Here is a 72,089-nt window from a genome sequence, read left to right as displayed (position 1 = left end):
CAGCAATGGGAGGCCGTACAGGGACCCATGAGAGACTCTAGACTTGGCAGCAGCATGAGGAGGCGGTATATAGGGGCCCATGGCAGATTAGGGGCCTGGCAGCAGCTATGTGAGGCCCGTAATCTGCCTGCACCCTATGTCAAAAAATTTAACACACCAGCAGTGTGAAGAGACCTGAAAGTGGCACATGGCAGCAGAGTGTGGCGATGGAGACAGCAGCAATGGGAGGCCGTACAGGGACCCATGACAGACTCTAGACTTGGCAGCAGCATGAGGAGGCGGTATATAGGGGCCCATGGCAGATTAGGGGCCTGGCAGCAGCTATGTGAGGCCCGTAATCTGCCTGCACCCTATGTCAAAAAATTTAACACACCAGCAGTGTGAAGAGACCTGAAAGTGGCACATGGCAGCAGAGTGTGGCGATGGAGACAGCAGCAATGGGAGGCCGTACAGGGACCCATGACAGACTCTAGACTTGGCAGCAGCATGAGGAGGCGGTATATAGGGGCCCATGGCAGATTAGGGGCCTGGCAGCAGCTATGTGAGGCCCGTAATCTGCCTGCACCCTATGTCAAAAAATTAAACACACCAGCAGTGTGAAGAGACCTGAAAGTGGCACATGGCAGCAGAGTGTGGCGATGGAGACAGCAGCAATGGGAGGCCGTACAGGGACCCATGAGAGACTCTAGACTTGGCAGCAGCATGAGGAGGCGGTATATAGGGGCCCATGGCAGATTAGGGGCCTGGCAGCAGCTATGTGAGGCCCGTAATCTGCCTGCACCCTATGTCAAAAAATTAAACACACCAGCAGTGTGAAGAGACCTGAAAGTGGCACATGGCAGCAGAGTGTGGCGATGGAGACAGCAGCAATGGGAGGCCGTACAGGGACCCATGAGAGACTCTAGACTTGGCAGCAGCATGAGGAGGCGGTATATAGGGGCCCATGGCAGATTAGGGGCCTGGCAGCAGCTATGTGAGGCCCGTAATCTGCCTGCACCCTATGTCAAAAAATTAAACACACCAGCAGTGTGAAGAGACCTGAAAGTGGCACATGGCAGCAGAGTGTGGCGATGGAGACAGCAGCAATGGGAGGCCGTACAGGGACCCATGAGAGACTCTAGACTTGGCAGCAGCATGAGGAGGCGGTATATAGGGGCCCATGGCAGATTAGGGGCCTGGCAGCAGCTATGTGAGGCCCGTAATCTGCCTGCACCCTATGTCAAAAAATTAAACACACCAGCAGTGTGAAGAGACCTGAAAGTGGCACATGGCAGCAGAGTGTGGCGATGGAGACAGCAGCAATGGGAGGCCGTACAGGGACCCATGAGAGACTCTAGACTTGGCAGCAGCATGAGGAGGCGGTATATAGGGGCCCATGGCAGATTAGGGGCCTGGCAGCAGCTATGTGAGGCCCGTAATCTGCCTGCACCCTATGTCAAAAAATTAAACACACCAGCAGTGTGAAGAGACCTGAAAGTGGCACATGGCAGCAGAGTGTGGCGATGGAGACAGCAGCAATGGGAGGCCGTACAGGGACCCATGAGAGACTCTAGACTTGGCAGCAGCATGAGGAGGCGGGTATATAGGGGCCCATGGCAGATTAGGGGCCTGGCAGCAGCTATGTGAGGCCCGTAATCTGCCTGCACCCTATGTCAAAAAATTAAACACACCAGCAGTGTGAAGAGACCTGAAAGTGGCACATGGCAGCAGAGTGTGGCGATGGAGACAGCAGCAATGGGAGGCCGTACAGGGACCCATGAGAGACTCTAGACTTGGCAGCAGCATGAGGAGGCGGTATATAGGGGCCCATGGCAGATTAGGGGCCTGGCAGCAGCTATGTGAGGCCCGTAATCTGCCTGCACCCTATGTCAAAAAATTAAACACACCAGCAGTGTGAAGAGACCTGAAAGTGGCACATGGCAGCAGAGTGTGGCGATGGAGACAGCAGCAATGGGAGGCCGTACAGGGACCCATGAGAGACTCTAGACTTGGCAGCAGCATGAGGAGGCGGTATATAGGGGCCCATGGCAGATTAGGGGCCTGGCAGCAGCTATGTGAGGCCCGTAATCTGCCTGCACCCTATGTCAAAAAATTAAACACACCAGCAGTGTGAAGAGACCTGAAAGTGGCACATGGCAGCAGAGTGTGGCGATGGAGACAGCAGCAATGGGAGGCCGTACAGGGACCCATGAGAGACTCTAGACTTGGCAGCAGCATGAGGAGGCGGTATATAGGGGCCCATGGCAGATTAGGGGCCTGGCAGCAGCTATGTGAGGCCCGTAATCTGCCTGCACCCTATGTCAAAAAATTAAACACACCAGCAGTGTGAAGAGACCTGAAAGTGGCACATGGCAGCAGAGTGTGGCGATGGAGACAGCAGCAATGGGAGGCCGTACAGGGACCCATGAGAGACTCTAGACTTGGCAGCAGCATGAGGAGGCGGTATATAGGGGCCCATGGCAGATTAGGGGCCTGGCAGCAGCTATGTGAGGCCCGTAATCTGCCTGCACCCTATGTCAAAAAATTAAACACACCAGCAGTGTGAAGAGACCTGAAAGTGGCACATGGCAGCAGAGTGTGGCGATGGAGACAGCAGCAATGGGAGGCCGTACAGGGACCCATGAGAGACTCTAGACTTGGCAGCAGCATGAGGAGGCGGTATATAGGGGCCCATGGCAGATTAGGGGCCTGGCAGCAGCTATGTGAGGCCCGTAATCTGCCTGCACCCTATGTCAAAAAATTAAACACACCAGCAGTGTGAAGAGACCTGAAAGTGGCACATGGCAGCAGAGTGTGGCGATGGAGACAGCAGCAATGGGAGGCCGTACAGGGACCCATGAGAGACTCTAGACTTGGCAGCAGCATGAGGAGGCGGGTATATAGGGGCCCATGGCAGATTAGGGGCCTGGCAGCAGCTATGTGAGGCCCGTAATCTGCCTGCACCCTATGTCAAAAAATTAAACACACCAGCAGTGTGAAGAGACCTGAAAGTGGCACATGGCAGCAGAGTGTGGCGATGGAGACAGCAGCAATGGGAGGCCGTACAGGGACCCATGAGAGACTCTAGACTTGGCAGCAGCATGAGGAGGCGGTATATAGGGGCCCATGGCAGATTAGGGGCCTGGCAGCAGCTATGTGAGGCCCGTAATCTGCCTGCACCCTATGTCAAAAAATTAAACACACCAGCAGTGTGAAGAGACCTGAAAGTGGCACATGGCAGCAGAGTGTGGCGATGGAGACAGCAGCAATGGGAGGCCGTACAGGGACCCATGAGAGACTCTAGACTTGGCAGCAGCATGAGGAGGCGGTATATAGGGGCCCATGGCAGATTAGGGGCCTGGCAGCAGCTATGTGAGGCCCGTAATCTGCCTGCACCCTATGTCAAAAAATTAAACACACCAGCAGTGTGAAGAGACCTGAAAGTGGCACATGGCAGCAGAGTGTGGCGATGGAGACAGCAGCAATGGGAGGCCGTACAGGGACCCATGAGAGACTCTAGACTTGGCAGCAGCATGAGGAGGCGGTATATAGGGGCCCATGGCAGATTAGGGGCCTGGCAGCAGCTATGTGAGGCCCGTAATCTGCCTGCACCCTATGTCAAAAAATTAAACACACCAGCAGTGTGAAGAGACCTGAAAGTGGCACATGGCAGCAGAGTGTGGCGATGGAGACAGCAGCAATGGGAGGCCGTACAGGGACCCATGAGAGACTCTAGACTTGGCAGCAGCATGAGGAGGCGGTATATAGGGGCCCATGGCAGATTAGGGGCCTGGCAGCAGCTATGTGAGGCCCGTAATCTGCCTGCACCCTATGTCAAAAAATTAAACACACCAGCAGTGTGAAGAGACCTGAAAGTGGCACATGGCAGCAGAGTGTGGCGATGGAGACAGCAGCAATGGGAGGCCGTACAGGGACCCATGAGAGACTCTGGACTTGGCAGCAGCATGAGGAGGCGGTATATAGGGGCCCATGGCAGATTAGGGGCCTGGCAGCAGCTATGTGAGGCCCGTAATCTGCCTGCACCCTATGTCAAAAAATTAAACACACCAGCAGTGTGAAGAGACCTGAAAGTGGCACATGGCAGCAGAGTGTGGCGATGGAGACAGCAGCAATGGGAGGCCGTACAGGGACCCATGAGAGACTCTAGACTTGGCAGCAGCATGAGGAGGCGGTATATAGGGGCCCATGGCAGATTAGGGGCCTGGCAGCAGCTATGTGAGGCCCGTAATCTGCCTGCACCCTATGTCAAAAAATTAAACACACCAGCAGTGTGAAGAGACCTGAAAGTGGCACATGGCAGCAGAGTGTGGCGATGGAGACAGCAGCAATGGGAGGCCGTACAGGGACCCATGAGAGACTCTAGACTTGGCAGCAGCATGAGGAGGCGGTATATAGGGGCCCATGGCAGATTAGGGGCCTGGCAGCAGCTATGTGAGGCCCGTAATCTGCCTGCACCCTATGTCAAAAAATTAAACACACCAGCAGTGTGAAGAGACCTGAAAGTGGCACATGGCAGCAGAGTGTGGCGATGGAGACAGCAGCAATGGGAGGCCGTACAGGGACCCATGAGAGACTCTAGACTTGGCAGCAGCATGAGGAGGCGGTATATAGGGGCCCATGGCAGATTAGGGGCCTGGCAGCAGCTATGTGAGGCCCGTAATCTGCCTGCACCCTATGTCAAAAAATTTAACACACCAGCAGTGTGAAGAGACCTGAAAGTGGCACATGGCAGCAGAGTGTGGCGATGGAGACAGCAGCAATGGGAGGCCGTACAGGGACCCATGAGAGACTCTAGACTTGGCAGCAGCATGAGGAGGCGGTATATAGGGGCCCATGGCAGATTAGGGGCCTGGCAGCAGCTATGTGAGGCCCGTAATCTGCCTGCACCCTATGTCAAAAAATTAAACACACCAGCAGTGTGAAGAGACCTGAAAGTGGCACATGGCAGCAGAGTGTGGCGATGGAGACAGCAGCAATGGGAGGCCGTACAGGGACCCATGAGAGACTCTAGACTTGGCAGCAGCATGAGGAGGCGGTATATAGGGGCCCATGGCAGATTAGGGGCCTGGCAGCAGCTATGTGAGGCCCGTAATCTGCCTGCACCCTATGTCAAAAAATTAAACACACCAGCAGTGTGAAGAGACCTGAAAGTGGCACATGGCAGCAGAGTGTGGCGATGGAGACAGCAGCAATGGGAGGCCGTACAGGGACCCATGAGAGACTCTAGACTTGGCAGCAGCATGAGGAGGCGGTATATAGGGGCCCATGGCAGATTAGGGGCCTGGCAGCAGCTATGTGAGGCCCGTAATCTGCCTGCACCCTATGTCAAAAAATTAAACACACCAGCAGTGTGAAGAGACCTGAAAGTGGCACATGGCAGCAGAGTGTGGCGATGGAGACAGCAGCAATGGGAGGCCGTACAGGGACCCATGAGAGACTCTAGACTTGGCAGCAGCATGAGGAGGCGGTATATAGGGGCCCATGGCAGATTAGGGGCCTGGCAGCAGCTATGTGAGGCCCGTAATCTGCCTGCACCCTATGTCAAAAAATTAAACACACCAGCAGTGTGAAGAGACCTGAAAGTGGCACATGGCAGCAGAGTGTGGCGATGGAGACAGCAGCAATGGGAGGCCGTACAGGGACCCATGAGAGACTCTAGACTTGGCAGCAGCATGAGGAGGCGGTATATAGGGGCCCATGGCAGATTAGGGGCCTGGCAGCAGCTATGTGAGGCCCGTAATCTGCCTGCACCCTATGTCAAAAAATTAAACACACCAGCAGTGTGAAGAGACCTGAAAGTGGCACATGGCAGCAGAGTGTGGCGATGGAGACAGCAGCAATGGGAGGCCGTACAGGGACCCATGAGAGACTCTAGACTTGGCAGCAGCATGAGGAGGCGGTATATAGGGGCCCATGGCAGATTAGGGGCCTGGCAGCAGCTATGTGAGGCCCGTAATCTGCCTGCACCCTATGTCAAAAAATTAAACACACCAGCAGTGTGAAGAGACCTGAAAGTGGCACATGGCAGCAGAGTGTGGCGATGGAGACAGCAGCAATGGGAGGCCGTACAGGGACCCATGAGAGACTCTAGACTTGGCAGCAGCATGAGGAGGCGGTATATAGGGGCCCATGGCAGATTAGGGGCCTGGCAGCAGCTATGTGAGGCCCGTAATCTGCCTGCACCCTATGTCAAAAAATTAAACACACCAGCAGTGTGAAGAGACCTGAAAGTGGCACATGGCAGCAGAGTGTGGCGATGGAGACAGCAGCAATGGGAGGCCGTACAGGGACCCATGAGAGACTCTAGACTTGGCAGCAGCATGAGGAGGCGGTATATAGGGGCCCATGGCAGATTAGGGGCCTGGCAGCAGCTATGTGAGGCCCGTAATCTGCCTGCACCCTATGTCAAAAAATTAAACACACCAGCAGTGTGAAGAGACCTGAAAGTGGCACATGGCAGCAGAGTGTGGCGATGGAGACAGCAGCAATGGGAGGCCGTACAGGGACCCATGAGAGACTCTAGACTTGGCAGCAGCATGAGGAGGCGGTATATAGGGGCCCATGGCAGATTAGGGGCCTGGCAGCAGCTATGTGAGGCCCGTAATCTGCCTGCACCCTATGTCAAAAAATTAAACACACCAGCAGTGTGAAGAGACCTGAAAGTGGCACATGGCAGCAGAGTGTGGCGATGGAGACAGCAGCAATGGGAGGCCGTACAGGGACCCATGAGAGACTCTGGACTTGGCAGCAGCATGAGGAGGCGGTATATAGGGGCCCATGGCAGATTAGGGGCCTGGCAGCAGCTATGTGAGGCCCGTAATCTGCCTGCACCCTATGTCAAAAAATTAAACACACCAGCAGTGTGAAGAGACCTGAAAGTGGCACATGGCAGCAGAGTGTGGCGATGGAGACAGCAGCAATGGGAGGCCGTACAGGGACCCATGAGAGACTCTAGACTTGGCAGCAGCATGAGGAGGCGGTATATAGGGGCCCATGGCAGATTAGGGGCCTGGCAGCAGCTATGTGAGGCCCGTAATCTGCCTGCACCCTATGTCAAAAAATTAAACACACCAGCAGTGTGAAGAGACCTGAAAGTGGCACATGGCAGCAGAGTGTGGCGATGGAGACAGCAGCAATGGGAGGCCGTACAGGGACCCATGAGAGACTCTAGACTTGGCAGCAGCATGAGGAGGCGGTATATAGGGGCCCATGGCAGATTAGGGGCCTGGCAGCAGCTATGTGAGGCCCGTAATCTGCCTGCACCCTATGTCAAAAAATTAAACACACCAGCAGTGTGAAGAGACCTGAAAGTGGCACATGGCAGCAGAGTGTGGCGATGGAGACAGCAGCAATGGGAGGCCGTACAGGGACCCATGAGAGACTCTAGACTTGGCAGCAGCATGAGGAGGCGGTATATAGGGGCCCATGGCAGATTAGGGGCCTGGCAGCAGCTATGTGAGGCCCGTAATCTGCCTGCACCCTATGTCAAAAAATTAAACACACCAGCAGTGTGAAGAGACCTGAAAGTGGCACATGGCAGCAGAGTGTGGCGATGGAGACAGCAGCAATGGGAGGCCGTACAGGGACCCATGAGAGACTCTAGACTTGGCAGCAGCATGAGGAGGCGGTATATAGGGGCCCATGGCAGATTAGGGGCCTGGCAGCAGCTATGTGAGGCCCGTAATCTGCCTGCACCCTATGTCAAAAAATTAAACACACCAGCAGTGTGAAGAGACCTGAAAGTGGCACATGGCAGCAGAGTGTGGCGATGGAGACAGCAGCAATGGGAGGCCGTACAGGGACCCATGAGAGACTCTAGACTTGGCAGCAGCATGAGGAGGCGGTATATAGGGGCCCATGGCAGATTAGGGGCCTGGCAGCAGCTATGTGAGGCCCGTAATCTGCCTGCACCCTATGTCAAAAAATTAAACACACCAGCAGTGTGAAGAGACCTGAAAGTGGCACATGGCAGCAGAGTGTGGCGATGGAGACAGCAGCAATGGGAGGCCGTACAGGGACCCATGAGAGACTCTAGACTTGGCAGCAGCATGAGGAGGCGGTATATAGGGGCCCATGGCAGATTAGGGGCCTGGCAGCAGCTATGTGAGGCCCGTAATCTGCCTGCACCCTATGTCAAAAAATTAAACACACCAGCAGTGTGAAGAGACCTGAAAGTGGCACATGGCAGCAGAGTGTGGCGATGGAGACAGCAGCAATGGGAGGCCGTACAGGGACCCATGAGAGACTCTAGACTTGGCAGCAGCATGAGGAGGCGGTATATAGGGGCCCATGGCAGATTAGGGGCCTGGCAGCAGCTATGTGAGGCCCGTAATCTGCCTGCACCCTATGTCAAAAAATTAAACACACCAGCAGTGTGAAGAGACCTGAAAGTGGCACATGGCAGCAGAGTGTGGCGATGGAGACAGCAGCAATGGGAGGCCGTACAGGGACCCATGAGAGACTCTGGACTTGGCAGCAGCATGAGGAGGCGGTATATAGGGGCCCATGGCAGATTAGGGGCCTGGCAGCAGCTATGTGAGGCCCGTAATCTGCCTGCACCCTATGTCAAAAAATTAAACACACCAGCAGTGTGAAGAGACCTGAAAGTGGCACATGGCAGCAGAGTGTGGCGATGGAGACAGCAGCAATGGGAGGCCGTACAGGGACCCATGAGAGACTCTAGACTTGGCAGCAGCATGAGGAGGCGGTATATAGGGGCCCATGGCAGATTAGGGGCCTGGCAGCAGCTATGTGAGGCCCGTAATCTGCCTGCACCCTATGTCAAAAAATTAAACACACCAGCAGTGTGAAGAGACCTGAAAGTGGCACATGGCAGCAGAGTGTGGCGATGGAGACAGCAGCAATGGGAGGCCGTACAGGGACCCATGAGAGACTCTAGACTTGGCAGCAGCATGAGGAGGCGGTATATAGGGGCCCATGGCAGATTAGGGGCCTGGCAGCAGCTATGTGAGGCCCGTAATCTGCCTGCACCCTATGTCAAAAAATTAAACACACCAGCAGTGTGAAGAGACCTGAAAGTGGCACATGGCAGCAGAGTGTGGCGATGGAGACAGCAGCAATGGGAGGCCGTACAGGGACCCATGAGAGACTCTAGACTTGGCAGCAGCATGAGGAGGCGGTATATAGGGGCCCATGGCAGATTAGGGGCCTGGCAGCAGCTATGTGAGGCCCGTAATCTGCCTGCACCCTATGTCAAAAAATTAAACACACCAGCAGTGTGAAGAGACCTGAAAGTGGCACATGGCAGCAGAGTGTGGCGATGGAGACAGCAGCAATGGGAGGCCGTACAGGGACCCATGAGAGACTCTAGACTTGGCAGCAGCATGAGGAGGCGGTATATAGGGGCCCATGGCAGATTAGGGGCCTGGCAGCAGCTATGTGAGGCCTGTAATCTGCCTGCACCCTATGTCAAAAAATTAAACACACCAGCAGTGTGAAGAGACCTGAAAGTGGCACATGGCAGCAGAGTGTGGCGATGGAGACAGCAGCAATGGGAGGCCGTACAGGGACCCATGAGAGACTCTAGACTTGGCAGCAGCATGAGGAGGCGGTATATAGGGGCCCATGGCAGATTAGGGGCCTGGCAGCAGCTATGTGAGGCCCGTAATCTGCCTGCACCCTATGTCAAAAAATTTAACACACCAGCAGTGTGAAGAGACCTGAAAGTGGCACATGGCAGCAGAGTGTGGCGATGGAGACAGCAGCAATGGGAGGCCGTACAGGGACCCATGAGAGACTCTGGACCTAGCAGCAGCATGAGGAGGCGGTATATAGGGGCCTATGGCAGATTAGGGGCCTGGCAGCAGCTATAGGAGGCCCGTAATCTGCCAGCACCCTATGTCAAAAAATTAAACACACCAGCAGTGTGAGGAGACCTGAAAGTGGCACATGTTTGAGGCATGATTCATGGCGGATTTAGTCAGTTGTGTCAGGAACTGGTGGTTTGAAATCCAGACTAATCCACGCCTGATTCATTTTCACAAACGTGAGTCTCTCCACACTTTGGGTGGACAGTCGTGTCCTCCGCGGAGTTACAATACCTCCTGCCGCACTAAACACGCGCTCCGATGCCACGCTACTGGCCGGGCATGACAGCCTTTCAAGGGCAAATTCAGCTAGTTGGGGCCAAAGGTCAAGTTTCGTTGCCCAGTAGTCAAGGGTATTGTCTACCTCGGTTGGCAGGGTGCTGTCCAAGTAGGCCCAAGCCTGTTGTTTGAGCTCCTGCTCCAGGTCCACCTGATGCTGCTGCTGCTGCTGCGGCTGGTTAGTAGTTTCCTCACTGCCCTGGTGAAGAAAGCTACTCATCATCGACTGCAGACTGAGGCAGCCGCTGCTGGTGGAGCTGCCACTGCTCCTACCACCCCACCCCTCCCCTGCTGCCATGCCAGCGGAACGCGAGCGCACAGGGCCCACAGTGTCTGAGGATGGACGTTGGCGCACAAAGGCAGAGACCAACTGACTACATAGGTGGTTTTTATAGTACGTAATTTTGGCCTCCCTCTCAGCAGGTGTGAAAAAGGCCACCATTTTGGACCGGTAGCGAGGGTCCAACAAGGTGGACAGCCAAAAGTCATCCCTCTGTCTGATGGTTATTATTCAGCTGTCGCTACGCAAGCAACCGAGCATGCTATGGGCCATTTGTGCCAAGGAATGCGAGGGACTCCCTGCCTCCATCTCCACAGCATACTGCCACGGTGCGTCTGGGTCCTCTGTCTCCTCCTCCTCCTCCTCTACCAGATGCTCCTGCTCCTCCACTCCTGTCCGCTGAGTGGAAAAACCACCCATTTCACTCAATAATTCCTGAGCACAAATGTCCTCCTCTACCTCCTCCTCTTCTTCCTGTCCTGCCCCCACAGGGGTCATGTGGCGTTGAGATCTGTGCGCCACGTCTACCGCACCCTGACCAGCCATTGTTAACAGCATTTGTTCCAGGACGTGCAACAGAGGAATGACGTCGTTCATCCCATAGTCCTGCCGACTCACGAATAGCGTGGCCTCCTCAAAGGGCCTGAGCAAGCGGCAGGTGTCACGCATGAGCTGCCAATGGCTGACATCTAAGTTACACAGGGGAGTACCTTTATCCGCTTGTAACATCAGGAAATCGGTGATGGCCTTTCGCTGCTCGTAAAGGCGGTCTAACATGTGTAGGGTTGAATTCCACCTTGTTGCAACGTCGCAGATCAGGCGATGCTGTGGAATTCCGTTCTGCCGCTGCAGCTCAATGAGGGTGTTCTTTGCGGTGTAGGAATGGCTGAAATGCATGCACAGTTTACGTGACATTTTAAGGATGTCTTGCAGTGGGATGGTGGATTTTAGGAACCGCTTGACAACCAGATTGAACACGTGAGCCATGCATGGCGCATGGCACAACCTTCCTTGACGCAGAGCAGACACCATGTTCTTTCCGTTGTCAGTCAACATGGTTCCGATTTTTAGTTTGCGCGGAGACAGCCATCTGTCGATTTCTCTGTTCATTACACTCAGCAGTTCCTCCCCTGTGTGACTACGTTCGCCAAGGCATACCAGGTGCAGCACAGCGTGACACCGTTGCGCCCTGCACATGTGATATGCCGGTCGGGTAATGGGACTTGGCACGGGGGTGGCGGCTGAGGACACGGCGGAAAAAGAGGTGGTAGAGGCGGACATGCTTGCTGGACCAAGGACGTGCAAACGTGGAGGCAAAAGCGTCGTGACCTGTCCAAGTTGCTGGTGCGGCTGTGCCGGCACCACGTTCACCCAGTGGGCCGTAAATGACATGTACTGTCCCTGACCGTAGTTACAGCTCCACACGTCGGCGCTGCCGTGCACTTTGGCAGAGACCGACATGCTCAAAGACTGGCCCACCATCTCTTCTACATGTGAATGCAGGGCTGGCACTGCCTTTTGGGCAAAGAAATGACGGCTTGGCACTCTCCACCGCGGCGCGGCACAAGCCATCATTTCTCAGAAAGGTGCTGAGTCCACCAGTTGGAAAGGGAGGGACTGCAGCACCAGCAACTTGGACAGGAGGACGTTCAGCCTTTGCACCGTCGGGTGCGTGCTCGCAAACTGTTGTCTCTTGGATACGGATTCCAAGAAAGACTGTTGACGGAATCCGAGAAGAGGAGTAGCAGGAGAAGGAGCATCTGAACGAGCGGAAGATGCCAACGAGCGACAACTCCCCTCAGCAGAGGTGTTGGAGCCTTGACTGGCTGATAGAGGGCGATTGACGACGTCGGGTGACGGAGCAAGTAACGGAGCGGGTGATGGAGCGGGGGCTGGGGCAGGCAGAACCGCCGTATGTTTATCACGGTTTTCCCAGGCCACCGAATGGTGACGCTGCATATGCTGACGCAACGCTGTAGTCCCAACATGGGCCCCCTGGCCACGCTTGCATTTCTGGCCACATAGTCGACATACGGCTACGTTTACTTCCTCGGGCGGCTTGAGGAAAAATTGCCACACCACCGAGTAGGAAACTTTGCCCCCGCTACTCTTCACTGGCTGACTGCTACTTCCTCCGTGCGCACCGGCACCACTACTGGCCGTGGTGGTAGGCTGCAGTGGAGCTGGTGCTCTACTCCATGGACGTTTGGCTCCACTGACACTGATGCGACCCTGCTGCTGTCTCCTGGGCAACCCACCGACTGTTTTGCTCGCTGCCAAGCTGCCACCCTCTTCTCCTGATGATGCGGAAGAAATTGCCTGATGACGACGAGGCTGCCAAGTGCGATCAACCTCCTCATCATCAAGTAGGGTCTCCGCCTCACTACTAGCCCCCTCGGCTGCGTCTGGGTCAGGAGACAGACCTGTCTCTAGACCGGCTACCGAGCCACTCTCCTCGCCAGTACTTGTTCGCTTGGCTGCTGAAAAGGCCGATGTCTCCCCCCGTTCCTGACCGCCCTCTGTTAGCTCTTCCTCACTGTACAGTGGGGCTGAGCCCACAGCATGCGATACTTCGCTTGGTGAGGGAACAGCAAAGGACAGGGGCAGGTAGAGGACACGTGATTTCAGTGGGCTTGCTCCCGGGCCATGCCAACTAACGGTTGTGTCTGACGTACCCACCGACCGTTGGCTGTAGGTGTCAGAGGTGACCTGGGAAGAGGAAGACGACCGAGCCAACCAATCAATGACGGCAGGGTTGTCGGTGGAGACACGACCGCTGGATGACACCGGGAGCACTGGCCTCTGGCTGCGAATACTGCTGCCTCGACCCCTTCCTCTGCTGCCACGTCTGCTCGCTCCTAAAACATTGCCTCCTCTGCCACTCCTCTGCATGTTGTCTGACATACTATTTAATTCAACGATTAGGTGTCCCTGAGTAACAATTCTCTGGCACTCAGTAACAATTCTGTCTGTCCCTGAGTATGAATTCTGTGGCCCTGAGTAACAATTCTGTGTCTGTGCGAGTAACAATTCTGTGTCTGTGCGAGTAACAATTCTGTGTCTGTGCAAGTAACAATTTTGTGTCTGTGCGAGTAACAATTCTCTGGCACTCAGTAACAATTCTGTCTGTCCCTGAGTAACAATTCTCTGGCACTCAGTAACAATTCTGTCTGTCCCTGAGTAACAATTCTCTGGCACTCAGTAACAATTCTGTCTGTCCCTGAGTATGAATTCTGTGGCCCTGAGTAACAATTCTGTGTCTGTGCGAGTAACAATTCTGTGTCTGTGCAAGTAACAATTTTGTGTCTGTGCGAGTAACAATTCTCTGGCACTCAGTAACAATTCTGTCTGTCCCTGAGTAACAATTCTCTGGCACTCAGTAACAATTCTGTCTGTCCCTGAGTATGAATTCTGTGGCCCTGAGTAACAATTCTGTGTCTGTGCGAGTAACAATTCTGTGTCTGTGCAAGTAACAATTTTGTGTCTGTGCGAGTAACAATTCTCTGGCACTCAGTAACAATTCTGTCTGTCCCTGAGTAACAATTCTCTGGCACTCAGTAACAATTCTGTCTGTCCCTGAGTAACAATTCTCTGGCACTCAGTAACAATTCTGTCTGTCCCTGAGTAACAATTCTCTGGCACTCAGTAACAATTCTGTCTGTCCCTGAGTAACAATTCTCTGGCACTCAGTAACAATTCTGTCTGTCCCTGAGTATGAATTCTGTGGCCCTGAGTAACAATTCTGTGTCTGTGCGAGTAACAATTCTGTGTCTGTGCAAGTAACAATTTTGTGTCTGTGCGAGTAACAATTCTCTGGCACTCAGTAACAATTCTGTCTGTCCCTGAGTAACAATTCTCTGGCACTCAGTAACAATTCTGTCTGTCCCTGAGTAACAATTCTCTGGCACTCAGTAACAATTCTGTCTGTCCCTGAGTATGAATTCTGTGGCCCTGAGTAACAATTCTGTGTCTGTGCGAGTAACAATTCTGTGTCTGTGCAAGTAACAATTTTGTGTCTGTGCGAGTAACAATTCTCTGGCACTCAGTAACAATTCTGTCTGTCCCTGAGTAACAATTCTCTGGCACTCAGTAACAATTCTGTCTGTCCCTGAGTATGAATTCTGTGGCCCTGAGTAACAATTCTGTGTCTGTGCGAGTAACAATTCTGTGTCTGTGCAAGTAACAATTTTGTGTCTGTGCGAGTAACAATTCTCTGGCACTCAGTAACAATTCTGTCTGTCCCTGAGTAACAATTCTCTGGCACTCAGTAACAATTCTGTCTGTCCCTGAGTAACAATTCTCTGGCACTCAGTAACAATTCTGTCTGTCCCTGAGTATGAATTCTGTGGCCCTGAGTAACAATTCTGTGTCTGTGCGAGTAACAATTCTGTGTCTGTGCAAGTAACAATTTTGTGTCTGTGCGAGTAACAATTCTCTGGCACTCAGTAACAATTCTGTCTGTCCCTGAGTAACAATTCTCTGGCACTCAGTAACAATTCTGTCTGTCCCTGAGTAACAATTCTCTGGCACTCAGTAACAATTCTGTCTGTCCCTGAGTATGAATTCTGTGGCCCTGAGTAACAATTCTGTGTCTGTGCGAGTAACAATTCTGTGTCTGTGCAAGTAACAATTTTGTGTCTGTGCGAGTAACAATTCTCTGGCACTCAGTAACAATTCTGTCTGTCCCTGAGTAACAATTCTCTGGCACTCAGTAACAATTCTGTCTGTCCCTGCTTAACAATTCTCTGGCACTCAGTAACAATTCTGTCTGTCCCTGAGTAACAATTCTCTGGCACTCAGTAACAATTCTGTCTGTCCCTGAGTATGAATTCTGTGGCCCTGAGTAACAATTCTGTCTGTGCGAGTAACAATTCTGTGTCTGTGCAAGTAACAATTTTGTGTCTGTGCGAGTAACAATTCTCTGGCACTCAGTAACAATTCTGTCTGTCCCTGAGTAACAATTCTCTGGCACTCAGTAACAATTCTGTCTGTCCCTGAGTAACAATTCTCTGGCACTCAGTAACAATTCTGTCTGTCCCTGAGTAACAATTCTCTGGCACTCAGTAACAATTCTGTCTGTCCCTGAGTAACAATTCTCTGGCACTCAGTAACAATTCTGTCTGTCCCTGAGTAACAATTCTCTGGCACTCAGTAACAATTCTGTCTGTCCCTGAGTAACAATTCTGTCTGTCCCTGAGTATGAATTCTGTGGCCCTGAGTAAGAATTCTCTGGCACTCAGTAACAATTCTGTCTGTCCCTGAGTAACAATTCTCTGGCACTCAGTAACAATTCTGTCTGTCCCTGAGTAAAAATTCTGTGGCCCTAATAACGTTTCTGTGGCCCTAAGTAACAATTCTCTGGCACTGAGTGAAAATTCTGTCTGTCCCTGAGTATGAATTCTGTGGCCCTAACTAGCGTTTCTTTGTCCCTAAATAACGATTCTGTGGCCCTCATTAACAAGTCTGTGTCCCTGAGTAATGGTTCTCTGTCCCTAAGTAACTTCTCTCTGTCCCCAATTCTCGTTTCTGTGGCCCTAACTCTGTCCCTGTCCCTAGTACAGAGCGGTCTGCCTCTGTTCAATGACAGCAGGCAAATGAAGATTTCCAAAATGGCCGCTATATATACCTCGACCATTACACAGTGCTGGCTGGCTGGCTGCTGATTGGCTGATGCGATCACATGTCGTTGAGGAATGCATTATGGGGCAGCGCGCCTTGTCTGCGCGCCTTCCCCGACATCCCCGCTCCGTCGCCGCACATGTCAGCCGCCATTTTCGGAAAAATTTCGATTCGCGCGTCCGAATTAGGCTGTTTTTCGGATTCGGCACGAATCGAAATTTTTCCAATATTCGACTCGAATTCCACTTCGGATACTTCGATTCGCTCATCTCTACTTATAATTATAGAATAGTAAATTGAATAAAATGGCTTATAATCAAATAAACCAAATTAAATAAAATAACATAAAAATAGAAATAGATAAAACTCAGCTAGGGGTAATGTCTAAAATATCTAATGTCCTACTCAATAATTGATTCTGTCTTTAGAGACACCAACTCATTACCAGAGATATAAATATAGGTTGTGCATGCTACGCATCTCCAATTAATAAAAGAGTATACATGTGTTACTATGTGGTGATTAAACGTGTTCACCACATATATTGGATAATGTAAAAAATGACATTAATTCATCCTTGACATATCTAAGGTGCTCACGGTGCAGTAGTCATCAACCTGTGTATAGTATTATATTTCTATGAAATCACGATTAACGCCAGCAGTATATAAGAAGGAATAATTCCTTATGTGCTAGCTCTTATAACTAAAATCAGGAGTAATGGCATAAATACTAGTGATAAGATTAAAAAATGGAATAGGATAACCTACAATAGAGTAAAACAGCCTAAGCGAATGGATAGTTCATAATTGAAATGTATGACTAGTATTAGTCAGTCGTGAAATAAATTCTGTACAGTTCCTAATTCAATAAACGAAAGGACGGAAGGTATTCAACCATAAAGAGATGGTAAAATGGCATAACATATTGGTGGCTATGAAAGACGTTAATTATTTGCTATATAGCAATTAATATTGATTTCAATGTTGTGCCCTTTGGGGTGTAGGGTATCAAGTTCATACACCCATTTTGTTTCAGCTTGTGATACAGCCCTGGTTTTGTTCAGACCCCTCCAGTGTGGCGATATTATCTCGATTCCCACAAATTTGAGGGAAGTGGGGTCACAATTATGGAATAGCCTATAATGGTTCGAGAGTGAATGCTCTCTATAGCCCTTCCTTATATTGGCTACATGCTCACGCAACCGGTCACGGAGATGTCTAGTCGTACGTCCCACGTACTGCTTATGACACGGACATTGAAGAAGATATACCACAAACCTACTATTACAAGAGATAAATTGGTTAATGGTGTATGTTTTCCTAGTAGTAGAAGAGTCAAAGTTGTTAATCCTACCCCTCCTTGTACTGTTGCATTTACAGATGACACATTTATTACAGGGGTAAAACCCTTTTAATTCCTCAAAAAATGTAGTTCCAGTCGGAGGGTTTATTGCATTAGGGGCTATCCGATGTCTAATTGCTGGCGCTTTTCGGTAGATGATCTCGGGTTTGTCTGGTAAAAATTTAGATAATATGGGGTCTAGTTTCAATAGTTCCCAGTTCTTTTTAATAATCCCTTCAATCTGTCTGAATTGTGTAGAGAATGTTGTTATGAAAGGACAGACCCTTGTTTCTGTACGTCTTGGTCTGTTAGATAACATAGTATTCCTATCATATTGGGCAACCATCTATATTGTCTTATCCAGAATATCTTCCTTATAGCCCTTTTCTAAAAACCTTTCTTTCAGTATTAGCGCTTGGTTGAAATAAGTATTCAGATCTGTACAATTTCGTCGAATGCGCATAAGTTGACCTTTAGGAATATTGGTTAACCAATTAGGGTGATGACAGCTACTTGTAGGAATGTAGCTGTTCCTATCGGTGGTTTTAAAAAATGATTTTGTTACAATTGTACCATTAAAATTAATGAGTGTAAGGTCTAAAAAATTAATTTCAGACTGACTATATAGAAATGTGAGATTGATGTTCAATCTATTATTATTAAGGCTGGTAAAGAAATTCATAAGTGATTCCTCATCCCCATTCCAGGGTTTAGTAACACTGAGCCCTGATGAAGGTGGAGTATTGTCCATGAAACATGTTGGCCATTTTATATGACCTATTTACCAACAATTAGAATTGTCTTGGACCTTTGATCTGGTTTTGGTCTGGCACTGCTTTCTGTAATTCTAGGATTAGAAACTCTGTCAGGTTTTTATTGCTGTTACAGTCATAGAGATCCCCCCCCCCACCTCACTTACTGTCCTACTAATATGCATTTTTAAAATCCAATATGTGTTTTAACCTCTGTAAAAGCCCCAGTACACTTTAAAGATGAACTCCAGGCACCTAAACATATATACAATAATGCACCCCAGAACATGACCTGGTATCAGCCTCTTGCAGTCCCTGTACAGCAGAGTTCAGACGAGGAGAAGCAATACAAAGAGCATGTTGATAGAAGGAGAGAGCAGAGTGGCAGAGAGATGAGCTCATCAGTTTGCTGCTTCTCCTTTCACTATCCAGTCACAGGCTGGGGGAGGGGCAAGACCTGAAACCTAACTGCAGCAGAGAAAAATCAGGTCCCCTTGCACAGGGCTGTGCTGTGTGGCAGAGCTGTGCAAATCCCAGGACTGAATAAACAGACATAAAAATGATTTGGTAGGTAAAACACAATTCTAATAGACTGTATGTATTTCACCGATATGTTTTACTGTTAAGCTTTAAAAATCTATAATTAAATAAAAAATGTTTCCTTCATACTTACTCTTGCTTGCAGAGAGACAAGGAGACAATCCCAAGAAATAAAAGGAGTAACAGGGATTTCTTCAAGGTGAACATCTTTGGGCTCTGTGGATCACATGGAAAGAAAAAGAAGGCAAAAGGAAAAATGTGACTCAAAAACATCATAAGGCCTCCTAATGTTAGGCACACATAAAATGGTTGTTCCAATACAATAGCCTAAATCAGGGATGTCAAACTCCATTCCATGCGGGCCGTATCAGCATTGTGATTGACCTCAAAGGGCTGGTTGTATCTGGAAGAATAGATGTCCAGAGCACCCCACCCCCCACCCCCCATTACATCAGATGTCAAGAATCCCACACCCTCCCTAACATCACCGTGCACCCCCTTTGGGGGCAGAGCTGGAAAGCAGAAAGTGCGGGGTCTGGAGGAGGACCAGAGGAGGAGTGGAGTCAGTTACCAGAGTCTGCTGAATGCTGAGACCAGGGGAGGCAGAGATGAGGGGGTGCTGCAGCTGCACTGAGAGGTGCAGGATTTGGCGGAGGAGTTCTATTCTCCTCTCTGCTGCTGACTGCTGAGACAAGGTGGGGGCTGAGACAAGAGGGTACCTGCAGGAGAGGTGCAAGGGCCACATGGCCGGATTCGGCCCATGGGCCTTGTGTTTGACACCTGTGGTCTAAATCATCAGAAAAGATCCCGTACACATGGAGCCCATAACGGGAAGGTTGAGGTTTTTTTAATAACATGGATTTGCTTGATGATTTCCAGACCTTGTTGGACCTGGATCCCCATGGATAACACAATGACTAGGTGCAATGCAGAAATCTATTGTCTATGGTCTCCAGGACTTTCTATCCTAAATGAGATGCCTCTTGCCTCGCCCGGGCTTCCCACTCTACTCCTCACTCAAGCATTACTAAAGGATATTAGATTGAAAATCAATTTATAGTTATCTTCTTTACAAACTGAACTAATGGTTTCAGAATGAAGATCACGAAGACCTGGAGCCCATTATGGGCAGGTAGAGTATTTTAAAATGACATGGATTTGCTTGATGCCTTTTAGACCTTACTGGATCTGGTTCCTCAGGCATTAAAAAATGATCTTTTTCCTTAACCAGATAAAAGGAGGTTCTCACAAGAACCGAAGCTCCAATTTCCATCGTCTATGGTTTCCAGGACCCTCTATCTTAAACGTTGATGCCTCTTGCCTCACCTGGACTTCCCACTCATCTTCTCACTCAACCATTACTAAAGGATATTAGATTGAAAATCAATTTATAGTTATCTTCTTTACAAACTGGACTAATGGTTTCTAGAGGGTTTTTCTTGTATGAATAAGGAGAGTCCCCAGATAATGGTTTTTGTGATTAGAATTTGTTCCAGGTTTGGAGTGAAGGAGACCATTGAAATTATGTGAAAATAATCGATTAATATAAGGAATATAATTTATAAATGCTAGCTTTCTACTGTACTATCTCCTAATAAGGGCATACATATATGAAAGAACAATATTTTAACCACCTCCTACATGCCATATAAGGTAGTGACAGGCGCAAGGGGGTACTCTCATTTTAGGAGGACGTCATATGACGTCCTCCCACGGGGGCACGCAGCGCGGTGATCGGTGGTGCGCTGTGTCCCTGGGATACAGCGGATCACAATCAATGGAAAGAGCTGATGACGTCAGCTCTGTCATGTGATCAGCTGTGTCCAATCACGGCTGATTTCATGTAATAAGGAAATGCCGGTTATCGGCATTCCTCTCCTCCCGCTGACAGCTCGTGAGGAGAGGCGAGCCGGTAATCGGCATTCCTCAGAGGGGACATGTACACTGATGATCAGGACACTGATGATCAGTGTGCCCTGATGATCAGTGTAGCCCCAGCAGTGCCACTTGTCAGTGCCCATCAATGTCACCTGTCAGTGTCCATCAGTGCCACATCAATGCCACATATCAGTGCCTACCAGTGCACATCAATGCCGCATATCAGTGCGCATCAGTGCCGCCTATCAGTGCCCAGCAGTGCCGCCTATCAGTGCCACCTATCAGTGTCAGTCAGTGCCGCCTATCAGTGCAATATATGAGTGCTGCCTTTCAGTGCCCATCAGTGATGCCTGTCAATGCCCATCAGTGCCACCTACCAATGCCTCCTCTTCAGTGCCCATCAGTGCCACCTATCAGTGTCCATCAGTGCAGCCTATCAGTGCCATATATGAGTGCTGCCTTTCGTTGCCTATCAGTGATGCCTGTCAATGCCCATCAGTGCCACCTACCAGTGCCTCCTCATCAGTGCCCATCAGTGCCACCTATCAGTGTCCATCAGTGCAGCCTATCAGTGCAGCCTCATTACCGCACATCAGTGAAGGAGAAAAATCACTTATTTACAAAATTTTATGACAGAAACTAAGAAAAAAAAATGTTTTTCAACATTTTCAGTTGTTTTTGGTTTATTTTTAAAAAATAAAAATCCCGGTGGTGAATAAATAACACCAAAATACATTTTTATCTGTTTTAAAAAAATGCTAAAAATTTCATATGGGTACAGTGTTGCATGACCGGGTAATTGTCTTTCAAAATGCGACAGCGCTGAAAGCTGAAAATTGGCTTGGGCAGGAAGGGGGGTATGCCCTGTAGGCAAATGGTTAAGTATGAGGTGGAGCCTCGCCATGTGACGTCGTTGTGCTCTGGAGGGACGGTGGCCATCTTGTCAGTTAGAAACATCCTGTTTTACCATGCTGGTTGTCTTATTCACTGATGTACGTGGAACCTAAATAAATGTATTGAATTCGATTTTAAATACTACACTACGAGTTTCCTTTCCTCTTTATTCATTCCCTGACCATCGGACGGGAGTTTCTACCATTTGGAGGTTTATTGAAGGTGAAGAAGTTACTTACTATTCTGGAGGGGATCTCTACTGAGGATCGATTGCTGTACTGATGTTATATCACGCTGCGCATGTTGACTGACCTTTGAGCGGTCAAATTGTCTGGTAAGAGGCCAATCTGTTTGGGTGTATGGTGACGGCTTTTTGGATTGAACTTTTCCTTGTATGCACATGCTTCCATTCATTTGGGAATTTACTTGGACTTTATTGTATTTAAAGTGATAGTAGATTATTATATAATTTTGTATTGATTAATTTACAATATTTTAAGTATAAATACTGTATATTAGCATATCAATAATATTTCCTAATAAGGGAAAGATATTTAGAATTTAGAGCTTAAAAAAAGGTTTATCAAAATTGTAAAGAATTATTTTCTGGGCACAACGATAACATTTCTCTGACTTGCTTCATTATGTTTTTAATAATCATACAATAATGATTGGGAAATGCGTACAATAGCCGGTTTGAGTCTAGGTTGGCCACTCTTAATATTCTCTGTTTTGAATTTTGTGAATCAATTCGAATTTTCACATTCATTGTGCGAAATAAATCATTATGGGAAAAATAATAGCAGGAACCTTGGCAGCTTTTAAAATTAAAATAAAACAGAGGAGTCATTTATACTTTACCTGAAAGCTGAATACCGAGGATTCTTTCCTTATAAATAATTATAATAGGATGAATAATATAATAAAGATATTCCAGCGTATACTTACCAGGGAGGTCAGTTGGTGCTGAGAATGTAGACAACTGGAAGACTTCAGTGGAGGTCTAATCTACGAAGAACGGGGTCGGCTTATATAATAGAAGATGAAGAAGTTGAGTACACAAAAGGTTTAATTAAAGTTTGAGGTAATAATAGTCACATCTTTCACAAGAACACATAACTGATGTCACATGAAGTTTTTAAAATATTTACCCCCTAGCCTCCAGGTGGGACAATATCAGCACCCAAGAAGCATTCCAACTATCTCCTGATCTTCTATTTAGTTTTATTCTAAAATCAATGTAAGTGGAATTCCAGCCCAATTTATTGTTCTGGTTTACACAGCATAGAGTCATTTTGGGCCGTTATTTACTCCCATTTCACTTAAAACAAAGTGACCAGACTTTCACAGTTTCCAGAGAGGAAGAAAACTCTGTGGCACAGTAGGATCCTGGGATTCTGCTAAAGTTTTTTTTTTCATGCTGGCAGCTTTTAGAAACTATTTGCCTTTCCATGTTAATTTATAGTTTGCCCAGCTTTCTGAAGTTTAACTTTTATTACTGTTTTATACCAGCTGTATACATATGTGACAGCACTGCAGTGGGCTTTAATATCATACCCACATGAAAGAAAAATATATTTAAATATTTACATCTTAATGGCCTGAAAACTGAATTTATACAGGATACAGGATTTTAGACAGTAATCCCGTAAATACACTTAGAAATTTCTGGGAGTTTTGCGGTTCCACACACATGATCCATTTTAAGGGTGGGCCAATATTTTCTGTATATTTTTTTCTAACAAAAGAAAATCAAAACAGCGCAAATAAATAAACACTCAAAAAAAATGTTAAATAATACAAAAAAAATCATACAGAAAAAAATATAATAATTAAATAGTCCCACTCCAAAAGATAGAATATAGTGAGTACAATGAAATTGAAAGTCCTAATTCCAAGACGGTTCACACCTGTTTGTGCTAAAATCACATACCGCGCTCACCAGGTATTGGTGAAAGAAATGCCTTATATATGGGCTCAGTAATCCTAGAACCCCTCAACTCAGCCTCCAATTGTTTTATATCTCTTTATATTGCATATAGAAACCTATATTAAAACTCCATTTTTGCAATCCCTACTACTTGAACCCTTAAATGAATAATTCCTTGGTAACTATATAATTTTTTCAAAGAAGATCCATTTTCTACAGATTTTTGCTTCAGTATTTCTGTATTGAATTGCATGCAAAATAAGACAGCACTAATATATTATATACTGTATAAACAGGGCCGGGACAAGGCAGGGGCAATATGACATATTGGCACTGTTTTGTGCATTCTCTACAGTTTATAGAGCCTGTGCTATGCATTGATTTCATGATGTTAGTCAATTGTTTTTTTAGTATTTGGGATGTGTAGGACTGAGACTATGAAAGGTCAGGGCCATACACTGCTGGACTATCCATTGATGAAACGTGTTGGGCAGTGTGGCTCTTTTTATTAGCACTGATCACTGTATTGGTGTCATTGGGGATGTCAGTGACACCAAGTCAGTTCCCCCCAGTGTCAGAATGCCTACCGCAGTCCCGCTATAAGTCGCTGATCACTGCCATTACTAGTAAAAAAAAATTCCAGTATATATCGATATATCCATCTGTAGATGCTATACCTTTCATGTAAACTAATTAATTTACACGTATTAGGATTTTTTTTTTAGCAAGGACACGGAGCAGAATACATTTTGGACTAAATTTATGAAAAAATTTGATTTTTAAAAATTTTTTACCAGACTTGTTTAATAGCAAAAGGTCAAAAATATATATATATATTTTTTTCTGAATTGTTTTTTTTTACTATTTATATATCACGCAAAGAATAAAAAAAGCACAGGCAATCCGCCAAAAGAAAGCTCTATTTGTGGGAGAAAAAAAGGATGCAAATTTAATTTGGGTGTGACGTTGGATGACCGCACAATTGTCAGTTACAGTAACGCAGCGCCGTATCGCAAAAAAAAAAAATGGCCAGGTCATGAACCTTTATCCCAAAAGGTAAAACAAAAAAATTGATGTAGCTGCTTAAAAAAGTGTGAGTTGGAGTTCGGGATCAATGTGTTAGTGTATTTAAACTTTTTAATACATTAAATTACGCTCCCCCTAGACTGACAATGTTGCGTTATGCTGTGCCTCTTGTGTTCCCTCATCCAGAATGGTGTCCCACTGGATCACCAGGCGAAAACAGAGAGGGGAAAAAGACAAAGAAAACGGATGCAGCCATCCCATCTAATGATTGGTAAGCTGCAATATGTTACATTTTTAGTTTTGGGTTTAATACCTCTTTACATTTTTACATTCTTACACTGTATTTTTGTGCACTATTATTTGCTTTATAAGAATGTGTTGATTTTAACTCTTGCACTGCACATGCTGATGGGATTGGTATTAACGCTGTATTATTGATTAAATTTGCTTGAATTCTTTTATATCTAAGGTTTGTTTAATACAGCAGGTCCCACATGGAAGAAAAATATATTTGAAATATATTTTAAAAATATTCTTCCCAAATATATTGACATATATTTAAAATTCTACAATTTTGGCCATATTCAATACATTTCAAAATATATTTTAATATATTTAAATGTTGGCCATAATCAATATATTTCAAAATATATTTCAATAAATATTTATATATATGTGTGTGTGTGTGTGTATACAGTGGGGATCGAAATGTTTGGGCACCCCAGCTAAATATTTGTATTAATGTGCATAAAGAAGCCAAGGAAAGATGGAAAAATCTCCAAAAGGCATCAAATTACAGATTAGACATTCTTATAATATGTCAACAAAAGTTAGATTTTATTTCCATCATTTACACTTTCAAAAAAACAGAAAACAAAAAAATGACGTCTGCAAAAGTTTGGGCACCCTGCAGAGTTAATATCTTGTACTGCCCCCTTTGGCAAGTATCACAGCTTGTAAACGCTTTTTGTAGCCAGCCAAGAGTCTTTCAATTCTTGTTTGAGGTATCTTTGCCCATTCTTCCTTACAAAAGTCTTCCAGTTCTTTGAGATTTCTGGGCTGTCTGTCACGCACTGCTCTTTTAAGGTCTAGCCATAGATTTTCAATTATGTTGAGGTCAGGAGATTGTGAAGGCCATGGCAAAACCTTCAGTTTACGCCTCTTGATGTAATCCCCCGTGGATTTCGAGGTGTGTTTAGGATCATTATCCATTTGTAGAAGCCATCTTCTCTTTAACGTCAGCTTTTTCACAGATGGCATCAAGTTACCATCCAAAATTTGCTGAAATTTTATTGAATCCATTTTTCCTTCTACTCGTGAGATGTTCCCTGTGCCACTGGCTGCAACACAACCCCAAAGCATGATTGATCCAACCCCATGCTTAACAGTTGGACAGAGGTTCTTTTCATTAAATTCTGTGCCCCTTCTTCTCCAAACGTACCTTTGCTCATTCCGGCCAAAAAGTTCAATTTTAACCTCATCGGTCCACAGCACTTGTTTCCAAAATGCATCAGGCTTGTCTATATGTTCATTTGCAAAGTTCAAACGATGATTTTTGTGGTGAGGACGTAGAAGAGGTTTTCTTCTGATGACTCTTCCATGAAGACCATATTTGTACAAGTATTTCTGTATAGTGGAATAGTGTACCACAACTCCAGTGTCTGGAGGGATCGTGCAGTCAAACGTGGGTTTTGAATTGTTTTTCTCACAATCCTGCGAGCTGTTCTGTCTGATATTTTTCTTGGTCTTCCAGATCTTGCTTTAACTTCCACTGTTCCTGATGACTGCCATTTCTTAATTACATTCCGAACAGAGGATATTGACATCTGAAAACGCTTTGCTATCTTCTTATAGCCTTCTCCAGCTTTGTGAGCGTCAACTATTTTCAGTTTCAGTTTTCTAGACAACTGCTTAGAAGAACCCATGGTGCTGATTGTTGGGGCAAGGTCAGATGACTCTGGGCATTTAAAACCTTTGAGATTGACATCACCTGGTCTTCCCAGACGATGATTGAGAACAATCCATGACACTGGCTGGTCTCAGCTTGGCAAAGGGGGCAGTGCATGCTATAAATTCTGCAGGGTACCCAAACTTTTGCAGACGCCATTTTTTTGTTTTCTGTTATTTTGAAAGTGTAAATGATGGAAATAAAATCTAACTTTTGTTGACATATTATAAGAATGTCTAATCTGAAATTTGATGCCTTTTGGAGATTTTTCCATCTTTCCTTGGCTTCTCTATGCACATAAATACAAATTTTTAGCTGGGGTGCCCAAACGATCCCCACTGTATATGTATATATATATATATATATATATATATATATGTATATATATATATATATTTATTGAAATAAATATTGAATATGGCCAATATGTTGAAATGCATTTTTTATATAATACAAAAAAAAGAAAAATATTTTGAAAAATATATTTTTGAAAAATATATTCTTCAAATTTTTTTAAACATATAAAACAGTAATTGTAAATGCATTCCAAAAATGTACATTTGTATTTTTAAAGACATACAATATATTAAATGTATTTTTAAAAATATTTTTTCATATATTTTGTAATAAAAATGCATTTCAACATGCAGTATATATATATTTATTGAAATATATTTTGAAATATATTGAATACGGCCAACATTGTAGCATATCAAATATATGTCAATATATTTGGGAAAAATATTATGAAAATATATTTCAAATATATTTTTCTCTTTCATATGGGGTGACCATTATGGCTCACGTTACTTAAAAATTCACGGAGAGGAATTATAGATGCGACATGTTTATTTTTTATCAGACATTGAACATTTAGCTAAATGATTTTCCACATTAGACGGCTTCCACATCGCGATTAAACAATTTCAGGTGTAACACGAAATGGGGAGAACCCAGGTGACCATTCTCATCTGTCCCGCTCTTTTTATATCTTCCATTTTAGCTTCCCCTCCATTTTCTTCATTTTCGTCTTCATCGGCATCTCTCCTGAGGGAGGACACAGGAATCATTAAATAGTGAATGCAGGGTCCGTGGAGAGCAGATATAGTGAATGCAGAGTCTGGAGAGACCAGATATAGTGAATGCAGGGTTTGGGGAGAGCAGATATAGTGAATGCAGGGTCCTGGGAGGCCAGATATGGTGAATGCAGGGTCCGGGGAGACCAGATATAGTGAATGCAGGGTCCGGGGAGAGCGGACATAGCGAATGCAGGGTTCGGGGAGAGCAGATATAGTGAATGCAGGGTCCGGGGAGAGCGGATATAGTGAATGTGGGGTCCGGGCAGAGCGGATATAGTGAATGCGGGGTCTGGGGAGAGCGGATATAGTGAATGCGGGGTCCGGGGAGAGCGAATATAGTGAATACGGGGTCCGGGGAGAGCGGATATAGTGAATACGGGGTCCGGGGAGAGTGGATATAGTGAATGCGGGGTCCAGGGAGAGCGGATATAGTGAATGCGGGGTCCGGGGAGAGCAGATATAGTGAATGCAGAGTCCAGGGTTTAGTAACACTGAGCCCTGATGAAGGTGGAGTATTGTCCATGAAACATGTTGGCCATTTTATATGACCTATTTACCAACAATTAGAATTGTCTTCGACCTTTGATCTGGTTTTGGCCTGGCACTGATTTCTGTATTTCTAGGATTAGAAACTCTGTCAGGTTTTTATTGCTGTTACAGTCATAGAGATCCCCCCCCCCCACCGCACTTACTGTCCTACTAATATGCATTTTTAAAATCCAATATGTGTTTTAACCTCTGTAAAAGCCCCAGTACACTTTAAAAATGAACTCCAGGCACCTAAACATATATACAATAATGCACCCCAGAACATGACCTGGTATCAGCCTCTTGCAGTCCCTGTACAGCAGAGTTCAGACGAGGAGAAGCAATACAAAGAGCATGTTGATAGAAGGAGAGAGCAGAGTGGCAGAGAGATGAGCTCATCAGTTTGCTGCTTCTCCTTTCACTATCCAGTCACAGGCTGGGGGAGGGGCAAGACTTGAAACCTAACTGCAGCAGAGAAAAATCAGGTCCCCTTGCACAGGGCTGTGCTGTGTGGCAGAACTGTGCAAATCCCAGGACTGAATAAACAGACATAAAAATGATTTGGTAGGTAAGACACAATTCTCATAGACTGTATGTATTTCACCGATATGTTTTACTGTTAAGCTTTAAAATCTATAATTAAATAAAAAATGTTTTCTTCATACTTACTCTTGCTTGCAGAGAGACAAGGAGACGATCCCAAGAAATAAAAGGAGTAACAGGGATTTCTTCAAGGTGAACATCTTTAGGCTCTGTGGATCACATGGAAAGAAAAAGAAGGCAAAAGGAAAAAGGTGACTCAAAAACAACATAAGGCCCCCTAATGTTAGGCACACATAAAATGGTTGTTCCAATACAATAGCCTAAATCAGGGGTGTCAAACTCCATTCCATGCGGGCCGTATCAGCATTGTGGTTGACCTCAAAGGGCTGGTTGTATCTGGAAGACTAGATGTCCAGAGTACCCCACCCCCACCCCCCATTACATCAGATGTCAAGAATCCCACACCCTCCCTAACATCACCGTGCACCCCCTTTGGGGGCAGAGCTGGAATGCAGAAAGTGCAGGGTCTGGAGGAGGACCAGAGGAGGAGTGGAGTCAGTTACCAGAGTCTGCTGAATGCTGAGACCAGGGGAGGCAGAGGTGAGGGGGTGCTGCAGCTGCACTGAGAGGTGCAGGATTTGGCAGAGGAGTTCTATTCTCCTCTCTGCTGCTGACTGCTGAGACAAGGTGGGGGCTGAGACAAGAGGGTACCTGCAGGAGAGGTGCAAGGGCCACATGGCCGGATTCGGCCCATGGGCCTTGTGTTTGACACCTGTGGTCTAAATCATCAGAAAAGATCCCGTACACCTGGACCCCATTACGGGAAGGTTGAGGTTTTTTTTAATAACATGGATTTGTGTGATGATTTCCAGACCTTGTTGGACCTGGATCCCCATGGATAACACAATGACTAAGTGCAATGCAGAAATCCATTGTCTATGGTCTCCAGGACTTTCTATCCTAAATGAGATGCCTCTTGCCTCGCCCGGGCTTCCCACTCTACTCCTCACTCAAGCATTACTAAAGGATATTAGATTGAAAATCAATTTATAGTTATCTTCTTTACAAACTGAACTAATGGTTTCAGAAAAAAGATCACGAAGACCTGGAGCCCATTATGGGCAGGTAGAGTATTTTAAAATGACATGGATTTGCTTGATGCCTTTTAGACCTTACTGGATCTGGTTCCATAGGGACTAAAAAATGATCTTTTTCCTTAACCAGATAAAAGGAGGTTCTTAGACGTCATTGGAGTTGGTTCACAAGAACCGAAGCTCCAATTTCCATCGTCTATGATTTCCAGGACCCTCAATCTTAAACGTTGATGCCTCTTGCCTCACCTGGACTTCCCACTCTACTCCTCACTCAAGCATTACTAAAGGATATTAGATTGAAAATCAATTTATAGTTATCTTCTTTACAAACTGGACTAATGGTTTCTAGAGGGTTTTTCTTACATATATGAAAGAACAATATTTTAACCACCTCCTACATGCCATATACGGTAGTGACAGGCGCAAGGGGGTACTCTCATTTTAGGAGGACGTCATAGGACGTCCTCCCACGGGGGCATGCAGCGCGGTGATTGGTGGTGCGCTGTGTCCCTGGGACACAGCGGATCACAATCAATGGAAAGAGCTGATGACGTCAGCTCAGTCATGTGATCAGCTGTGTCCAATCACGGCTGATTTCATGTAATAAGGAAATGCCGTTTATCAGCATTCCTCTCCTCCCGCTGACAGCTCGTGAGGAGAGGAGAGCCGGTAATCGGCATTCCTCAGAGGGGACATGTACACTGATGATCAGGATACTGATGATCAGTGTGCCTTGATGATCAGTGCAGCCCCAGCAGTGCCACTTGTCAGTGCCCATCAATGTCACCTGTCAGTGTCCATCAGTGCCACATTAATGCCACATATCAGTGCCTACCAGTGCACATCAATGCCGCATATCAGTGCGCATCAGTGCCGCCTATCAGTGCCCAGCAGTGCCGCCTATCAGTGCCACCTATCAGTGTCAGTCAGTGCCACCTATCAGTGCAATATATGAGTGCTGCCTTTCAGTGCCCATCAGTGATGCCTGTCAATGCCCATCAGTGCCACCTACCAGTGCCTCCTCTTCAGTGCCCATCAGTGCCACCTATCAGTGTCCATCAGTGCAGCCTATCAGTGCCATATATGAGTGCTGCCTTTCGTTGCCTATCAGTGATGCCTGTCAATGCCCATCAGTGCCACCTACCAGTGCCTCCTCATCAGTGCCCATCAGTGCCACCTATCAGTGTCCATCAGTGCAGCCTATCAGTGCAGCCTCATTAGCGCACATCAGTGAAGGAGAAAAATCACTTATTTACAAAATTTTATGACAGAAACTAAGAAAAAAAATGTTTTTCAAAATTTTCAGTTGTTTTTGGTTTATTTTGCAAAAAATAAAAATCCCAGTGGTGAATAAATAACACCAAAATACATTTTTATCTGTTTTAAAAAAATGCTAAAAATTTCATATGGGTACAGTGTTGCGTGAACGGACAATTGACTTTCAAAATGCGACAGCGCTGAAAGCTGAAAATTGGCTTGGGCAGGAAGGGGGGTATGCCCTGTAGGCAAATGGTTAAGTATGGGGTGGAGCCTCGCCGTGTGACGTCGTTGCTCTATGGAGGGATGGTGGCCATCTTGTCAGTTAGAAACATCCTGTTTTACCATGCTGGTTGTCTTATTCACTGATGTACGTGGAACCTAAATAAATGTATTGAATTCGATTTTAAATACTACACTACGAGTTTCCTTTCCTCTTTATTCATTCCCTGACCATCGGACGGGAGTTTCTACCATTTGGAGGTTTATTGAAGGTGAAGAAGATATACTATTCTGGAGGGGGTCTCTACTGAGGATCGATTGCTGTACTGATGTTATATCACGCTGCGCATGTTGACTGACCTTTGAGCGGTCAAATTGTCTGGTAAGAGGCCAATCTGCTTGGGTGTATGGTGACGGCTTTTTGGATTGAACTTTTCCTTGTATGCACATGCTTCCATTCATTTGGGAATATACTTGGACTTTATTGTATTTAAAGTGATATTAGATTATTATATAATTTTGTATTGATTAATTTACAATATTTTTAGTATAAATACTGTATATTAGCATATCAATAATATTTCCTAATAAGGGAAAGATATTTAGAATTTAGAGCTTAAAAAAAGGTTTATCAAAATTGTAAAGAATTATTTTCTGGGCACAACGATAACATTTCTTGCTTCATTATGTTTTTAATAATCGTACAATAATGATTGGGAAATGCGTACAATAGCCAGTTTGATTCTAGGTTGGCCACTCTTAATATTCTCCGTTTTGAATTTTGTGAATCAATTCGAATTTTCACATTCATTGTGCGAAATAAATCATTATGGGAAAAATAATAGCAGGAACCTTGGCAGCTTTTAAAATTAAAATAAAACAGAGGAGTCATTTATACTTTACCTGAAAGCTGAATACCGAGGATTCTTTCCTTATAAATAATTATAATAGGATGAATAATATAATAAAGATATTCCAGCGTATACTTACCAGGGAGGTCAGTTGGTGCTGAGAATGTAGACAGCTGGAAGACTTCAGTGGAGGTCTACTCTACGAAGAACGGGGTCGGCTTATATAATAGAAGATGAAGAAGTTGAGAACACAGAAGGTTTAATTAAAGTTTGAGGTAATAATAGTCACATCTTTCTCAAGAACACATAACTGATATCACATGAAGTTTTTAAAATATTTACCCCCTAGCCTCCAGGTGGGACAATATCAGCACCCAAGAAGCATCCCAACTATCTCCTGATCTTCTATTTAGTTTTATTCTAAAATCAATGTAAGTGGAATTCCAGCCCAATTTATTGTTCTGGTTTACACAGCATAGAGTAATTTTGGGCCGTTATTTACTCCCATTTCACTTAAAACAAAGTGACCAGACTTTCACAGTTTCCAGAGAGGAAGAAAACACTGTTGCACAGTAGGATCCTGGGATTCTGCTAAAGTTTTTTTTTTCATGCTGGCAGCTTTTAGAAACTATTTGCCTTTCCATGTTAATTTATAGTTTGCCCAGCTTTCCGAAGTTTAACTTTTATTACTGTTTTATACCAGCTGTATACATATGTGACAGCACTGCAGTGGGCTTTAATATCACATGAAACAAAAATATATATTAAATATTTACATCTTAATGGCCTGAAAACTGAATTTATACAGGATACAGGATTTTGGACAGTATCTCCAAAATTAGGAGCATTCCTGTAAATACACTTAGAAATTTCTGGGAGATGCGCTCCCACACACATGATCCATTTTAAGGGTGAGCCAATAATTTCTGTATATTTTTTTCTAACAAAAAAAAACAAAAAAAACAAAACAGCGCAAATAAATAAACACTCAAAAAAAATGTTAAATAATACAAAAAAAAATACAGAAAAAAATATAATAATTTAATAGTCCCACTCCAAAAGATAGAATATAGTGAGTAGAATGAAACTGAAAGTCCTAATTCCAAGACGGTTCACACCTGTTTGTGCTAAAATTACATACCGCGCTCACCAGATATTGGTGAAAAAAATGCCTTATATATGGGCTCAGTAATCCTAGAACCCCTCAACTCAGCCTCCAATTTTTTTATATCTTTTTATATTGCATATAGAAACCTATATTAAAACTCCATTGAATATCATCATTTTTGCAATCCCTACTACTTGAACCCTTAAATGAATAATTCCATGGTAACTACATAATTTTTTCAATAGAAGATCCATTTTCTACAGATTTTTGCTTCAGTATTTCTGTGTTAAATTGCATGCAAAATAAGATAGCACTAATATATTATATACTGTATAAACAGGGTCAGGACAAGGCAGGGGCAGTATGACATATTGGCACTGTTTTGTGCATTCTCTACAGTTTATAGAGCCTGTGCTATGCATTGATTTCATGATGTTAGTGAATTGTTTTATTAGTATTTGGGATGTGTAGGATTAAGACTATGAAAGGTCAGGGCCATACACTGCTGGACTATCCATTGATGAAACGCGTTGGGCAGTGTGGCTCTTTTTATTAGCACTGATCACTGTATTGGTGTCACTGGGGATGTCAGTGACACCAAGTCAGTTCCCCCCAGTGTCAGAATGCCTACCGCAGTCCCGCTATAAGTCGCTGATCATTACTAGTGAAAAAAAAAATCCAGTATATATCGATATAGCCATTTGTAGACGCTATAACTTTCACGTAAACTAATTAATTTACACGTATTGGGATTTTTTTTTAGCAAGGACACAGAGCAGAATACATTTTGGACTAAATTTATGAAGACATTTGATTTTTTTACATTTTTTTACCGGACTTGTTTAATAGCAAAAGGTCAAAAATATATATATTTTTTTTTTTTCAGAATTGTTTTTTTTTATTATTTATATATAGCGCAAAGAATAAAACAAGTACAGGCAATCTGCCGAAAAAAAGCTCTATTTGTGGGAGAAAAAAAGGATGCAAATTTAATTTGGGATAACCGCGCAATAGTCAGTTACAGTAACGCAGCGCCGTATCGTGAAAAAAAAATGGCCAGGTCATGAACCTTTATCCCAAAAGGTAAAACAAAAAAATTGATGTAGCTGCTTAAAAAAGTGTGAGCTGGAGTTCGGATTCAATGTGTTAGTGTATTTAAACCTTTTAATACATTCGACTGACAATGTTGCGTTATGCTGTGCCTCTTTCGCTCCCTCATCCAAAATGGTGTCCCACTGGATCGCCAGGCGAAAACAGAGAGATGAAAAAGACAAAGAAAACAGATGCAGCCATCCCATTTCATGATTGGTAAGCTGCAATATGTTACATTTTTAGTTTTGGGTTTAATACCTCTTTACATTTTTACATTCTTACACTGTATTTTTGTGCACTATTATTTGCTTTATAAGAATGTGTTGATTTTAACTCTTGGACTGCACATGCTGATGGGATTGGTATTAACGCTGTATTATGGATTAAATTTGCTTGAATTCTTTTATATCTAATGTTTGTTTAATACAGCAGGTCCCACATGGAAGAAAAATATATTTGAAATATATTTTAAAAATATTCTTCCCAAATATATTGACATATATTTGAAATTCTACAATTTTGGCCATATTCAATACATTTCAAAATATATTTTAATATATTTAAATGTTGGCCATAATCAATATATTTAAAAATGTATTTCAATATATATATGTGTGTGTGTATATATATATATATATACATATATATATATTTAATGAAATAAATATTGAATATGGCCAATATGTTAAAATGCATTTTTTATATAATACAAAAAAATATGAGAAATATTTTTTAAAATATATTTTTGAAAAATATATTCTTCAAATTTTTTTAAACATATAAAACAGTCATTTTAACATATATTTTTACATATACAGTATTTGTAAATGCATTCCAAAAAAGTACATTTGTATTTTTAAAGACATACAATATATTAAATATATTTTTTGAAATATTTTTTCATATATTTTGTAATAAAAATGCATTTCAACATGCAGTATATATATATTTTTTGAAATATATTTTGAAATATATTGAATGCGGCCAACATTGTAGCATTTCAAATATATGTCAATATATTTGGGAAGAATATTATTAAAATATATTTCAAATATATTTTTCTCTTTCATATGGGGTGACCATTATGGCTCATATGTTACTTAAATAATCACGGAGAGGAATTATAGATGCGACATGTTTATTTTTTATCAGACATTGAGCATTTAGCTAAATGATATTCCACATCAGACAACTTCCATATCGCGATTAAACGATTTCTGGTGCAACACGAAATGGGATGAACCCAGGTGAGACTCTGACCATTCTCATCTGTGCCTCTCTTTTTACATCTTCCATTTTAGCTTGCCCTCCATTTTCTTCATTTTCGTCTTCATCGGCATCTCTCCTGAGGGAGGACACAGGAATCATTAAATAGTGAATGCAGGGTCTGTAGAGAGCAGATATAGTGAATGCAGGGTACGGGGAGACCGGATATAGTGAATGCAGGGCCCAGGGAGAGCGGATATAGTGAATGCAGGGTCCGGGGAGAGTGGATATAGTGAATGCAGGGTCCGGGGAGAGCGGATATAGTGAATGCAGGGTCCAGGGAGAGCGGATATAGTGAATGCAGGGTCCGGGGAGAGCGGAAATAGTGAATGCGGGGTCCAGGGAGACCAGATAGAGTGAATGATAGGGTCCGGGGAGTACGAATATAGTGAATACGGGGTCCGGGGAGAGCGGATATAGTGAATGCGGGGTCCAGGGAGAGCAGATATAGTGAATGCGGGGTCCGGGGACAGCAGATATAGTGGATGCGGGGTCCGTGGAGAGTGGATATAGTGAATGCAGGGTCCGGGGAGACCGGATATAGTGAATGTAGGGTCCGGGGAGAGCAGATATAGTGAATGCAGGGTCCGGGGAGAGTGGATATAGTGAATGCGGGGTCCGGGGAGAGCAGATATAGTGAATGCAGGGTCCGGGGAAAGTGGATATAGTGAATGCAAGGTCCGGGGAGAGCGGATATAGTGAATGTAGGGTCCGGGGAAAGCGGATATAGTGAATGCGGGGTCCAGGGAGAGCGGATATAGTGAATGCAGGGTCCAGGGAGAGCGGATATAGTGAATGCAGGGTCCGGGGAGAGCGGATATAGTGAATGTGGGGTCCGGGGAGACCAGATAGAGTGAATGATAGGGTCCGGGGAGTACGAATATAGTGAATACGGGGTCCGGGGAGAGCGGATATAGTGAATGCGGGGTCCAGGGAGAGCAGATATAGTGAATGCGGGGTCCGGGGACAGCAGATATAGTGGATGCGGGGTCCGTGGAGAGTGGATATAGTGAATGCAGGGTCCGGGGAGACCGGATATAGTGAATGTAGGGTCCGGGGAGAGCAGATATAGGGAATGCAGGGTCCGGGGAGAGTGGATATAGTGAATGCGGGGTCCGGGGAGAGCAGATATAGTGAATGCAGGGTCCGGGGAAAGTGGATATAGTGAATGCAAGGTCCGGGGAGAGCGGATATAGTGAATGTAGGGTCCAGGGAGAGCGGATATAGTGAATGCGGGGTCCAGGGAGAGCGGATATAGTGAATGCAGGGTCTGTAGAGAGCAGATATAGTGAATGCAGGGTACGGGGAGACCGGATATAGTGAATGCAGGGTCCGGGGAGAGCGGATATAGTGAATGCGGGGTCCGGGGAGACCAGATAGAGTGAATGATAGGGTCCGGGGAGTACGAATATAGTGAATGCGGGGTCCGGGGAGAGCGGATATAGTGAATGCGGGGTCCGGGGAGAGCAGATATAGTGAATGCGGGGTCCGGGGACAGCAGATGTAGTGAATGCGGGGTCCGTGGAGAGTGGATATAGTGAATGTAGGGTCCGGGGAGACCGGATATAGTGAATGTAGGGTCCGGTGAGAGCAGATATAGTGAATGCAGGGTCCGGGGAGAGCGGATATAGTGAATGCGAGGTCCAGGGAGAGCGGATATAGTGAATGCAGGGTCCGGGGAGAGCAGATATAGTGAATGCAGGGTCCGTGGAGACCGGATATAGTGAATGTAGGATCCGGGGAGAGCAGATATAGTGAATGCAGGGTCCGGGGAGAGTGGATATAGTGAATGCGGGGTCCAGGGAAAGTGGATATAGTGAATGCAAGGTCCGGGGAGAGCAGATATAGTGAATGTAGGGTCCGGGGAGAGCGGATATAGTGAATGCGGGGTCCAGGGAGAGCGGATATAGTGAATGCAGGGTCTGTAGAGAGCAGATATAGTGAATGCAGGGTACGGGGAGACCGGATATAGTGAATGCAGGGTCCGTGGAGAGCGGATATAGTGAATGCGGGGTCCGGGGAGACCAGATAGAGTGAATGATAGGGTCCGGGGAGTACGAATATAGTGAATGCGGGGTCCGGGGAGAGCGGATATAGTGAATGCGGGGTCCGGGGAGAGCAGATATAGTGAATGCGGGGTCCGGGGACAGCAGATGTAGTGAATGCGGGGTCCGTGGAGAGTGAATATAGTGAATGCAGGGTCCGGGGAGACCGGATATAGTGAATGTAGGGTCCGGGGAGAGCAGATATAGTGAATGCAGGGTCCGGGGAGAGCGGATATAGTGAATGCGGGGTCCAGGGAGAGCGGATATAGTGAATGCAGGGTCCGGGGAGAGCAGATATAGTGAATGCAGGGTCCGTGGAGACCGGATATAGTGAATGTAGGATCCGGGGAGAGCAGATATAGTGAATGCAGGGTCCGGGGAGAGTGGATATAGTGAATGCGGGGTCCGGGGAGAGCAGATATAGTGAATGCAGGGTCCGGGGAAAGTGGATATAGTGAATGCAAGGTCCGGGGAGAGCGGATATAGTGAATGTAGGGTCCGGGGAGAGCGGATATAGTGAATGCGGGGTCCAGGGAGAGCGGATATAGTGAATGCAGGGTCCGGGGAGAGCAGATATAGTGAATGCAGGGTCCGTGGAGACCGGATATAGTGAATGTAGGATCCGGGGAGAGCAGATATAGTGAATGCAGGGTCCGAGGAGAGTGGATATAGTGAATGCGGGGTCCGGGGAAAGTGGATATAGTGAATGCAAGGTCCGGGGAGAGCAGATATAGTGAATGTAGGGTCCGGGGAGAGCGGATATAGTGAATGCGGGGTCCAGGGAGAGCGGATATAGTGAATGCAGGGTCTGTAGAGAGCAGATATAGTGAATGCAGGGTACGGGGAGACCGGATATAGTGAATGCAGGGTCCGGGGAGAGCGGATATAGTGAATGCGGGGTCCGGGGAGACCAGATAGAGTGAATGATAGGGTCCGGGGAGTACGAATATAGTGAATGCGGGGTCCGGGGAGAGCGGATATAGTGAATGCGGGGTCCGGGGAGAGCAGATATAGTGAATGCGGGGTCCGGGGACAGCAGATGTAGTGAATGCGGGGTCCGTGGAGAGTGGATATAGTGAATGCAGGGTCCGGGGAGACCGGATATAGTGAATGTAGGGTCCGGGGAGAGCAGATATAGTGAATGCAGGGTCCGGGGAGAGCGGATATAGTGAATGCGGGGTCCAGGGAGAGCGGATATAGTGAATGCAGGGTCTGTAGAGAGCAGATATAGTGAATGCAGGGTACGGGGAGACCGGATATAGTGAATGCAGGGTCCGTGGAGAGCGGATATAGTGAATGCGGGGTCCGGGGAGACCAGATAGAGTGAGTGATAGGGTCCGGGGAGTACGAATATAGTGAATGCGGGGTCCGGGGAGAGCGGATATAGTGAATGCGGGGTCCGGGGAGAGCAGATATAGTGAATGCGGGGTCCGGGGACAGCAGATGTAGTGAATGCGGGGTCCGTGGAGAGTGGATATAGTGAATGCAGGGTCCGGGGAGACCGGATATAGTGAATGTAGGGTCCGGGGAGAGCAGATATAGTGAATGCAGGGTCCGGGGAGAGCGGATATAGTGAATGCGGGTTCCAGGGAGAGCGGATATAGTGAATGCAGGGTCCGGGGAGAGCAGATATAGTGAATGCAGGGTCCGTGGAGACCGGATATAGTGAATGTAGGATCCGGGGAGAGCAGATATAGTGAATGCAGGGTCCGGGGAGAGTGGATATAGTGAATGCGGGGTCCGGGGAGAGCAGATATAGTGAATGCAGGGTCCGGGGAAAGTGGATATAGTGAATGCAAGGTCCGGGGAGAGCGGATATAGTGAATGTAGGGTCCGGGGAGAGCGGATATAGTGAATGCGGGGTCCAGGGAGAGCGGATATAGTGAATGCAGGGTCTGTAGAGAGCAGATATAGTGAATGCAGGGTACGGAGAGACCGGATATAGTGAATGCAGGGCCCAGGGAGAGCGGATACAGTGAATGCAGGGTCCGGGGAGAGTGGATATAGTGAATGCAGGGTCCGGGGAGAGCGGATATAGTGAATGCAGGGTCCAGGGAGAGCGGATATAGTGAATGCAGGGTCCGGGGAGAGCGGATATAGTGAATGCGGGGTCCGGGGAGACCAGATAGAGTGAATGATAGGGTCCGGGAAGTACGAATATAGTGAATACGGGGTCCGGGCAGAGCGGATATAGTGAATGCGGGGTCCAGGGAGAGCAGATATAGTGAATGCGGGGTCCGGGGACAGCAGATATAGTGGATGCGGGGTCCGTGGAGAGTGGTTATAGTGAATGCAGGGTCCGGGGAGACCAGATATAGTGAATGTAGGGTCCGGGGAGAGCAGATATAGTGAATGCAGGGTCCGGGGAGAGTGGATATAGTGAATGCGGGGTCCGGGGAGAGCAGATATAGTGAATGCAGGGTCCGGGGAAAGTGGATATAGTGAATGCAAGGTCCGGGGAGAGCGGATATAGTGAATGTAGGGTCCGGGGAGAGCGGATATAGTGAATGCGGGGTCCAGGGAGAGCGGATATAGAGAATGCAGGGTCTGTAGAGAGCAGATATAGTGAATGCAGGGTACGGGGAGACCGGATATAGTGAATGCAGGGTCCGGGGAGAGCGGATATAGTGAATGCGGGGTCCGGGGAGACCAGATAGAGTGAATGATAGGGTCCGGGGAGTACGAATATAGTGAATGCGGGGTCCGGGGAGAGCGGATATAGTGAATGCGGGGTCCGGGGAGAGCGGATACAGTGAATGCAGGGTCCGGGGAGAGTGGATATAGTGAATGCAGGGTCCGGGGAGAGCGGATATAGTGAATGCAGGGTCCAGGGAGAGCGGATATAGTGAATGCAGGGTCCGGGGAGAGCGGATATAGTGAATGCGGGGTCCGGGGAGACCAGATAGAGTGAATGATAGGGTCCGGGGAGTACGAATATAGTGAATACGGGGTCCAGGGAGAACGGATATAGTGAATGCGGGGTCCAGGGAGAGCAGATATAGTGAATGCGGGGTCCGGGGACAGCAAATATAGTGGATGCGGGGTCCGTGGAGAGTGGATATAGTGAATGCAGGGTCCGGGGAGACCGGATATAGTGAATGTAGGGTCCGGGGAGAGCAGATATAGTGAATGCAGGGTCCGGGGAGAGTGGATATAGTGAATGCGGGGTCCGGGGAGAGCAGATATAGTGAATGCAGGGTCCGGGGAAAGTGGATATAGTGAATGCAAGGTCCGGGGAGAGCGGATATAGTGAATGTAGGGTCCGGGGAGAGCGGATATAGTGAATGCGGGGTCCAGGGAGAGCGGATATAGTGAATGCAGGGTCTGTAGAGAGCAGATATAGTGAATGCAGGGTACGGGGAGACCGGATATAGTGAATGCAGGGTCCGGGGAGAGCGGATATAGTGAATGCGGGGTCCGGGGAGACCAGATAGAGTGAATGATAGGGTCCGGGGAGTGCGAATATAGTGAATGCGGGGTCCGGGGAGAGCGGATATAGTGAATGCGGGGTCCGGGGAGAGCAGATATAGTGAATACAGTGTCCGGGGACAGCAGATGTAGTGAATGCGGGGTCCGTGGAGAGTGGATATAGTGAATGTAGGGTCCGGGGAGACCGGATATAGTGAATGTAGGGTCCGGGGAGAGCAGATATAGTGAATGCAGGGTCCGGGGAGAGCGGATATAGTGAATGCGGGGTCCAGGGAGAGCGGATATAGTGAATGCAGGGTCCGGGGAGAGCAGATATAGTGAATGCAGGGTCCGTGGAGACCGGATATAGTGAATGTAGGATCCAGGGAGAGCAGATATAGTGAATGCAGGGTCCGTGGAGACCGGATATAGTGAATGTAGGATCCGGGGAGAGTGGATATAGTGAATGCGGGGTCCGGGGAAAGTGGATATAGTGAATGCAAGGTCCGGGGAGAGCGGATATAGTGAATGTAGGGTCCGGGGAGAGCGGATATAGTGAATGCGGGGTCCAGGGAGAGCGAATATAGTGAATGCAGGGTCTGTAGAGAGCAGATATAGTGAATGCAGGGTACGGGGAGACCGGATATAGTGAATGCAGGGTCCGGGGAGAGCGGATATAGTGAATGCGGGGTCCGGGGAGACCAGATAGAGTGAATGATAGGGTCCGGGGAGTACGAATATAGTGAATGCGGGGTCCGGGGAGAGCGGATATAGTGAATGCGGGGTCCGGGGAGAGCAGATATAGTGAATGCGGGGTCCGGGGACAGCAGATGTAGTGAATGCGGGGTCCGTGGGGAGTGGATATAGTGAATGCAGGGTCCGGGGAGACCGGATATAGTGAATGTAGGATCCGGGGAGAGCAGATATAGTGAATGCAGGGTCCGGGGAGAGCGGATATAGTGAATGCGGGGTCCAGGGAGAGCAAATATAGTGAATGCAGGGTCCGGGGAGAGCAGATATAGTGAATGCAGGGTCCGTGGAGACCGGATATAGTGAATGCAGGGTCCGGGGAGTGTGGATATAGTGAATGCGGGGTCCGGGGAGAGCAGATATAGTGAATGCAGGGTCCGGGGAAAGTGGATATAGTGAATGCAAGGTCCGGGGAGAGCGGATATAGTGAATGTAGGGTCCGGGGAGAGCGGATATAGTGAATGCGGGTTCCAGGGAGAGCGGATATAGTGAATGCAGGGTCTGTAGAGAGCAGATATAGTGAATGCAGGGTACGGGGAGACCGGATATAGTGAATGCAGGGTCCGGGGAGAGCGGATATAGTGAATGCGGGGTCCGGGGAGACCAGATAGAGTGAATGATAGGGTCCGGGGAGTACGAATATAGTGAATGCGGGGTCCGGGGAGAGCGGATATAGTGAATGCGGGGACTGGGGAGAGCAGATATAGTGAATGCGGGGTCCGGGGAGAGCAGATATAGTGAATGCGGGGTCCGGGGACAGCAGATGTAGTGAATGCGGGGTCCGTGGAGAGTGGATATAGTGAATGCAGGGTCCGGGGAGAGTGGATATAGTGAATGCGGGGTCCGGGGAGAGCAGATATAGTGAATGCAGGGTCCGGGGAAAGTGGATATAGTGAATGCAATGTCCGGGGAGAGCGGATATAGTGAATGTAGGGTCCGGGGAGAGCGGATATAGTGAATGCGGGGTCCAGGGAGAGCGGATATAGTGAATGCAGGGTCTGTAGAGAGCAGATATAGTGAATGCAGGGTACGGAGAGACCGGATATAGTGAATGCAGGGCCCAGGGAGAGCGGATACAGTGAATGCAGGGTCCGGGGAGAGTGGATATAGTGAATGCAGGGTCCGGGGAGAGCGGATATAGTGAATGCAGGGACCAGGGAGAGCGGATATAGTGAATGCAGGGTCCGGGGAGAGCGGATATAGTGAATGCGGGGTCCGGGGAGACCAGATAGAGTGAATGATAGGGTCCGGGGAGTACGAATATAGTGAATACGGGGTCCGGGGAGAGCGGATATAGTGAATGCGGGGTCCAGGGAGAGCAGATATAGTGAATGCGGGGTCCGGGGACAGCAGATATAGTGGATGCGGGGTCCGTGGAGAGTGGATATAGTGAATGCAGGGTCCGGGGAGACCGGATATAGTGAATGTAGGGTCCGGGGAGAGCAGATATAGTGAATGCAGGGTCCGGGGAGAGTGGATATAGTGAATGCGGGGTCCGGGGAGAGCAGATATAGTGAATGCAGGGTCCGGGGAAAGTGGATATAGTGAATGCAAGGTCTGGGGAGAGCGGATATAGTGAATGTAGGGTCCGGGGAGAGCGGATATAGTGAATGCGGGGTCCATGGAGAGCGGATATAGTGAATGCAGGGTCTGTAGAGAGCAGATATAGTGAATGCAGGGTACGGGGAGACCGGATATAGTGAATGCAGGGTCCGGGGAGAGCGGATATAGTGAATGCGGGGTCCGGGGAGACCAGATAGAGTGAATGATAGGGTCCGGGGAGTACGAATATAGTGAATGCGGGGTCCGGGGAGAGCGGATATAGTGAATGCGGGGTCCGGGGAGAGCAGATATAGTGAATGCGGGGTCCGGGGACAGCAGATGTAGTGAATGCGGGGTCCGTGGAGAGTGGATATAGTGAATGTAGGGTCCGGGGAGACCGGATATAGTGAATGTAGGGTCCGGGGAGAGCAGATATAGTGAATGCAGGGTCCGGGGAGAGCGGATATAGTGAATGCGGGGTCCAGGGAGAGCGGATATAGTGAATGCAGGGTCCGGGGAGAGCAGATATAGTGAATGCAGGGTCCGTGGAGACCGGATATAGTGAATGTAGGATCCGGGGAGAGCAGATATAGTGAATGCAGGGTCCGGGGAGAGTGGATATAGTGAATGCGGGGTCCGGGGAAAGTGGATATAGTGAATGCAAGGTCCGGGGAGAGCGGATATAGTGAATGTAGGGTCCGGGGAGAGCGGATATAGTGAATGCGGGGTCCAGGGAGAGCGGATATAGTGAATGCAGGGTCTGTAGAGAGCAGATATAGTGAATGCAGGGTACGGGGAGACCGGATATAGTGAATGCAGGGTCCGGGGAGAGCGGATATAGTGAATGCGGGGTCCGGGGAGACCAGATAGAGTGAATGATAGGGTCCGGGGAGTACGAATATAGTGAATGCGGGGTCCGGGGAGAGCGGATATAGTGAATGCGGGGTCCGGGGAGAGCAGATATAGTGAATGCGGGGTCCGGGGACAGCAGATGTAGTGAATGCGGGGTCCGTGGAGAGTGGATATAGTGAATGCAGGGTCCGGGGAGACCGGATATAGTGAATGTAGGGTCCGGGGAGAGCAGATATAGTGAATGCAGGGTCCGGGGAGAGCGGATATAGTGAATGCGGGGTCCAGGGAGAGCGGATATAGTGAATGCAGGGTCTGTAGAGAGCAGATATAGTGAATGCAGGGTACGGGGAGACCGGATAAAGTGAATGCAGGGTCCGGGGAGAGCGGATATAGTGAATGCGGGGTCCGGGGAGACCAGATAGAGTGAATGATAGGGTCCGGGGAGTACGAATATAGTGAATGCGGGGTCCGGGAAGAGCGGATATAGTGAATGCGGGGTCCGGGGAGAGCGGATACAGTGAATGCAGGGTCCGGGGAGAGTGGATATAGTGAATGCAGGGTCCGGGGAGAGCGGATATAGTGAATGCAGGGTCCAGGGAGAGCGGATATAGTGAATGCAGGGTCCGGGGAGAGCAGATATAGTGAATGCGGGGTCCGGGGAGACCAGATAGAGTGAATGATAGGGTCCGGGGAGTACGAATATAGTGAATACGGGGTCCGGGGAGAGCGGATATAGTGAATGCGGGGTCCAGGGAGAGCAGATATAGTGAATGCGGGGTCCGGGGACAGCAAATATAGTGGATGCGGGGTCCGTGGAGAGTGGATATAGTGAATGCAGGGTCCGGGGAGACCGGATATAGTGAATGTAGGGTCCGGGGAGAGCAGATATAGTGAATGCAGGGTCCGGGGAGAGTGGATATAGTGAATGCGGGGTCCGGGGAGAGCAGATATAGTGAATGCAGGGTCCGGGGAAAGTGGATATAGTGAATGCAAGGTCCGGGGAGAGCGGATATAGTGAATGTAGGGTCCGGGGAGAGCGGATATAGTGAATGCGGGGTCCAGGGAGAGCGGATATAGTGAATGCAGGGTCTGTAGAGAGCAGATATAGTGAATGCAGGGTACGGGGAGACCGGATATAGTTAATGCAGGGTCCGGGGAGAGCGGATATAGTGAATGCGGGGTCCGGGGAGACCAGATAGAGTGAATGATAGGGTCCGGGGAGTGCGAATATAGTGAATGCGGGGTCCGGTGAGAGCGGATATAGTGAATGCGGGGTCCGGGGAGAGCAGATATAGTGAATGCAGTGTCCGGGGACAGCAGATGTAGTGAATGCGGGGTCCGTGGAGAGTGGATATAGTGAATGTAGGGTCCGGGGAGACCGGATATAGTGAATGTAGGATACGGGGAGAGCAGATATAGTGAATGCAGGGTCCGGGGAGAGCGGATATAGTGAATGCGGGGTCCAGGGAGAGCGGATATAGTGAATGCAGGGTCCGGGGAGAGCAGATATAGTGAATGCAGGGTTCGTGGAGACCGGATATAGTGAATGTAGGATCCGGGGAGAGCAGATATAGTGAATGCAGGGTCCGTGGAGACCGGATATAGTGAATGTAGGATCCGGGGAGAGTGGATATAGTGAATGCGGGGTCCGGGGAAAGTGGATATAGTGAATGCAAGGTCCGGGGAGAGCGGATATAGTGAATGTAGGGTCCGGGGAGAGCGGATATAGTGAATGCGGGGTCCAGGGAGAGCGGATATAGTGAATGCAGGGTCTGTAGAGAGCAGATATAGTGAATGCAGGGTACGAGGAGACCGGATATAGTGAATGCAGGGTCCGGGGAGAGCGGATATAGTGAATGCGGGGTCCGGGGAGACCAGATAGAGTGAATGATAGGGTCCGGGGAGTACGAATATAGTGAATGCGGGGTCCGGGGAGAGCGGATATAGTGAATGCGGGGTCCGGGGAGAGCAGATATAGTGAATGCGGGGTCCGGGGACAGCAGATGTAGTGAATGCGGGGTCCGTGGAGAGTGGATATAGTGAATGCAGGGTCCGGGGAGACCGGATATAGTGAATGTAGGATCCGGGGAGAGCAGATATAGTGAATGCAGGGTCCGGGGAGAGCGGATATAGTGAATGCGGGGTCCAGGGAGAGCAAATATAGTGAATGCAGGGTCCGGGGAGAGCAGATATAGTGAATGCAGGGTCCGTGGAGACCGGATATAGTGAATGCAGGGTCCGGGGAGTGTGGATATAGTGAATGCGGGGTCCGGGGAGAGCAGATATAGTGAATGCAGGGTCCGGGGAAAGTGGATATAGTGAATGCAAGGTCCGGGGAGAGCGGATATAGTGAATGTAGGGTCCGGGGAGAGCGGATATAGTGAATGCGGGTTCCAGGGAGAGCGGATATAGTGAATGCAGGGTCTGTAGAGAGCAGATATAGTGACTGCAGGGTACGGGGAGACCGGATATAGTGAATGCAGGGTCCGGGGAGAGCGGATATAGTGAATGCGGGGTCCGGGGAGACCAGATAGAGTGAATGATAGGGTCCGGGGAGTACGAATATAGTGAATGCGGGGTCCGGGGAGAGCGGATATAGTGAATGCGGGGTCCGGGGAGAGCAGATATAGTGAATGCGGGGTCCGGGGAGAGCAGATATAGTGAATGCGGGGTCCGGGGACAGCAGATGTAGTGAATGCGGGGTCCGTGGAGAGTGGATATAGTGAATGCAGGGTCCGGGGAGAGTGGATATAGTGAATGCGGGGTCCGGGGAGAGCAGATATAGTGAATGCAGGGTCCGGGGAAAGTGGATATAGTGAATGCAAGGTCCGGGGAGAGCGGATATAGTGAATGTAGGGTCCGGGGAGAGCGGATATAGTGAATGCGGGGTCCAGGGAGAGCGGACATAGTGAATGCAGGGTCTGTAGAGAGCAGATATAGTGAATGCAGGGTACGGAGAGACCGGATATAGTGAATGCAGGGCCCAGGGAGAGCGGATACAGTGAATGCAGGGTCCGGGGAGAGTGGATATAGTGAATGCAGGGTCCGGGGAGAGCGGATATAGTGAATGCAGGGACCAGGGAGAGCGGATATAGTGAATGCAGGGTCCGGGGAGAGCGGATATAGTGAATGCGGGGTCCGGGGAGACCAGATAGAGTGAATGATAGGGTCCGGGGAGTACGAATATAGTGAATACGGGGTCCGGGGAGAGCGGATATAGTGAATGCGGGGTCCAGGGAGAGCAGATATAGTGAATGCGGGGTCCGGGGACAGCAGATATAGTTTATGCGGGGTCCGTGGAGAGTGGATATAGTGAATGCAGGGTCCGGGGAGACCGGATATAGTGAATGTAGGGTCCGGGGAGAGCAGATATAGTGAATGCAGGGTCCGGGGAGAGTGGATATAGTGAATGCAGGGTCCGGGGACAGCAGATGTAGTGAATGCGGGGTCCGTGGAGAGTGGATATAGTGAATGCAGGGTCCGGGAAGACCGGATATAGTGAATGTAGGGTCCGGGGAGAGCAGATATAGTGAATGCAGGGTCCGGGGAGAGCGGATATAGTGAATGCGGGGTCCAGGGAGAGCGGATATAGTGAATGCAGGGTCCGGGGAGAGCAGATATAGTGAATGCAGGGTCCGTGGAGACCGGATATAGTGAATGTAGGATCCGGGGAGAGCAGATATAGTGAATGCAGGGTCCGGGGAGAGTGGATATAGTGAATGCGGGGTCCGGGGAGAGCAGATATAGTGAATGCAGGGTCCTTGGAAAGTGGATATAGTGAATGCAAGGTCCGGGGAGAGCGGATATAGTGAATGTAGGGTCCGGGGAGAGCGGATATAGTGAATGCGGAGTCCAGGGAGAGCGGATATAGTTAATGCAGGGTCTGTAGAGAGCAGATATAGTGAATGCAGGGTACGGGGAGACCGGATATAGTGAATGCAGGGCCCAGGGAGAGCGGATACAGTGAATGCAGGGTCCGGGGAGAGTGGATATAGTGAATGCAGGGTCCGGGGAGAGCAGATATAGTGAATGCAGGGTCCAGGGAGAGCGGATATAGTGAATGCAGGGTCCGGGGAGAGCGGATATAGTGAATGCGGGGTCCGGGGAGACCAGATAGAGTCAATGATAGGGTCCGGGGAGTACGAATATAGTGAATACGGGGTCCGGGGAGAGCGGATATAGTGAATGCGGGGTCCAGGGAGAGCAGATATAGTGAATGCGGGGTCCGGGGACAGCAGATATAGTGGATGCGGGGTCCGTGGAGAGTGGATATAGTGAATGCAGGGTCCGGGGAGACCGGATATAGTGAATGTAGGGTCCGGGGAGAGCAGATATAGTGAATGCAGGGTCCGGGGAGAGTGGATATAGTGAATGCGGGGTCCGGGGAGAGCAGATATAGTGAATGCAGGGTCCGGGGAAAGTGGATATAGTGAATGCAAGGTCTGGGGAGAGCGGATATAGTGAATGTAGGGTCCGGGGAGAGCGGATATAGTGAATGCGGGGTCCATGGAGAGCGGATATAGTGAATGCAGGGTCTGTAGAGAGCAGATATAGTGAATGCAGGGTACGGGGAGACCGGATATAGTGAATGCAGGGTCCGGGGAGAGCGGATATAGTGAATGCGGGGTCCGGGGAGACCAGATAGAGTGAATGATAGGGTCCGGGGAGTACGAATATAGTGAATGCGGGGTCCGGGGAGAGCGGATATAGTGAATGCGGGGTCCGGGGAGAGCAGATATAGTGAATGCGGGGTCCGGGGACAGCAGATGTAGTGAATGCGGGGTCCGTGGAGAGTGGATATAGTGAATGTAGGGTCCGGGGAGACCGGATATAATGAATGTAGGGTCCGGGGAGAGCAGATATAGTGAATGCAGGGTCCGGGGAGAGCGGATATAGTGAATGCGGGGTCCAGGGAGAGCGGATATAGTGAATGCAGGGTCCGGGGAGAGCAGATATAGTGAATGCAGGGTCCGTGGAGACCGGATATAGTGAATGTAGGATCCGGGGAGAGCAGATATAGTGAATGCAGGGTCCGGGGAGAGTGGATATAGTGAATGCGGGGTCCGGGGAAAGTGGATATAGTGAATGCAAGGTCCGGGGAGAGCGGATATAGTGAATGTAGGGTCCGGGGAGAGCGGATATAGTGAATGCGGGGTCCAGGGAGAGCGGATATAGTGAATGCAGGGTCTGTAGAGAGCAGATATAGTGAATGCAGGGTACGGGGAGACCGGATATAGTGAATGCAGGGTCCGGGGAGAGCGGATATAGTGAATGCGGGGTCCGGGGAGACCAGATAGAGTGAATGATAGGGTCCGGGGAGTACGAATATAGTGAATGCGGGGTCCGGGGAGAGCGGATATAGTGAATGCGGGGTCCGGGGAGAGCAGATATAGTGAATGCGGGGTCCGGGGACAGCAGATGTAGTGAATGCGGGGTCCGTGGAGAGTGGATATAGTGAATGCAGGGTCCGGGGAGACCGGATATAGTGAATGTAGGGTCCGGGGAGAGCAGATATAGTGAATGCAGGGTCCGGGGAGAGCGGATATAGTGAATGCGGGGTCCAGGGAGAGCGGATATAGTGAATGCAGGGTCTGTAGAGAGCAGATATAGTGAATGCAGGGTACGGGGAGACCGGATAAAGTGAATGCAGGGTCCGGGGAGAGCGGATATAGTGAATGCGGGGTCCGGGGAGACCAGATAGAGTGAATGATAGGGTCCGGGGAGTACGAATATAGTGAATGCGGGGTCCGGGAAGAGCGGATATAGTGAATGCGGGGTCCGGGGAGAGCGGATACAGTGAATGCAGGGTCCGGGGAGAGTGGATATAGTGAATGCAGGGTCCGGGGAGAGCGGATATAGTGAATGCAGGGTCCAGGGAGAGCGGATATAGTGAATGCAGGGTCCGGGGAGAGCAGATATAGTGAATGCGGGGTCCGGGGAGACCAGATAGAGTGAATGATAGGGTCCGGGGAGTACGAATATAGTGAATACGGGGTCCGGGGAGAGCGGATATAGTGAATGCGGGGTCCAGGGAGAGCAGATATAGTGAATGCGGGGTCCGGGGACAGCAAATATAGTGGATGCGGGGTCCGTGGAGAGTGGATATAGTGAATGCAGGGTCCGGGGAGACCGGATATAGTGAATGTAGGGTCCGGGGAGAGCAGATATAGTGAATGCAGGGTCCGGGGAGAGTGGATATAGTGAATGCGGGGTCCGGGGAGAGCAGATATAGTGAATGCAGGGTCCGGGGAAAGTGGATATAGTGAATGCAAGGTCCGGGGAGAGCGGATATAGTGAATGTAGGGTCCGGGGAGAGCGGATATAGTGAATGCGGGGTCCAGGGAGAGCGGATATAGTGAATGCAGGGTCTGTAGAGAGCAGATATAGTGAATGCAGGGTACGGGGAGACCGGATATAGTTAATGCAGGGTCCGGGGAGAGCGGATATAGTGAATGCGGGGTCCGGGGAGACCAGATAGAGTGAATGATAGGGTCCGGGGAGTGCGAATATAGTGAATGCGGGGTCCGGTGAGAGCGGATATAGTGAATGCGGGGTCCGGGGAGAGCAGATATAGTGAATGCAGTGTCCGGGGACAGCAGATGTAGTGAATGCGGGGTCCGTGGAGAGTGGATATAGTGAATGTAGGGTCCGGGGAGACCGGATATAGTGAATGTAGGATACGGGGAGAGCAGATATAGTGAATGCAGGGTCCGGGGAGAGCGGATATAGTGAATGCGGGGTCCAGGGAGAGCGGATATAGTGAATGCAGGGTCCGGGGAGAGCAGATATAGTGAATGCAGGGTTCGTGGAGACCGGATATAGTGAATGTAGGATCCGGGGAGAGCAGATATAGTGAATGCAGGGTCCGTGGAGACCGGATATAGTGAATGTAGGATCCGGGGAGAGTGGATATAGTGAATGCGGGGTCCGGGGAAAGTGGATATAGTGAATGCAAGGTCCGGGGAGAGCGGATATAGTGAATGTAGGGTCCGGGGAGAGCGGATATAGTGAATGCGGGGTCCAGGGAGAGCGGATATAGTGAATGCAGGGTCTGTAGAGAGCAGATATAGTGAATGCAGGGTACGAGGAGACCGGATATAGTGAATGCAGGGTCCGGGGAGAGCGGATATAGTGAATGCGGGGTCCGGGGAGACCAGATAGAGTGAATGATAGGGTCCGGGGAGTACGAATATAGTGAATGCGGGGTCCGGGGAGAGCGGATATAGTGAATGCGGGGTCCGGGGAGAGCAGATATAGTGAATGCGGGGTCCGGGGACAGCAGATGTAGTGAATGCGGGGTCCGTGGAGAGTGGATATAGTGAATGCAGGGTCCGGGGAGACCGGATATAGTGAATGTAGGATCCGGGGAGAGCAGATATAGTGAATGCAGGGTCCGGGGAGAGCGGATATAGTGAATGCGGGGTCCAGGGAGAGCAAATATAGTGAATGCAGGGTCCGGGGAGAGCAGATATAGTGAATGCAGGGTCCGTGGAGACCGGATATAGTGAATGCAGGGTCCGGGGAGTGTGGATATAGTGAATGCGGGGTCCGGGGAGAGCAGATATAGTGAATGCAGGGTCCGGGGAAAGTGGATATAGTGAATGCAAGGTCCGGGGAGAGCGGATATAGTGAATGTAGGGTCCGGGGAGAGCGGATATAGTGAATGCGGGTTCCAGGGAGAGCGGATATAGTGAATGCAGGGTCTGTAGAGAGCAGATATAGTGACTGCAGGGTACGGGGAGACCGGATATAGTGAATGCAGGGTCCGGGGAGAGCGGATATAGTGAATGCGGGGTCCGGGGAGACCAGATAGAGTGAATGATAGGGTCCGGGGAGTACGAATATAGTGAATGCGGGGTCCGGGGAGAGCGGATATAGTGAATGCGGGGTCCGGGGAGAGCAGATATAGTGAATGCGGGGTCCGGGGAGAGCAGATATAGTGAATGCGGGGTCCGGGGACAGCAGATGTAGTGAATGCGGGGTCCGTGGAGAGTGGATATAGTGAATGCAGGGTCCGGGGAGAGTGGATATAGTGAATGCGGGGTCCGGGGAGAGCAGATATAGTGAATGCAGGGTCCGGGGAAAGTGGATATAGTGAATGCAAGGTCCGGGGAGAGCGGATATAGTGAATGTAGGGTCCGGGGAGAGCGGATATAGTGAATGCGGGGTCCAGGGAGAGCGGACATAGTGAATGCAGGGTCTGTAGAGAGCAGATATAGTGAATGCAGGGTACGGAGAGACCGGATATAGTGAATGCAGGGCCCAGGGAGAGCGGATACAGTGAATGCAGGGTCCGGGGAGAGTGGATATAGTGAATGCAGGGTCCGGGGAGAGCGGATATAGTGAATGCAGGGACCAGGGAGAGCGGATATAGTGAATGCAGGGTCCGGGGAGAGCGGATATAGTGAATGCGGGGTCCGGGGAGACCAGATAGAGTGAATGATAGGGTCCGGGGAGTACGAATATAGTGAATACGGGGTCCGGGGAGAGCGGATATAGTGAATGCGGGGTCCAGGGAGAGCAGATATAGTGAATGCGGGGTCCGGGGACAGCAGATATAGTTTATGCGGGGTCCGTGGAGAGTGGATATAGTGAATGCAGGGTCCGGGGAGACCGGATATAGTGAATGTAGGGTCCGGGGAGAGCAGATATAGTGAATGCAGGGTCCGGGGAGAGTGGATATAGTGAATGCAGGGTCCGGGGACAGCAGATGTAGTGAATGCGGGGTCCGTGGAGAGTGGATATAGTGAATGCAGGGTCCGGGAAGACCGGATATAGTGAATGTAGGGTCCGGGGAGAGCAGATATAGTGAATGCAGGGTCCGGGGAGAGCGGATATAGTGAATGCGGGGTCCAGGGAGAGCGGATATAGTGAATGCAGGGTCCGGGGAGAGCAGATATAGTGAATGCAGGGTCCGTGGAGACCGGATATAGTGAATGTAGGATCCGGGGAGAGCAGATATAGTGAATGCAGGGTCCGGGGAGAGTGGATATAGTGAATGCGGGGTCCGGGGAGAGCAGATATAGTGAATGCAGGGTCCTTGGAAAGTGGATATAGTGAATGCAAGGTCCGGGGAGAGCGGATATAGTGAATGTAGGGTCCGGGGAGAGCGGATATAGTGAATGCGGAGTCCAGGGAGAGCGGATATAGTTAATGCAGGGTCTGTAGAGAGCAGATATAGTGAATGCAGGGTACGGGGAGACCGGATATAGTGAATGCAGGGCCCAGGGAGAGCGGATACAGTGAATGCAGGGTCCGGGGAGAGTGGATATAGTGAATGCAGGGTCCGGGGAGAGCAGATATAGTGAATGCAGGGTCCAGGGAGAGCGGATATAGTGAATGCAGGGTCCGGGGAGAGCGGATATAGTGAATGCGGGGTCCGGGGAGACCAGATAGAGTCAATGATAGGGTCCGGGGAGTACGAATATAGTGAATACGGGGTCCGGGGAGAGCGGATATAGTGAATGCGGGGTCCAGGGAGAGCAGATATAGTGAATGCGGGGTCCGGGGACAGCAGATATAGTGGATGCGGGGTCCGTGGAGAGTGGATATAGTGAATGCAGGGTCCGGGGAGACCGGATATAGTGAATGTAGGGTCCGGGGAGAGCAGATATAGTGAATGCAGGGTCCGGGGAGAGTGGATATAGTGAATGCGGGGTCCGGGGAGAGCAGATATAGTGAATGCAGGGTCCGGGGAAAGTGGATATAGTGAATGCAAGGTCTGGGGAGAGCGGATATAGTGAATGTAGGGTCCGGGGAGAGCGGATATAGTGAATGCGGGGTCCATGGAGAGCGGATATAGTGAATGCAGGGTCTGTAGAGAGCAGATATAGTGAATGCAGGGTACGGGGAGACCGGATATAGTGAATGCAGGGTCCGGGGAGAGCGGATATAGTGAATGCGGGGTCCGGGGAGACCAGATAGAGTGAATGATAGGGTCCGGGGAGTACGAATATAGTGAATGCGGGGTCCGGGGAGAGCGGATATAGTGAATGCGGGGTCCGGGGAGAGCAGATATAGTGAATGCGGGGTCCGGGGACAGCAGATGTAGTGAATGCGGGGTCCGTGGAGAGTGGATATAGTGAATGTAGGGTCCGGGGAGACCGGATATAGTGAATGTAGGGTCCGGGGAGAGCAGATATAGTGAATGCAGGGTCCGGGGAGAGCGGATATAGTGAATGCGGGGTCCAGGGAGAGCGGATATAGTGAATGCAGGGTCCGGGGAGAGCAGATATAGTGAATGCAGGGTCCGTGGAGACCGGATATAGTGAATGTAGGATCCGGGGAGAGCAGATATAGTGAATGCAGGGTCCGGGGAGAGTGGATATAGTGAATGCGGGGTCCGGGGAAAGTGGATATAGTGAATGCAAGGTCCGGGGAGAGCGGATATAGTGAATGTAGGGTCCGGGGAGAGCGGATATAGTGAATGCGGGGTCCAGGGAGAGCGGATATAGTGAATGCAGGGTCTGTAGAGAGCAGATATAGTGAATGCAGGGTACGGGGAGACCGGATATAGTGAATGCAGGGTCCGGGGAGAGCGGATATAGTGAATGCGGGGTCCGGGGAGACCAGATAGAGTGAATGATAGGGTCCGGGGAGTACGAATATAGTGAATGCGGGGTCCGGGGAGAGCGGATATAGTGAATGCGGGGTCCGGGGAGAGCAGATATAGTGAATGCGGGGTCCGGGGACAGCAGATGTAGTGAATGCGGGGTCCGTGGAGAGTGGATATAGTGAATGCAGGGTCCGGGGAGACCGGATATAGTGAATGTAGGGTCCGGGGAGAGCAGATATAGTGAATGCAGGGTCCGGGGAGAGCGGATATAGTGAATGCGGGGTCCAGGGAGAGCGGATATAGTGAATGCAGGGTCCGGGGAGAGCAGATATAGTGAATGCAGGGTCCGTGGAGACCGGATATAGTGAATGTAGGATCCGGGGAGAGCAGATATAGTGAATGCAGGGTCCGGGGAGAGTGGATATAGTGAATGCGGGGTCCGGGGAGAGCAGATATAGTGAATGCAGGGTCCGGGGAAAGTGGATATAGTGAATGCAAGGTCCGGGGAGAGCGGATATAGTGAATGTAGGGTCCGGGGAGAGCGGATATAGTGAATGCGGGGTCCAGGGAGAGCGGATATAGTGAATGCAGGGTCTGTAGAGAGCAGATATAGTGAATGCAGGGTACGGGGAGACCGGATATAGTGAATGCAGGGTCCGGGGAGAGCGGATATAGTGAATGCGGGGTCCGGGGAGACCAGATAGAGTGAATGATAGGGTCCGGGGAGTACGAATATAGTGAATGCGGGGTCCGGGGAGAGCGGATATAGTGAATGCGGGGTCCGGGGAGAGCAGGTATAGTGAATGCGGGGTCCGGGGACAGCAGATGTAGTGAATGCGGGGTCCGTGGAGAGTGGATATAGTGAATGCAGGGTCCGGGGAGACCGGATATAGTGAATGTAGGGTCCGGGGAGAGCAGATATAGTGAATGCAGGGTCCGGGGAGAGCGGATATAGTGAATGCGGGGTCCAGGGAGAGCGGATATAGTGAATGCATGGTCTGGGGAGACCAGATATAGTGAATGCAGGGTCCAGAGACCGGATATAGTGAATGCAAGGTCCGGAGAGAGTGGATATAGTGAATGCAGGGTCCAGGGAGAGTGTATATAGTGAATGCGGGGTCCGGGGAGAGCGGATATAGTGAATGCAGGGTCCGGGGAAAGCGGATATAGTGAATGCAAGGTCCGGGGAGAGCGGATATAGTGAATGTAGGGTCCGGGGAGAGCGGATATAGTGAATGCGGGGTCCATGGAGAGCGGATATAGTGAATGCAGGGTCTGGGGAGACCAGATATAGTGAATGCAGGGTCCAGAGACCGGATATAGTGAATGCAAGGTCCGGGGAGAGCGGATATAGTGAATGCAGGGTCCCGGGAGAGTGTATATAGTGAATGCAGGGTCCGGGGAGACCAAATATAGTGAATGCAGGGTCTGGGGAGAGCGTATATAGTGAATGCAAGGTCCAGGGAGAGCGGATATAGTGAATGTAGGGTCCGGAGAGAGCGGATATAGTGAATGCGGGGTCCGGGGAGACCAGATATAATGAATGCAGGGTCCGGAGAGACCGGATATAGTGAATGCGGGGTCTGGGGAGAGCGGATAGAGTGAATGCAGGGTCCATGGAGAGCGGATATAGTGAATGCGGGGTCCGAGGAGACCGGATATAGTGAATGCAGGGTCCGGGGAGACCGGATATAGTGGTGAATGCGGGGTCCGGGGAGACCGGATATAGTGAATGCGGGGTCCAGGGAGAGCGGATATAGTGAATGGGGGGTCCGGGAAGAGCGGATATAGTGAATGCAGGGTCCGGGGTTTAGTAACACTGAGCCCTGATGAAGGTGGAGTATTGTCCACGAAACATGTTGGCCTTTTTATATGACCTATTTACCAACAATTAGAATTGTCTTGGATCTTTGATCTGGTTTTGGTCTGGCACTGCTTTCTGTATTTCTAGGATTAGAAACTCTGTCAGGTTTTTATTGCTGTTACAGTCATAGAGATCCCCCCCCCCCCCCCCCCACCTCACTTACTGTCCTACTAATATGCATTTTTAAAATCCAATATGGGTTTTAACCTCTGTAAAAGCCCCAGTACACTTTAAAGATTAACTCCAGGCATCTAAACATACAGTGGGGCAAAAATGTATTTAGTCAGCCACCAATTGTGCAAGATCTCCCACTTAAAAAGATGAGAGGCCTGTAATTGGCATCATAGGTAGACCTCAACTATGAGAGAGAAAATGAGAAAAAAAATCCAGACAATCACATTGGCTGATTTGGAAAGAATTTATTTGCAAATTATGGTGGAAAATAAGTATTTGGTCAATATCAAAAGTTCATCTCAATACTTTGTTATGTATCCTTTGTTGGCAATGACAGAGGTAAAATGTTTCCTGTACGTCTTCACAAGGTTGGCACACACTGTTGCTGGTATGTTGGCCCATTCCTCCATGCAGATCTCCTCTAGAGCAGTGATGTTTTGGGGCTGTCGCTGGGCAACACAGACTTTCAACTCCCTCCAATGGTTTTCTATGGGGTTGAGATCTGGAGACTGGCTAGGCCACTCCAGGACCTTGAAATGCTTTATACGAAGCCACTCCTTCGTTGCCCGGGCGGTATGTTTGGGATCATTGTCATGTTGGAAGACCCAGCCACGTTTCATCTTCAATGCCCTTACTGATGGAAGTAGGTTGGCTCTCAAAATCTCACGATACATGGCCCCATTCATTCTGTCCTGTACATGGATCCGTCGTCCAGCCCCAAAGCATGATGTTGCCACCCCCATGCTTCACATTCTCCCAATCCTCTTCTGGATCATGCAAATGCTCTCTAGCAAACTTCAGATGGGCCCGGACATGTACTGGCTTAAGCAGGGGGACACGTCTGGCACTGCAGTATCTGAGTCCCTGGCGGCGGGGTGTGTTACTGATAATAGCCTTTGTTATGTTGGTCCCAGCTCTCTGCAGGTCATTTACTAGGTGCCCCCATGTGGTCCTGGGATTTTTGCTCACCGTTCTTGTGATCATTTTACCCCACGGGGTGAGATCTTGTGTGGAGCCCCAGATCGAGGGAGATTATCAGTGGTCTTGTATGTCTTCCATTTTCTAATTATTGCTCCCACAGTTGATTTGTTCACACCAAGCTGCTTGCCTATTGCAGATTCAGTCATTCCCAGCCTTGTGCAGGTCTACAATTTTGTTTCTGGTGTCCTTCGACAGCTCTTTGGTCTTCACCATAGTGGAGTTTGGAGTGTGACTGTTTGAGGTTGTGGACAGGTGTCTTTTATACTGATAGCAAGTTCAAACAGGTGCCATTGATACAGGTAATGAGTGCAGGACAGAGGAGCTTCTTAAAGAAAAGGTACAGGTCTGTGAGAGCCAGAAATCTTGCTTGTTTGTAGATGACCAAGTGGATTTTTTTTCTCATTTTGTCCCTCATAGTTGAGGTCTACCTATAATGCCAATTACAGGCCTCTCTTATCTTTTTAAGTGGGAGAACTTGCACAATTGGTGGCTGACTAAATACTTTTTTGCCCCACTGTATATACAATAATGCACCCCAGAACATGACCTGGTATCAGCCTCTTGCAGTCCCATGTACAGCAGAGTTCAGACGAGGAGAAGCAATACAAAGAGCATGTTGATAGAAGGAGAGAGCAGAGTGGCAGAGAGATGAGCTCATCAGTTTGCTGCTTCTCTTTTCACTATCCAGTCACAGGCTGGGGGAGGGGCAAGACCTGAAACCTAACTGCAGCAGAGAAAAATCAGGTCCCCTTGCACAGGGCTGTGCTGTGTGGCAGAGCTGTGCAAATCCCAGGACTGAATAAACAGACATAAAAATGATTTGCTAGGTAAAACACAATTCTCATAGACTGTATGTATTTTACCGATATGTTTTACTGTTTTGCCTGGAGTTAAGATTTAAAAGTCTATAATTAAATAAAAAATGTTTTCTTCATACTTACTCTTGCTTGCAGAGAGACAAGGAGACGATCCCAAGAAATAAAAGAAGTAACAGGGATTTCTTCAAGGTGAACATCTTTGGGCTCTGTGGATCACATGGAAAGAAAAAGAAGGCAAAAGGAAAAATGTGACTCAAAAACAACATAAGGCCCCCTAATGTTAGGCACACATAAAATGGTTGTTCCAATACAATAGCCTAAATCAGGGGTGTCAAACTCCAATCCATCGCGGGCCGTATCAGCATTGTGATTGCACTCAAAGGGCCGGTGGTATCTGGAAGACTAGATGTCCAGAGCACCCACCCCCTTTGGGGGCAGAGTTGGAAAGCAGAAAGTGCAGGGTCTGGAGGAGGACCAGAGGAGGAGTGGAGTCAGTTACCAGAGTCTGCTGACTGCTGAGACCAGGGGAGGCAGAGATGAGGGGGTGCTGCAGCTGCACTTTGAGGTGCAAGATTTGGCAGAGGAGTTCTATTCTCCTCTCTGCTGCTGACTGCTGAGATAAGGTGGGGGCTGCGACAAGAGGGTACCTGCAGGAGAGGTGCAAGGGCCACATGATAAAGCCCGGAGGGCCGGATTCGGCCCATGGGCCTTGTGTTTGACACCTGTGGTCTAAATCATCAGAAAAGATCCCGTACACCTGGAGCCCATTACGGGAAGGTTGAGGTTTTTTTTAATAACATGGATTTGCTTGATGATTTCCAGACCTTGTTGGACCTGGTTCCTTATGGATAACACAATGTAATGGACCGCCTGACAGTACCTCTACCAGTCCCCTGATAGAGCCTCCCCAGAGTGCGGAGTCTAAGTACCGGAGCACTTGTTCACCAGGGCCCCTGATGGTGGGGATGGACTTGGAGCGCTCCGGGACCAGGTCGCAGCTGCTAGGTATCTCTATCAGAGGTAGAGGAGTCTGCCAAGGGCTCCAGCGGGTTAAGAGTCTGATGTGAGGGAGCCCAGGGATCCCTGAGGGATGGATGGACGGATGAGCAAAGTCAGAGTCAAACAAGCCGGGTCGATAACTAGCGGGTCGGTGAGGTACAAGACGATAGGCAAAGGATAGTCGGGTCACACGCAGGGTCAATACCAAAAGATCAGATCTATAAGGGAACATCCAGGAGCAGAGTCAGGCAAGCCAAGGGGTCAGGACAGGAGAAGGCAACAAGGTCAGACAATCCAGATCAGAGTATTCACAACACAGGCAACAGGATACAAAAGACCATTCGGCAACAAGTGTCTGTGCAGGGCTGGTTTAAGTAGCCCACCCTGCACCTGACAGGCGCAGCCTAGGTCCTAGTGCCTGCCTAGTACTGTCAAGACGACAGGTGCGCCTGGGTCCTAGTGCCCTGCTACCTGCACGTCTTGACAGACACGTACGCATGTGTAGACCCATGCGTCGCGATGGTCCCTGACATTGCCCACCCCCCATGGGCATCCTCCGGGTGCCCAACTGATCTCTCCACTGCGGGTGACCACGCACAAACTCCCGCATAAGTCTGGGGGCATGAACATTTTGAGCAGGTTCCCATGAATTCTCCTCAGGACCATAGCCTTTCCACTTAATCAAAACCTCGGTCTGGCCCCCCCTCCTACGACAGTTCAGAATTGCTTCCACCTCAAATTACCTGTTCCTCCACTTTTATAGCCTCAGGGGGCCTGGATTCCTAGTCCGGAAATGGGTCTGCGACCACTGGTTTCAGCAATGAGACTTGGAACACTGGATGGATCTTAAAGTTCTCCGGAAGTTCAAGCTCATAAGCCACCTCGTTGATCATGCGTTTAACCTGGAAGGGGCCTAAAAATTTTGGTCCTAGCTTTTTTGACGGACAACGTAATTTTAGGTTAGCTGTTGCCAGCCAGACCTTATTTCCTGGCTGCAGCACCAATTCCCCCCTTCGCTTTTTGTCAAACGCCTCTTTGTTGTCTTCCTGGGCTTTAGCCATGGCCTCCTGCAACAGTTTGTTGTTATCTGAGAAAAAATCGATCATGCTTTGGGTAGCTGGAACCGTGCTGTCAACAATCAGATCAGGCATGAATGTGGGGTGGAATCCGTAATTCGCAAAAAATGGCGATTGCCCTGTGGCGGAGTGGTTTGCATTATTGAAAGCAAATTCTGCTAAGGGCAAGAGGGTCAGCCAGTCATTCTGTAAAAACGATGTGTAACACCTCAGGTACTGTTCCAATGTCTGGTTGGTTCTTTCCGTCTGTCCGTTGGTTTGTGAATGAAAGGCGGAGGAAAGTGAGAGCTTAATGCCCAGAGCCTTGCATAGGGCTCTCCAAAACTTAGAGGTAAATTGTACCCCCCGGTCAGACACTATATCTTCTGGAACCCCATGTAATCTGACCACTTCTTTGATGAAAATCCGAGCGGTCTCTTCAGCTGATGGGGTACCTTTCAGGGGTACAAAACGGCCCATCTTTGACAGACGGTCCACAATAACGAAGATTGCCGTATGGCCCTGGGACGGGGGTAGTTCCACTATAAAATCCATTGCTATCATCTGCCAACATCGAGCAGGAATGGGTAGTGGGCGTAGCAGCCCCCAAGCCTTATTTCTGGTTGGCTTATTCCTCTGGCAAATCGCACAAGACTTTACGTAGCATTTGCAATCCTTGTTCATGTCAGGCCACCAGAAGGTGCGTTTAAACAGCTCCAGCGTTTTTGTCACTCCAAAGTGCCCAGCCATTGGGTGATTGTGACAGTGCCCTAACACCTGCGTCTGCACATCTTCCGGTACCACAATCAATCCCTCCTTTCGTAACAATCCTCCTTCGAGGTAGAGTGGTATTCCTGGTAGAGGGGGGCAAGTTCCAGATGCATCTTGTAGCTTAGCACGCAGCTCCGTTTGAAGGGCCAAAAAGTTTCCTGATGACAGAATGGTATCCGGCCTGAGTTCTTCCTTGGGATCCTCAAACATGCGCGAAAGGGCATTGGCTTTGTGTTCTTCGAACCCGGCCTGTAGGTGATGTGGAAGGAAAAACGTGAGAAGAAAAGAGCCCACCTGGCTTGGCGTGGCCTTAAGCGTTTAGCTGTTCTCAGGTATTCGAGGTTCTTATGGTCAGTAAAAATCAAAATTGGGTGGGCTGCTCCTTCCAGCAGGTATCTCCACTCCTCCAGGGCGGTTTTGATGGCCAATAGTTCTCGATCCCCGATGTCATAGTTGCGTTCTGCCGGAGTGAGTTTCCTGGAGAAGAATGCCACTGGTTTCAACAATTCTTTTGGTCCTTTCCTCTGGGATAAAATTGATCCCACGCGTTCTCGGATGCATCCACCTCTAGCACATAAGGTAGTGCAGTGTCCGGGTGACCCAGAATGGGGGCGGTGGTAAACAGTCATTTCAGGGTCTCGAATGCTTCCTGAGCCTCTGATGTCCATTTGAAGCGGGTCCCTGATTTAGTCAACTGCGTGATAGGGGAGACCAGACCTCAAAAATTCCTAATAAACTTCCTGTAGAAGTTGGCAAACCCAATAAACCGTTGGATGCCTTTTTTATTGGTTGGGATCGGCCATTCAAGGAATGCCGAGACCTTTTGGGGATCCATTGCGATCCCCGCAGTGGAGATGATCAACCCCAGAAAGGAAATGCTCTGTTGCTCAAAATTACATTTATCGGCCTTGGCATATAGGCCGTGTCGGCGCAACCGCTCCAGAACCTTAATCACATGAACTCTATGGGTGTCTAGGGATGGTGAAAATATCAAAATGTCATCCAGGTAAAGAATGACAAACATGTCCAGAAAGTCCCTAAAGACATCGTTCACAAAATGCTGGAAGGTGGCCGGAGCATTGCAGAGCCCAAAAGGCATGACCAAATACTCAAAGTGGCCAAACCGAGTACGGAAGGCCATCTTCCACTCGTTCCCTTCTCGGATGCGTACCAAGTTGTATGCCCCACGGAGATCCAACTTAGTGAAGCAAACTGCCGCCCTTAGGCTTTGAAAAAGTTCGGAGACCAGTGGTAGAGGGTAGCGTTTTTTAATTGTAACCCGATTCAGTTCCCGATAATCAACACAAGGCCTTAAAGTCTTATCTTTCTTCTCCGCGAAGAAAATACCCGCCCCTGCCGGTGAAGTGGAAGGACGAATAAATTTCTTCTGGAGATTCTCCTCAATATACTCTTTCAGTACCCCCAACTCCACCTCAGATAACGGGAATATGCGACCAAAAGGGATCTCGGATCCAGGCAATAAGTCAATGGGACAGTCATATGGTCGATGAGGGGGCAAAGTGTCGGCCCCACGTTTGCTAAATACATCCAGGTAATCATGGTATACCACTGGAACAACCTGTCTCAAGCTGGAATCCTCCTCTGCACATTGGAGGATTTGGGGGGCCCGGAAACATGACAGTTTTCCCGACAATAGGCCGAGGGAAAACTGAGGGACCCGGTTTCCCATTTGATCTGAGGGTTGTGGGCTTGTAGCCACGGAAGCCCCAAGATCACTGGGAAAAGGGGTGACGCGATAGCATCAAAACGTAATAACTCCCGGTGAAGGCCCATTATGGTGGTGAGTATAGGGGGAGTTTCTTGGTCAACCACACCCAATTTAATCTGGGAACTGTCAGCCAGGAACAAATTAAGTCCCCATTTCCTGGCCTGTAAAGGTATTTCCTGCTGACGGACAAAATCAATGTCCAAAAAGCAACTGCAGGCCCCCGAGTCAATGATTGCAGTGGTCTTCACAGTTCTTTCCGGAAGCTGAAAAAAGAGGGGTACTGCTAAGTAACTGGATTGACTCATATTACCCAGGGAACAAAAAGGAACTGTAGTTCTCGACTTACGTGCTTTCACCGGGCAGTTCCACACGACATGTCCAGTTCCTCCACAGTAGAAACAGAGGTTCCTGGTGCGTCTTCTCTGGCGCTCCTCTGGGGTGAGGGCCTGCCGAGCCAATCCCAGCTGCATGGGCTCTGATGTATCCACAGAAATGGCTGGTGGAACATCGGTAGGGGCGAGATGACCTGTGCCCCTGGGAGGTGACCATGTGACTCCTTGACCATGGCCTGACCTCTCAGACCGGCGTTCCCGCAACCTGCGATCGATTTGGATCGCCAGGGTGATCAGATCTTCCAAGGACTCTGGGAGGCCAAACCGGGCTAACTCATCTTTTAGCGCCTCCGAGAGTCCGACCCGGGATTGGTGACGCAGGGCAGCGTCGTTCCAACGCGTGTCCCCCATCCATCGCCTGAACGCGGAGGCATATTCCTCCGCAGCTTGACAACCCTGTCGGAGGGAGTAGAGGGTGGATTCAGCTGAAGCCACCCGCTGGGGGTCATCATAGAGGACAGACATGGCCTTAAAAAATGTGTTTCTGGTCTGTAACTGGGGGTCCTGTGTTTCCCTTAATCTATGGGCCCAGTCCTGGAGGTTCATCTTGTAATAGGGAAATCACGAATCCTACTTTAACCGACTCAGTGGTGAAGGTACGAGGTTGCAGGTCAAAATACAGCAGACATGCATTTTTGAAAGACCTAAACCGTGCACGATCTCCCCGAAAACGTTCAGGCATGGGAACACGAGGTTCGGCTGGTGAAGCTGCAGCCGCAGCCCCTATGGGAGATCCAGAGGCTACCTCAGAGCTAACAGTTGAGGCCTGGCTCTGAGGAGGAGTCTCAGACACGGTCATGGTGTCAAACCGATTTTCTAACCGGTAGCATTTATCCTGGAGGGCAGTTACTGCCTGGGTTAGGGCGGACAAATGTCGGCAAATCTCTTCTATGGGAGAAGGCCTCCCTCCAGACTCAGTCATGGCCGAATGGTACTGTGACGGACCGCCTGACAGTACCTCTATCAGTCCCCTGATAGAGCCTCCCCAGAGTGCGGAGTCTAAGTACCGGAGCACTTGTTCACCAGGGCCCCTGATGGTGGGGATGGACTTAGAGCGCTCCGGGACCAGGTCGCAGCTGCTAGGTATCTCTATCAGAGGTAGAGGAGTCTGCCAAGGGCTCCAGTGGGTTAAGAGTCTGATGTGAGGGAGCCCAGGGATCCCTGAGGGATGGATGGACGGATGAGCAAAGTCAGAGTCAAACAAGCCGGGTCGATAACTAGCGGGTCGGTGAGGTACAAGACGATAGGCAAAGGATAGTGGGGTCACACACAGGGTCAATACCAAAAGATCAGATCTATAAGGGAACGTCCAGGAGCAGAGTCAGGCAAGCCAAGGGGTCAGGACAGGAGAAGGCAACAAGGTCAGACAATCCAGATCAGAGTATTCACAACACAGGCAACAGGATACAAAAGACCATTCGGCAACAAGTGTCTGTGCAGGGCTGGTTTAAGTAGCCCACCCTGCACCTGACAGGCGCAGCCTAGGTCCTAGTGCCTGCCTAATACTGTCAAGACGACGGGTGCGCCTGGATCCTAGTGCCCTGCTACCTGCACGTCTTGACAGACACTTACGCATGTGTAGACCCATGCATCGCGATGGTCCCTGACACACAATGACTAAGTGCAATGCAGAAATCCATTGTCTATGCTCTCCAGGACTTTCTATCCTAAATGAAATCCCTCTTGCCTCGCCCGGGCTTCTCACTCTACTCCTCACTCAAGCATTACTAAAGGATATTAGATTGAAAATCATTTTATAGTTATCTTCTTTACAAACTGAACTAACAGTTTCAGAAAAAATATCACGAAGACCTGGAGCCCATTATGGGCAGGTAGAGTTTTTTTTAATGACATGGATTTGCTTGATGCTTCCCAGACCTTACTGGATCTGGTTCCCCATGGATAACACAATGACTAAGGGGGTCTTCATCTATCTTGTTCCTCAATCCCACAAAAGGAAGAGCACAGCAGGTTCTTAGATTCCATTGGAGCTGGTTCACAAGAACAGAAGTTCCAATCTCCATTGTCTGTAGAGGGAGTCAGCAACCAGTAGATCTTGGCCAGGTGACTGGTAAATTGCGATGTGGGCTTGCTGACCCGCCATCCCAGAACATCAAGCAGAGTGCAATGCAGAGGAACTGCTAAAACTGGAGAAAAAGCTCCATTGTCTATGGTCTCAGGACTTTCTATCCTAAATGAGATACCTCTTGCCTCACCCGGGCTTCCCACTCTACTCCTCACTCAAGCATTACTAAAGGATATTAGATTGAAAATCAATTTATAGTTATCTTCTTTACAAACTGAACTAATGGTTTCAGAAAAAAGATCACGAAGACCTGGAGCCCATTATTGGCAGGTAGAGTTTTTTAAAATGACATGGATTTGCTTGATGCCTTTTAGACCTTACTGGATCTGGTTCCTCAGGGATTAAAAAATGATTAAGGGGTCTTCATCTATCTTTTTCCTTAATCAGATAAAAGGAGGATCTTCGACGCCATTGCAGTTGGTTCACAAGAACCGGAGCTCCAATTTCCATTGTCTACGGTTTCCAGGACCCTCTACCTTAAACGTTGATGCCTCTTAGCTCACCTGGTCTTCCTACTCTACTCCTCTCTCAACCATTACTAAAGGATATTAGATTGAAAATCAATTTATAGTTATCTTCTTTACAAACTGGACTAATGGTTTCTAGTGGGTTTTTCTTGTATGAATGAGGAGAGTCCCCAGATAATGGTTTCTGTGATTAGAATTTGTTCCAGGTTTGGAGTGAAGGAGACCATTGAAATTATGTGAAAATAATCGATCAATATAAGGAATATAATTTATGAATGCTAGCTTTCTACTGTACTATCTCTTAATAAGGGCATAAATATATGAAAGAACAATATTTTAACCACCTCCCACCTGCCATATAAGGTAATGAGGGGATTCTCTCATTTTAGGAGGACGTCATATGACGCAGCACGGCGATCGGTGGTGCACTGTGTCCCTGGGACACAGCGGATCACAATCAATGGAAAGAGCTGATGTCATCAGCTCTGCCATGTGATCAGCTGTGTCCAATCACGGCTGATCTCATGTAATAAGGAAATGCCGGTTATCGGCATTCCTCTCCTCCCGCTGACAGCTCGTGAGAAGAGCCGGTAATTGGCATTCCTCAGAGGGGACATGTACACTGATGATCAGGACACCTTTGATCAGTGTGCCCTGATGATCAGTGTAGCCCCAGCAGTGCCACTTGTCAGTGTCCATCAATGTCACCTGTCAGTGTCCATCAGTGCACATCAATGCCGCATATCAATGCGCATCAGTGCCGCCTATCAGTGCCCATCAGTGCCGCCTATTAGTGCTGCCTAACAGTGCCAGTCAGTGCCACCTATCAGTGTCAGTCAGTGCCGCCTATCAGTGCAATATATTAGTGCTGCCTTTCGGTGCCCATCAGTGATGCCTGTCAATGCCCATCAGTGCCACCTACCAGTGCCTCCTCTTCAGTGCCCATCAGTGCCACCTATCAGTGCCCATCAGTGCAGCCTATCTGTGCCATATATGAGTGCTGCCTTTCGTTGCCCATCAGTGATGCCTGTAAATGCCCATCAGTGCCACCTATCAGTGCCCATCAGTGCCATCTATCAGTGTCCATCAGTGCAGCCTATCAGTGCAACCTCATTAGCGCACATCAGTGAAGGAGAAAAATCACTTATTTACAAAATTGTATAACAGAAACTAAGAAAAAAAAATGTTTTTCAACATTTTTAGTTGTTTTTGGTTTATTTTGCAAAAAATAAAATCCCAGTGATGAATAAATAACACCAAAATAAAGTTTTATCTGTTTCAAAAAAATGCTAAAAATTTCATATGGGTACAGTGTTGCATGACCGGGCAATTGTCATTCAAAATGCGACAGCGATGAAAGCTGAAAATTGGCTTGGGCAGGAAGGGGGGTATGCCCTGTCGGCAAATGGTTAAGTATGGGGTGGAGCCTCGCCGTGTGACGTCGTTGCGCTCTGGAGGGACGGTGGCCATCTTGTCGGTTAGAAATATCCTGTTTTACCATGCTGGTTGTCTTATTCACTGATGTACGTGGAACCTAAATAAATGTATTGAATTCGATTTTAAATACTACACTACGAGTTTCCTTTCCTCTTTATTCATTCCCTGACCATCGGACGGGAGTTTCTACCATTTGGAGATTTATTGAAGGTGAAGAAGTTACTTACTATTCTGGAGGGGATCCCTACTGAGGATCGATTGCTGTACTGATGTTATATCACGCTGCGCATGTTGACCGACCTTTGAGCGGTCAAATTGTCTGGTAAGAGGCCAATCTGTTTTGGTGTATGGTGACGGCTTTTTGGATCGAACTTTTCCTTGTATGCACATGCTTCCATTCATTTGGGAATATACTTGGACTTTATTGTATTTAAAGTGATATTAGATTATTATAATTTTGAATTGATTAATTTACAATATTTTAAGTATAAATACTGTATATTAGCATATCAATAATATTTCCTAATAAGGGAAAGATATTTAGAATTTAGTGTTTAATAAAAGGTTTATCAAAATTGTAAAAAATTCTTTTCTGGGCACAACGATAAAATTTCTCTGGCTTGCTTCATTATGTTTTTAATAATCGTACAATTATGATTGTGAAATGCGTACAATAGCCGGTTTGAGTCTAGGTTCGCCACTTTTAATATTCTCCGTTTTGAATTTTGTGAATCAATTTGAATTTTCACATTCATTGTGCGAAATAAATCATTATGGGAAAAATAATAGGAGGAACCTTGGCAGCTTTTAAAAATAAAATAAAACAGAGGAGTCATTTATACTTTACCTGAAAGCTGAATACCGAGGATTCTTTCCTTATAAATAATTATAATAGGATGAATAATATAATAAAGATATTCCAGCGTATACTTACCAGGGAGGTCAGTTGGTGCTGAGAATGTAGACAGATGGAAGACTTCAGCGGAGGTCTAATCTACGAAGAACGGGGTCGGCTTATATAATAGAAGATGAAGAAGTTAAGAACACAGAAGGTTTAATTAAAGTTTGAGGTAATAATAGTCACATCTTTCACAAGAACACATAACTGATGTCACATGAAGTTTTTAAAATATTTACCTCCTAGCCTCCAGGTGGGACAATATCAGCACCCAAGAAGCATTCCAACTATCTCCTGATCTTCTATTTAGTTTTATTCTAAAATCAATTTAAGTGGAATTCCAGCCCAATTTATTGTTCTGGTTTACACAGCATAGAGTCATTTTCGGCCGTTATTTACTCCCATTTCACTTAAAACAAAGTGACCAGACTTTCACAGTTTAAAGAGAGGAAGAAAACACTGTTGCACAGTAGGATCCTGGGATTTTGCTAAAGTTTTTTTTTTTCATACTGGCAGCTTTTAGAAACTATTTGCCTTTCCATGTTAATTTATAGTTTGCCCAGCTTTCTGAAGTATAACTTTTACTACTGTTTTATACCAGCTGTATACATATGTGACAGCACTGCAGTGGGCTTTAATATCATACCCACATGAAAGAAAAATATATTTTAAATATATTTTAAAAATGTTCTTCCCAAATATATTGACATATATTTGAAATACTACAATTTTGGCCATAATCAATATATTTCAATATATATATACTGTATGTTGAAAAATACATTTCAAATATACTGTATGTCTTTAAAAATACAAATCTACATTTTTGGAATGCATTTACAAGTATATGTAAAAATATATGTTAAAATGACTTTTTTATATGTTAAAAAAAATCTGAAGACTATATTTAAAAATATATATGGTGAGTCTAAGACATTTTCTCGCAAAAAATACTAGAATTTTCTATTAGATAAGCAAAACACAAAATATAAAACATAAATTAGATAAAGGTATAGTAGAAACAAAAAAAATGTACTTATGACAGTAAATGGAGTAATTCAAATCTTTAGACAATATGAATATCCTCCTGCTCTCCACAGAATGCCTAAATATAGCTAGCTGCTATCATCTATACGACACAGAAAAATTATATTAAATACTGGATGAAGCGCTCTGCTATAAGCGTACTATACACAAAACCAAATAATTTTATGCAAATATATATAACAAAAAGAACAGTGACTAGTGCTTAAATAATATTAAATGTGTAAACCAAATAAAATCAGTCTGCCCCCAAGTGGCTAAAACTGGTTATACAAGTGCACACACAACTTATGTAAAAGTGACCAAGTGCTTACTTAAGTACATTGTCTATTAAAAAATAAATCAATAAATAAAAATCACAGTGAATAATCTCAAAAGTGCCAAGTGTTGAAATACAATCAATATACGAATTATATCATCATGTGCAAAATCATACTATCACTCTTCTGTGATAAATAAATATTGGTATATAAATAAGTGCTTCTTCATCAACCACTTCAAAATTGTGCTCAGACAAAGGTGTCACTCTAGTGCATCAATCCTCAAATATCCAGAGTGCCTCCTCACTTCCAACATTCGACCCCTAGTGGTCACAGATCATATACTTAAATGATGTTCCAGACCGATACCAGGCTATACCTTGTTCCCACGAAAAGATATGTTAATGACCAGTCACACCTCAAATTCCACATGAAGACCCCCTGCCAGCCGACATTAATGACTCACACCGCCAGGCACCTTTCCCACCCTTGGAAACAAAAGAAATGTTAAAAAGCAACTCACACCTCAGCTAATCTCAATACATACTGCTGTCTCTGCTTCTATTCTCTGTATTTCTCTGAAACAGTCTGAAATAGTTCATAATTTACCACTTTTCAGTGCATTCTGGGCATTTGGGAGGTTCTCCTGTGCTTATCTTTAAAAAACGCTTCTAAACGCAAAATGTGCATAAACGCAGTATGCAAACGCGGCTAAACAGACGCTTTTTAACCTACGTTTTCCAGCAGTCAGTCGTTCAGAAATGTCCCGCGTACATGGAGCCTAAATGTACGCCGGTGACGTTTATTAATACCACCTATTATTTCTATCTGAAGTCATTCCTTTCTTAGTGTGATTTCAGTCTGACACATAGTAAGCTGCTTTTATTTGTCCAAATATTTCCATAAGGCAGAGCGTGTTGACAGCTGATCAAAGCCTGAAAACATTTGGATGAAACTGAATTCCCACCAATACACCTTTATGAACCACTTCTCATGCGTGGCTCCTAGAGAGTATACAGCGGCGCACTCTGTGATTGCTGAGCCCCTCAGACACAGTGGATCACCAGTTAACTTGACCCTCTACCAGGTGATCACTGTGATAAATCACAAAGCACGCAGCCTTTGAGCCATTCCCCCTCACAGCGATTGGCTATGAGAGCGAACTGACTGCTTGGCACTATTACTGTTCTAAATAGTTAGAGTGTAAAAAAAATGGTCACCCCCGTGAGAAGTCATACAGTGACACCATACTGCCCTCTCTATTGCTCAGAGACATTGGCCGCTGCTCTGTTGATGCTGTATTCCAGTGCAACAGCCCTTGTCACCGATCAATAGCTACAGCAGTACCATGCACCATAATGCCATTGCACTGGTTCTGGTGGCAATATGTAAAAAATATTTTTTATTTTTTTTTTACATATTGTCCTTAGAGCGAGCACTGTTTCACTATGGCGACATTGTACTGCTGTGGCAGTGATTGTGTACAATGGCGGGCTGGCTCTGATGGGTCCTGCCGACCCATCCACACCCACCGAGCACTCGCCGCAATATGGCAGGTCTGACAGTTGCCAGTCACATGTAAATAATTGGGCGGAGCTAGCAGGTGCGTCAGTCTTTATATTTCGACAAGTCACTGGTATTCTGACTCAGATTGTTGTGATAGCAATTTATCCCTTGTGAGACCTCTATGCCTAGCCTGTATAAGCAGATATAATCACTGTGGACAATCCTTATCAGACAGCTGAACTCACCAATACTGTGTTCATCCAGAAGTTGCTTTATTCTGTACATGTGACAACAGGATACAGCAGAATGAATGGTTTCCAGTATTATGCGGTCAAAAGATGATACTTTCTGTAGCGTACTATGCAGAATACATGTGTCCCTGTTACATGTGGACTGTTAGCTGCATCCATGACACAGGAAGTGCTGAACTCATAAAGAAGGGAGGAGCTTCATATGCAAAGGAATTGTGTCATAGATCTCAGGGAGGTAATATGAAAACAAGTGCATTACCAAATAAGGTCACTGGATGGCAGCATAACTAACTATTGAAATATCCATAGGAAATGGTACAAAGAATAAGCTATATGAATTCTCATGTACATTAACACAAACATCAACTGTGTAACAGCATACTCCCCGTCTGGCATTGTAAATGTCACTATTTAAAACATAACGGTAGTTATACAATTGCAAACAAACAACAGCGCAACTCGCTTGATGTCTTGAAGACCTGAAAGACGTAAAAAAGAGAACATGCATATAGTGCAACAATTACAACGCAAGGCTTCAAGTTGTATCAACCAAAGTTCAAGACACTTCCCTCTTGAAGTCACAGGTTGGATCCAGCAGCATACGCAAGCAAGTTCACTCTCCAAAGGGCAAGAGCAGAACAAGTTCCGTGATAGGTCTGCTGAAAGTCTTTACAGTCCCTTGTCTTGCAACTTTCACCTCCACCTTGCGTACTTTGCCGTCATCACTAGGAATGCTCTTTACAATGAGTCCCATAGGCCACTCGATTCTTTCAGCTTGCTGGTCCTTCAGCAGAACGAGATCTCCAACTTTAATGTTAGGGTTCAGGCGTTGCCATTTTCTGCGTCCT

The 72,089-nt window shown here is 47.9% G+C and overlaps 2 long non-coding RNA genes across 2 annotated transcripts; both read right to left on the bottom strand.

The window, feature by feature from the left end:
* Positions 1–27,148: 27,148 nt before the first annotated feature.
* LOC149466325 (uncharacterized) lies at positions 27,149–32,168 on the bottom strand. Its single transcript, XR_016312135.1, has 3 exons — positions 32,031–32,168; positions 28,594–28,676; positions 27,149–27,364 (listed from the first exon to the last, which is right to left on the bottom strand). It is a non-coding gene; the product is annotated as an uncharacterized LOC149466325 (long non-coding RNA).
* Positions 32,169–35,212: 3,044 nt separating this feature from the next.
* LOC149466324 (uncharacterized) lies at positions 35,213–68,368 on the bottom strand. The gene is made up of 3 exons (XR_016312132.1): positions 68,217–68,368; positions 58,470–58,552; positions 35,213–35,436 (listed from the first exon to the last, which is right to left on the bottom strand). It is a non-coding gene; the product is annotated as an uncharacterized LOC149466324 (long non-coding RNA).
* Between the last annotated feature and the right edge of the window lie 3,721 nt (positions 68,369–72,089).

This window comes from Staurois parvus, unplaced genomic scaffold (genome assembly GCF_062004578.1).
Source record: "Staurois parvus isolate SC_StPar_1 unplaced genomic scaffold, SC_StPar_1.0 ptg000132l, whole genome shotgun sequence".
NCBI classification, from domain to species: Eukaryota; Metazoa; Chordata; class Amphibia; order Anura; family Ranidae; genus Staurois; species Staurois parvus.
Note: the sequence above shows the minus strand (reverse complement) of the source record. Positions and strands in the feature narration are given on the sequence as shown.